The 72,089-nt window shown below is 35.7% G+C and overlaps 1 protein-coding gene across 2 annotated transcripts; it reads left to right on the top strand.

Annotated features, from left to right (window-relative positions):
- The first annotated feature begins 32,228 nt into the window (after nucleotides 1-32,228).
- LPL (lipoprotein lipase) lies at nucleotides 32,229-68,275 on the top strand. 2 transcript variants are annotated; one of them, XR_007151835.1, is made up of 11 exons: nucleotides 32,229-32,527; nucleotides 39,610-39,779; nucleotides 44,462-44,641; nucleotides 46,137-46,248; nucleotides 47,010-47,243; nucleotides 48,473-48,715; nucleotides 50,685-50,805; nucleotides 51,985-52,167; nucleotides 53,964-54,068; nucleotides 56,433-57,142; nucleotides 68,265-68,275. XR_007151835.1 is itself a non-coding variant. In XM_047857461.1 (10 exons), coding segments are annotated over exons 1-10 (1,437 nt in total). In that variant the 5' UTR covers nucleotides 32,229-32,439; the 3' UTR covers nucleotides 56,434-57,935. The 2 variants fall into 2 exon arrangements, 1 of the variants encoding a protein (XP_047713417.1); XM_047857461.1 differs by lacking the exon at nucleotides 68,265-68,275 and having other exon boundaries at nucleotides 56,433-57,935.
- Nucleotides 68,276-72,089: the final 3,814 nt, after the last annotated feature.

Here is a 72,089-nt window from a genome sequence, read left to right as displayed (position 1 = left end):
TGAAGCAAGAAAAAGCTCAAAAAACCAAACGTTCCAGCTAACGAAGCTAGAGAAAGAAAAACAAACAAAATAAAAACTCAGTGAAATGAAGGAAGATATAAAGTTTAGAGCAGAAATAAATGATATTGAAACTAAAAATATAGAACAGATTCATAATACCAGGAGCTGTTTCTTTAAGAAAATCAACAAAATTGATAACTTCTAGGCAGACTCATAAAAAGTTAAAAAAAGGAGAGAATCAAGTAAAGAAATCACTAATAAAAGAGGAAAAATAACAACCAACACCACAGAAATACAAACAGATGTAACAGAATATTAAGAAAACCTACATGCCAACAAATTAGACAACTTAGAAAAATGGAAAAATTCCTTAGAAACATTTAACTTAACAAAATTGAAGCAGGAAGAAGTAGAAAATTGAAACAGACCAATTGCCAGCAAAGAAATGGAATCAGTAAAGAAAAACCTTTTAACAAACAAAAAGTTCAGGACCAGATGGCTTCACAGGTGAATTCTATAAAACATTTAAAGAGGAATTAATACCTATTATTCTAAGACTATTCCTTTTCAAAAATTAACAAGGAAAGAAAACGTCCAAATTCATTCTATGAAGCCAGTATTACCCTGATATCAGAACCAGATAAAGACACCCTGAAAAAGAGTACAGGCCAAGACCTATGATTAACATAGATGCAAAATATTCAACAAAATACTAGCAAACTGAGTTCAACAGTACATTTAAAAAATCATTCACCATGATCAAGTGGGTTTTATTCCTAAAATGCAAGGTTGTTCAATATTAGCAAAACAATGTGATCTGTCCCATCAATATAAGAAAGGATAAAAACCATACAATTCTTTTAATAGATTCAGAAAAAAAAACGTTTGAAAAAGTACATTGATTCATGATAAAAACCCTCTGCAAAGTAGGTTTAAAGGGAACATACCTCAACATAATAAAGATCGTGTATAAAAAACCCATAGCCTACATCATACTCAATTGTGAAAAACTGAGAATTTTTCTCTTAAGGTCTGGAACAAGACAAGATATCCACACCCGTCACTTTATTTCTTTCCTGTTGCTTTTAAGACTCTGTATTTATCCTTAATCTTTGACGTTTTAATTATTATGTGCCATGGTGTGGACCTCCTTGGGTTCATCTTGTTTGGAACTCAGTGCTTCTTTTACTTGGATGCCAATATTCCTCCCTATTTTATAAAAGGTTTCAGTTATTTCTTCAAATAAGTTTTCTACAACTTTCTCGTTTCTTCTGGGGCCCCTATAATTCAAATGTTTGTTCACATGATGTTGTCCAAGAGGTCTCTTAACCATCCTCATTTTTAATATTTTATTTTTATTTATTTGAAAGAGACAGAGAGAGAGAGAGAGAAAGAGAGAGAGAGAGAGCACATGCCAAAGTTGGGGAGGGGTGGATGGAGAGATAGAAAGAATCTTAAGCAGGCTCCATATCAGTGCACAGCCTTGATCCCACAACTCTGAGATCATAACCTAAGCTGATCAAGAGTCAGGCACTCAACTGACTGAGCCACCCAGACACCCCAATTATTCTCATTTTTAAAGTTCTTTTTTATTTTTGCTGTTCACCATGTGTACTTTCCATTACCCTGTTTTTTAGAATGCTGATAAATTTTTCTGCATCCTTTAATCTATTATTGATTCCTGCTAGTGTGTTTTTTATTCTAGTTATTGTACTCTTTAATTTTGATTGGTTCTTTTTACTATTTTCTATCTCTTTATTGACAGTCTCAAAAAGATAGATTTATCTAACAGCTTATCTCTGTTTCATTTAGTTCTTTTCCTGAGATTTTTTTCATGTTCTTTCTTTTGGAGCATATTTCTATGTCTCCCCTTTTGTTTGACTTCCTGTGTTTGCTTCTAAGGATTAAGGAATTGATATGTTCTCTTAAACTTGAAAGAATGGTCTTGTGTTTGGTGTTCACTATGTAGAGTGCATGTGCTTGGTGACTTTTGCTGTCTGGCTCGAGCTGTGACTGTATATGATACTTACTCTTAAACTTTGGGGCGCCTGGGTGGCGCAGTCGGTTAAGCATCCGACTTCAGCCAGGTCACGATCTCGCGGTCCGTGAGTTTGAGCCCCGCCTCGGGCTCTGGGCTGATGGCTCAGAGCCTGGAGCCTGTTTCCGATTCTGTGTCTCCCTCTCTCTCTGCCCCTCCCCCGTTCATGCTCTGTCTCTCTCTGTCCCAAAAATAAATAAATGTTGAAAAAAAATTTAAAAAAAAACTTTGGCTTTATACAGAAAGAAGAAAATAATAGTAGTAATAATAATGATAATAATAAATGAAAAAAGAATAAAAGAAAAATAAGAGAATAAAAAGGTTTCAAAAAATAAGAAAACAGCCAACTAATCTTTGACAAAGTAGGAAAGACTATTCAGTGGAATAAAGACAGTCTCTTCAGCAAATGGTGGTGGGAAAACTGGACAGCGACATGCAGAAAAATGAACCTGGACCACTTTCTTACACCATACACAAAATTAAACTCAAAATGGATGAAAGACCTAAATGTAAGACAGGAAGCCATCAAAATCCTTGAGGAGAAAGCAGGCAAAAATCTCTTTGACCTTGGCCACAGCAACTTCCTACTCAACACGTCTCCAGAGGCAAGGGAAACAAAAACAAAAATGAACTATTGGGACCCCATCAAAATAAAAATCTTCTGCACAGTGAAGGAAACAATCAGCAAAACTAAAAGACAACCAACGGAATGGGAGAAGATATTTGTAAATGACATATCAGATAAAGGGTTAGTATCCAAAATCTATACAGAATTTATCAAACTCAACACCCAAAAAACAAAGAATCCAGTGAAGAAATGGGCAAAAGACATGAATAGACACTTCTCCAAAAAAGACATCCAGATGGCCAACTGAAACATGAAGAAATGCTCACCATCACTCATCATCAGGGAAATACAAATCAAAACCACAATGGAATACCACCTCACACCTGTCAGAATGGCTAACATTAACAACTCAGGCAACAGCAGATGTTGGCAAGGATGCAGAGAAAGAGTATCTGTTTTGCACTGCTGGTGTGAATGCAAGCTGGTGCAGCCACTCTGGAAAACAGTATGGAGGTTCCTTAAAAAACTAAAAATAGAACTACTCTATGACCCAACAATTGCACTACTGGGTATTTATCCAAGGGATACAGGTATGCTGTTTCAAAGGGGCACATGCACCCCAATGTTTATAGCAGCACTATCAACAATAGCCAAAGTATGGAGAGAGCCCAAATGTCCATCTATGGATGAATGGGTAAAGAAGATGTGGTGTATATATACAATGGAGTATTACTCGGCAGTCAAAAAGAAAGAAATCTTGTCATTTGCAACTACATGGATGGAACTAGAGGGTATTAAGCTAAGTGAAATTAGTGAGTCAGAGAAAGACAAATATCATATGACCACTCATATGAGGACTTTAAGACACATAACAGATGAACACAAGGGAAGGGAAGTGAAAATAATATAAAAACAGGGAGGGGGACAAAACATAAGAGACTCTTAAATATGGTGAACAAACAGAGGGTTACTGAAGAGGTTGTGGGAGGGAGGATGAGCTAAATGGGTAAGGGGCATTAAGGAATCTTCCCCTGAAATAATTGTTGCACTGTATGCTAACTAACTTGGATGTAAATGAAAACAAAATTTCATGCCATGTAAATTTTATCTCAATAAAAACATAAAGGACTTGAAAAAAATAAGAAAACAGGAAAGAAAAAAAAGAAAAGAACAAAACCCAAAAGAACACAAATTAAATAAAACAAGACAAAGTTTAAAAATAATAGATAAAATAATTTTTTAATTTAATTAAAAAACAAACAAAAATATGAAAATACCATGGCTTATATTCTGTGTCCCAGCACCACTGATTTTATATAGATAGATTAGATAGATAGATAGATAGATAGATGTATAGACAGATAGATGATAGTGGCAACTGTGTAATGGTAATGTAAATGGTGTTAAATGTATAAAGGAAACATATCTAGGATTCAATTCATATGAAATTAAAGATGTGTGATGCCATATCTGTTTTGTGCAGTGATTCATCATATAGTAAGATTCTTTTTTAAAAATGTTTTTATTTATTTTTGAGACAGAGAGAGTACTAGTGGGGGAGGGGCAGAGAGAAAGGGAGACACTGAATCTGAGGCAGGCTCCTGGCTCTGATCTGTCAGCACAGAGCAAGGTGGGGCTCAAACTCGTGAGCCGTGAGATCCTGACCTGAGTGGGAATCTGATGCTTAACCAACTGAGTCAACCAGGCACCTCTAGCAAGATTGTTATATTAGGTTCATACACAACACCACATGTATAGGCTAAAAACTAGAAAGAAATTACTAAGCTATTGGTAGATTTGCAAATATCCAGATATTTAATGTTATGTAGACAACTTATCTGAATAACTTCTATAAACTCTTGTAATGTAAACAAATTAGAAACATGAGGTGCTATGTTACTGAAGAGTTATTTGTCTCCCAACTACAAAACAAACCAATAGCACAAAAATAATAGATTTTCTTATAGATACCCAGGCAGTGAAATATATTATACAAAAACAGGTTCTTTTTACATCTTTCTATAATATGTCTTCCCAAAACATGGGCTGATCCCCACTGAGATGTAGCAAATTATAGACTTCACAAGATCATTTATCCAGTTCCCTATCTTAAGCCAAAGTACTGTTAGTGGAATTTTTAGATTAAAATTTTGACCATTAAAAAAATCAACCCAAATTTGTAACATTTAAGAAAATGAATCCTATTTGATTACATCTCCAAGGGCAAACATTTTTATAATAAAAAATTTTAAGCATAGAATAATTTCATAGGCATAGCAAAACAGCAATAAAATATGAGTGCTCTTTGTAAAGCTCAAAGAATGTAAAACCAAAACCTAAACCTAAAACAACAACTAAACAATCTTACTGTCTGTTTAAACAAATCCATAAATGTACATGGAGTGCAAACTCTGCTTACCTCAAACTAAAAAAGCAAAGACACAAAAAATTGAGACCACATTATTCGCATATAACATAGTCTTCACTTCTTAAAAATGATGCTATATTCTAAAATCAACAACACAAGAAACAAGTGTTGGTAAGGATGTGGGGAAAGGAGAGTCCTTGTACACTATTAGTGGGAATGCAAACTGGTGCAGCCACTCTGGAAAACAGTATGGTGGTTCCTCAAAATGTTAAAAATAGAACTATCATTCAATCCATCAATTGCACTAGTAGGTATTTACCCAAGGATTAAAAAATAGTAACTCAAAGGCCTACATGCACCCCAATGTTTATAGCAGCATTATCTACAATAGCCAAACTATGGAGACAGCCCATATGATGAATGGATAAACAATGGAATATAGAATGGAATATTACTTAGCTATAAATGGGATGAAATCTTGCCATTTGCAATGTTGCAGATGGAGCTAGAGAGTATAATGCTAACTGAAAGAAATCAAAGAAACACAGATACCATATGAGTTCATTCTTATGTGGAATTTAATAAACAAAACAAATGAGCATATGGAAAATATAGAGAGAAAGGGAAACCAAGAAACAGGCCCTTAACAATAGAGAACAAACTGATGGCTCCCAGAAGGAAGTTGGCTGCAGGGATAGGTGAAATAGGTGATGGGAATTAAGGAGTGCACTTGTGATGAGTACCAGGTGTTGTATGGAAGTATTGAATCACTATATTGTATAACTGAAACTAATATTACACTGTATGTTAACTAACTGGAATTTAAATAAAAACTTAAAAAAATGATGCCATATTTCTAATGGAGAAAAACATTAAAATTCCAAACAATTTTCTTTCTTTGTCTTATTTAAAATAATTGAGATGTTTAATCTTAGAAGCTAAATAAGCACCCAGCAAGTATAGATGACATTGAGAAGAAAAAAAATAGATTTGGGAATAGAGTACATTCCCACTTTCTAGGAAATCCTCTTAGCTGTGCTATCCTACTTGAGTTTATTCTAGAAATTTGAGGTTTTGATTATTTGTATTCACTAGTTACTTTTCAAAAAAAAAAACAAAGGAGGGAGAAATAGCAATGCTGAAACATGTTCAGCCACATCATATATGCCTACAATGTTCTGGTATAGGATTCAATCCAGGGAATGCCACCTGTCACTTAAATCCAGACCACTGGACATTACAATTTGAGCTGCCAGGAGCACCTGAGTGGCTCAATCAGTTAAGCATTCAACTCTTGATATCATTTCAGGTCATGATCTCACAGTCATGAAATTGAGCCCTGCATGGAGCCTGCTTGGGATTCTCTCCCTTTCCCTCTGTCCCTCCCCTGCTTATGCTCTCTATCTCTCTCTCTTTCTCTCCCTCACAATAAACAAACAAACAAAAACAAAACAAACAAAAAAAGAAAAGTTGATATTCCAAAGCAATAAAGAGACAGAGGTTACAAACTGGTTGTCAAATAATTCTATAGTCTTCACATTTTCAAATAACATCTAAGCATATGCCCTTCAGAGCATCTTAAAGAAAATATAAGTAGGAAGCCAAACATCAATAAAGATTGTTTCCTGATTGACTCTTCTAAAGTAACACAAAAGTATTAGATCAAAAGGAATAGCTCTCCTATAAAACTTCAGGCTTCAGGAAATTCACAAACAGAAATGTAAGATAAAAAACATGAACATAAGGGAAAGGAAGCAAAAATCATATAAAAATAGGGAGGGGGACAAAACATCAAAGACTCTTAAATATGGAGAACAAGCAGAGAGTTACTGGAGGGGTTGTGGGAGGGGGGATGGACTAAATGGGTAAAGGGCATTAAGGCATCTACTCCTGAAATTATTGTTGCAGTATATGCTAACTTGGATATAAATTAAAAAATAAAATAAAGCAAATCACACAAAAAAGTAATAAAATAGCATGTGCATGTCCAAAAAGAAGAAGAAGAGGAAGAAGAAGGAGGAGAAGAAGAAGAAGAAGAAAGAAGAAGAAACAGAAGTGGCAGAAGAAGAAATGTGAGAACTCTGGGGTGACTAACAAACAACATAATGCATTGTTCCTTCATTTTCATTGGTAAATTCCTGTGCAGAGAAGTGGCCTTGGGATCTAGATTCTGAATTCATGTTCTGGTGCACTTCTTAGAGCTATGACTTTTGAAAGGTAAAGTTCTGAACATTAGGGAAAGTTCTTACATGTCGCCATAGTATAAACTAGGCCAGAACAATTCTGAGTTTGCTTTTCACTAAGATGTCAGTACAGTTTCAGAGACACCATCAATTTGAATAAACATAATGTGAAACTTATTTCTTGTTATTACTTTTAATTATTAGCTTTGAAAGTTTACTTTTGAGGTGCAACATAACATTTCAAAATACTACTATGTTATACTTTAGAAGGAAGGAACATCAAGAAGCTGCAAATAATCCCTAAACTCAACACATATATAGCACTCTTCATTTTACAAAGTCCTTTAAAAATGACCCCATTTGACTTCAAATCACCCCTATGAAGGGGGTAGGATAGGTACTGTTATCTCGTTTTTACAGATTGAGAAACTGAGAGTCTCATACTGTTTAGGTAAGTTGTCAGCCTCTAGTTCATAATGTAAGTAGAAAAATAAGAACTTGAAATTTACCCCCTTAGCAGCATGGAATATCAATGATCATTGTATCTCACTTTCCTTAAATAATAATAATAGGAATAGCAGTAGTAGTAGTAATAGTAGTAGTAGTATAACAATAATAACCATTTTAAAAATAATAAAGCCTTTATACTTGACCTCTGTTAGCTTTTCTTTTGGTTCTCTTAATCCACAACTAATTTTAGACTTTATTTAGTGCAGGAAAATTATAATTTCCCTTCAATTCTCATTAAAATATTGCACAGAAAAGCTATTATCAACAGAATTTTTATTGAGGTTTGTGATGTGGTCAGTAATGGGATAATAAATGTTTAAGATAACAAGCTGAAATTTTCCATTTTACTAATGTAACATTAAATATTCATATATATAAAAGTATGTATAATGTTTGATACATTTATATGCATCAAGATATGTAGGTGAAACACACAGGCAACTGGATCTTTCACTTTTTCTAGATATTTTGTCATTTTACAGAAAGATTAAAGATTTAGAAGAAAGAACTAGAGAGATCCAAGATCAAAGGAAAAAAATAAAACTACTATTTTGAATCCTCTGTTCTTCACTGTGGATATTGTTCTAATGAGAAAAACTCTGGGCTTCCAGGCAAGAGAGACAGATGGTAGTACCAGGTCCACCCCAATAAATGTCTTTAGGAAATTCATTTAGTTTCTCAACCTCTGAAGTTGGTAAATGTAAGTATGGACTCTTATCTGGAGGACAAGTATGCTCAACAATCTTAAAAAAAAAGGCACTAAAATGAAGAAAGTTGTTAAGGGTGAGAAATCAGTTGGGATATGGAGGGATTTTGAAAGTAAAAAAGAGTGAAAACAATTGCACTTAAAACAATGCAACAGAAAAGGTACTTCACTTTCCTTCCATGGGAGATCCCAGGGTCTTGCCTCTTTGTGACCAGCTCCAAGCTTAGCTTCTCTGGATGATAGGGATTTTTATTGTTGTTATGTCCAGATATGTCTTCAAGGTCTGGCGACTAGTGACTAAAAATAAATTTGATTATCTTCACTCATCCTGCTTCCTCCTCAACAGACACACACACACACACACATACACACACACGCACACACACACACACACACACACTAATATACCTAATCTATGCAAGAAAAAAAAACCTTCAGTGACAATTTACATTTGGAAAAGAATAATAGGAAAAATGGTGGAGTTATCCTGTGTTTGACTTCATATGAACTGCTTGACGGGAATAGCAAGGACTCCCTGCTATGTTGATAGAGACAGCTTCTTGGTCAGCTAATCTGACCACTTTCTGTTCTGCTTTCTTGTCTTTATTGAGATATAACACAAACCATACCATTCACACACTTAAAATGCAAATTTTAATGGTATTTTGTATATTCACAGATATTGCAACCATCACTACAGTCAATTTTAGAATATATTTATTGACTCAAAAAGAAACTCTGTACTCTTTAGCTGTCACCTCTCTTTGCCCTGCCCTCTCTAATCCAAATGTCTTTTGGTGTCTTTTTCTTATTTGGTGTTCTTAAACACATCTAAGTTAGTACTTGTAAATGATTCTTTCTGGGGGTTAGCAATAGTTTAACACTTCATTTGTTATTAATGTCAGTGGCAGGGACTTAAAGATTCTTAGGTTCTGAACAGTAGAGTAAGTTGTTGGCAATAAAATCCCCTTCCTAGCCTTTAGCTCTGTTTGCATTTGAAAGCAGTTACAAATTTAGAAATCTTTTTGAAACCATTTCTATTTCAATTTTTAATTAAAAATTAAATTGTTGGTGGAGCCAACATGGTGGAGAAATAGGAAGATCCGAAGCTCCTTTGCCTCTCAAGCAAAGCAGCATTGGAGCCAAAGGACTTTGAACTCCAAGAGTCCAGGAGGCAAAGACACAGAGTACTTTCAGGGACCCATAAGGACAACCTGACAGGCCAAAAGTGTGTGATTGCAAACTGGGAGAGATAAAATGAATGAGAGGAGGAAGCCCCTTCTGCAAAGAGACAAAGGGAAGAGAAAGAGAGGCTCGGGAAGCATAGGACTGTATCTGGACAAAAGAAAAAATATTTGCCAACAAACTGGACAACCTGGAAGAAATGGACAAATTCCTAGACACCCACTTACTACCAAAACTCAAACAGGAAGAAACAGAAAATTTGAACAAACCCATAACTCGTGAAGAAATTGAATCAGTTATCAAAAATCTCCCAACAAATAAAAGTCCTGGACCAGATGGCTTCCCAGGGGAATCCTACTAGACATTTAAAGCAGAATTAATACCTATCCTTCTCAAGCTCTTCCAAAAAATAGAAATGGAAGGAAAGCTTCCAGACTCATTTTATGAAGCCAGCATTACCTTGATTCCCACACCAGACAGAAACCCCACAAAAAGGGAATTACAGGCCAATATCCCTGATTAACATGGATGAAACAATTCTCAACAAGATACTGCAACTTGAATTCAACAGAATATAAGAAGAATTATTCACCATAATCAAGTGGGATTCACTCCTGGGCTGCAGGGCTGGCTTAATATTTGTATATCAATCAATGTGATACATCACATTTATAAAAGAAAAGATCAGAACCATATGATCCTGTCAATAGGTGTAGAAAAACATTTGACAAAATACAGCATACTTTCTTAATAAAAACGCTCAAGAAAGTCAGGATAGAAGAAACATACCTAAACATCATAAAAGCCATATATGAAAAGCTGAGAGCTAATATTATCCTCAATGGGGAAAAACTGAGAACTGTCCCCTTGAAATTAGGAACATGATGAGGATGTCTACTCTCACCACTGTTGTTTACCATAGTGTTGGAAGTCCTAGCATCAGCAATCAGACAACAAAATGAAATAAAAGCATCAAAATTGGCAAAGAAGATGTCAAACTTTCACATTTAGCAGATGACATGATACTCTATATGGAAAACCTGAAAGACTCCACCAAAAGACTGCTATAACTGATACATGAATTCAGCAAATTCAGGGTACAAAATCAATGTAGAAAAATTGGCTGCATTTTTATACACCCATAATGAAGTAACAGAAAGAGAAATAAAGAAACTGGTCCCATTTACAATTACACCAAAACCCATAAAATACCTAGGAATAAACCTAACCAAAGATATAAAAGATATGTATGCTGAAAACTATAGAAAGCTTATGAGGGAAATTGAAGAAGACACAAAAAAATGGAAAAACATTCCATGCTCATGGATTGGAAGAATAAATGTTAAAATGTCAGTACTACCCAAAGCAATCTACACATTCAATGAAATCCCTATCAAAATTGCACCAACATTCTTCTCAAAGCTAGAACAAACAATCCTAAAATTTGTATGGAACCACAAAAGACCCCGAATAACCAAAGTAATATTGAAGAAGACAACCAAAGTGGGAGGAATCACAATCCCAGATTTTAGCCTCTACTACAAAGTTGTAATCATCAAGACAGTATGGTATTGACACAAAAACAGACACATAGACAATGTAATAGAATAAAGAACCCAGAATTGGGCCCACAAATGTATGGCTAATTAATCTTTGACAAAGGAGGAAAGAGCATCTAATGGAAAAAAGACAGTCTCTTTAGCAAATGGTGCTGGGAGAACTGGTCAGCAACATGCAGAAGAATGAAACTAGACCACTTTATTACACCATACACAAAAATAAACTCAAAATGGATGAAGGACCTAAATGTGAGGCAGGAAACCATCAAAATCCTAGAGGAAGAAATAGCAACAACCTCTTTGACCTCAGCCGCAGCAATTTCTTGCTAGACACATCTCCAAAGCCAAGGGAATTAAAAGCAAAAATGAACTTTTGAGACCTAACAAAGATAAAAAACTTCTGCAAAGGCAACAATTAACAAAACTAAGAGGCAACCAGCAGAATGGGAAAATATATTTGCAAATGACATGTCAAATAAAGGGTTAGTATCCAAAATTTATAAAGAACTTACCAAACTCAACACCTGAAAAAACGAATAATCCAGTGAGGAAATGGGCAGACGACATGAATAGACACTTTTCCAAGAAGACATCCAGATGGCCAACAGACACATGAAATGCTCAACATCACTCATCATCAGGGAATTACCAATCAAAACCACACTGAGATACCATCTCACACGGGTCAGAATGGTTAAATTAACAAATCAGGAAACAAATGCTGGTGAGGATGTGGAGAAATGAGAACCTTCTTGCAACTTTGGTGGGAATGCAAACTGGTGCAGCTGCTCTGGAAAATAGTGTGGAGGTACCTCAAAAAATTAAAAATAGAGCTACCCTACAGCCCAACAATAACACTATTAGGAATTTATCCAAAGGATACAGGAGTGCTGATGCATAGGGGCACATGTACTCCAATGTTTATAGCAGCACTTTCAATAATAGCCAAGTTATGGAAAGAGCTTAAATGTCCATCAACTGATGAATGGATAAGGAAAATGTGGTTTATATACACAACAGAATACTACTTGGCAGTGAGAAAGAATGAAATCATGCCATTGCAGCAACGTGGATGGAACTAGAAGGTATTATGCTAAGTGAAATAAGTTAGTCAGAGAAAGACAGATATCATATGTTTTCACTCATTTGTGGAACTTGAGAAACTTAACAGAAGACATGGAGGAGAAGAAGGGGAAAAAATAGTTACAAAAAGAGGGAGGGAGGCAAACCATAAGAGACTCTTAAATACAAAGGGTATTTTATGTATTTCTTTCTAGCCTTTGTTGCTTGTGGTCTTTCTTCCACATTTAAAGGGTCCTCTTTAATACTTCTTGCAGGGATGGTTTAGTGGTCACTAACTCCTTTAGTTTTGTCTGTCTGGGAAACTTTATCGCTCTTCTATTCTGAATGACGACCTTGTGGATAGAGTATTCTTGGCTACATATTTTTCCCTTACAGCATGTTGAATACATCATACCACTCCCTTCTGGTCTGCCAGGTTTCTGTGGAGAGATATACTGCTAAACTGATTTGTCTTCCCTTGTAGGTTAGGGATTTCTTTTCCCTAAAAGAAATGGCTTCAGGATTTTTTCCTTATCTCTATATTTTGTAAATTGTACTATGATATACCTTAGTTTTGTCAGCTTTTGTTGAATTTGATGGGAGTTCTCTGTGCTTCCTGGATTTGGATGTCTGCTTCTTTCCCCAGATAAGAGAAGTTTTCAGCTATAATTTGGTCAAATAAACCCTTTTCTACTTTTTCCCTCTCTTCTTCCTGGATTCCTACAATAGGAATGTTATTGAGCTTTATGGAGTGGCTGAGTTTCCTTAGTTTACATTTTAATCCAATACTTTTCTTCTCTCTTTTCAGCTTCATTATTTTCCATAATTTTATGTTATATATCATTGACTCCTTCTCTGTTTTTTCCATCTTCATTGTCATTGCATCCATTCAGTTTTGCTTCTTGGTTATAGCATTTAAAATTTCAGCTTGACTTGTTTTTAGTCTTTTTATCTATGCAGAAAGTGATTCTCTACTGTCTTCTTTGCCTTTCTCAATCTAGCTCGTGTCCTTATTGTTGTTTTAAATTCTGGTTCAGACATACTACTTCTGTTCTGATTAGATCCCTGGTCATGGCATCTTCCAGTTCTTTTTTTTTTTTTTTTTTTTTTTTTTTGATAAATTACTCTGTCTTGATATTTTGCCTAGACCTGTGGTAGGTAAATCTGTTGTATTTCCTGCTTTAGAGAATAATGGCTATGACCCAATACTGTCTTGAACATGGTGCTTTAAGAAGTGTTTCAAAGTGTGCACTCTGCTGTTGTGTTTTGGCTACTCCTTCCCTCAGGTCAGTCCTCTGCAGTTTCTCCTTGCCTGCAGTGGGAAGTGTTTGGACTTTGTTCACCATGTGGCAAGTTTTAACTATGTGAGTTTTGGTCTGCTTGTTAAAAGAGGCTATATGCCATTTCCCCTAGAGCTGAAGCTTTGCAGCACTCTATGATCGGTAGACTTGGTGCATGTGAGGGGTTTGTGCTGGTGTTCTAGGGGAGGGGCCTACTGTGCTTGTTTCAGGCAGACTTGTCTAAGAAAGATGTGCCCCCTCTTTGGGGATGCTGTGCTGCTCACTAAGGTCAGTTAGTGCTGGTGCGTGGGAAGAAAATGGCATGGACCCACTTGCTCCCCCCTGGAGTAGAGAGTTCACACCTGTAATTTTTCAGGAAGCCATCACAGAAGAGCAATCTCCACTTTTTTGTTCCCAGCTTCCATCGGATCCCTGGCTTCACCTTATCAGTGTCCAAGTTGTTTGCCTTCCAGGCAGCACAGTTCTCCTGTGTTTTATCTCAGGCGTGTGGCTGGGTTTCAAAACTCTAAATTTTAGAGACCCAACATAATGTAGACCTGCAATGATCCTTTGGTCTTGCCACGCTGTGTTTTACTCCAGTTTGTCCCAGAAAAGCAGTTGAATGACCATGTAGTGATTTGGAGTTTATGGTAAAGCACAGCAAAAAGCTGCACAAAGGTTTGCTGCCATATGCTAATGAACAGGGTAGCATGTTGGCACCTGCCAACTTTTTGTCCCCGGAGAGGCCAGTGACACGTCTTCCAAATGCACTCTAAGAAGGGGAACTGTAAGAAACAGACTTTTAACTATGAGAAACAAACTGAGGGTTACTGGAGGGGGAGGTTGGTGGGTTAAATAGGCGGTGGGTATTAAGATGGACATTTGTTGTAATGAGCACTTGGGGTTGTATGTAAATGATGAATCACGAAATTCAACACCTGAAACTAAAAAAAAAATTTAAAAAAAGGCAATAAAAGCAAATAAACAAGTGAGACTACATCAAAATAAAACCATCTGCAGAGCCAAAAAGACATTTCAAAATGAAAAAGCAGTCTATAGAACGGAAAAAAGTATTTATAAATCACATGTTTATTATGGCATTAATAAACAAAATATATAGAGAACTCATACAATTATAAAAAAGCAAGCAATCCAATTAAAAATGAGCAGGGGACCTGAATAAACAAAGAAGGTATAAAGATGACCAACAGGTGCATGAAAATATGTTCACCATCACTAATCATCAGGTAAATGTAAATCAAAACCACAATGAGCTATCATCTCACATCTGTTAATATAGTTATTATCAAAAAGACAAGAGATAAATGTTGGTGAGCATGTGGAGAAAAGGGAACCTCTGTGCCTTGATACAGCCATTATGGTAAACAGGGTGTAAGTTCCTAGAAAAATTAAAAATATTTTCCATATATGATCCAGCAATTTTACTTATGTGTATTTATTTAAAGGAAACAAAAGCATTAACTCAGAAAGGTGTATACACTCATGTTCATTGCAGCATTATTTACAATAGTCAAGACATAAAATCAACTTAAGTGCCCACTGATGAATAATTAACAAATATATATATATATATAAATTCATATACACACATAATATTATTCAGCTATACAGTGAAAGAAATCTTGTCATTTGCAACAAAACAAATGAAACTTGAGGGCATCATGCTAAGTGAAATAAATCAAACAGAAATGCAAATATTGCATGATTTTATATAAACCAAAAAATTAAATTCATAAATACAAAGAACAGAAGGCGGCCAACTTCCAATTATGAAAAATAAATAAGTCCTGGGGATATAATGTACAACGTGGTGACTATACTTAATAATACTGTATTGTCTATTTGGAAGTTGTTAAGAGAATAAATTTTAAAATTCTTACCATGAGAAAAAAAATTAGTAACTATGTGTGGTTATGGATGTTAACTAGACTTATTGTGGTGACCATCTCATAATACATACAAATATCGAATCCTTATGTTGTATACTTCACACTAATATAATACTATAAGTCAATTATATCTCAATTAAAAATATAAAGAAAGGGCTAAAAATGATCTTATACAAACAGAATTAAAGGAGGAAAGTCAGCTGGGGTGCCTGGGTGATTCAGTTGGTTAAACACCTAACTCTTGATTTCAGGTCAGGTCATGATCTCATGGTTTGTGAGATCTCATGGTTGTGAGATCTCTCTCTCCCTCTCTCTCTGCTTCTCTCTCTTTCTCTCTCTCTCTCTTTCTCAAAATAAACATTTTTTTAGAAAAAAGAAGAAAAAATAAGGATTGTGACAAGATGAATAGGAATGCTGAGGAAGAGGTCGAGGTTGTGAAGATAGTTTTAAAAGAATAAAGAGAAAATAGGAATGAGACAAGAAAATGCTGAGGAAGGAAAAAAGACATAAATGAATTCTTGAAATTGAATTGATGATACAGAGAGAGAGAGAGAGAGAGAGAGATGGAACCAGAGGGAATAAAAATCAAGTGTGAGGTGGGGTGGGAGTAGGGGGCTCTGGGGAATTACAAGGCTGAAAATACCAAGTGTATTAGCAAACAGAGAAAAATGTTGAAGAAAAAAGATTTGGAAAAATTGGGTCTTAGATATACAAAACTTATAAGCTTATTTAAAAATTAAAAATACCATGTCTTATAAGAGGAATAAAGGAGACTTTCTGCTGAAAATAAAAATAAAAAATAAAAATTAGCAAAGCATTGGGCTTTTGAGTTGTAGTTCTGATATGAATAAGTTTGGTGGCAACAGGCAGGACACTGATGGCTTGGTTTTCTCATTCAAAAAATAAGACAGGATATCAATCTCTTATAATCCTTTCAACACCAAAAATTCAAAGAAGTAAAACAGAATAAAGTAAAAATTTAAGAATATACATATGACTTTAGTGTTTGGAGTTCACTGAGCTTATTTTTTTAGTTGATATTTAGATGATGTTTGAAAAGCATCTCAAGAAAATGCTCACAGATGCCATTTGCCGACTATATAGTGTGGTGGTATATGCAGACACACTGGTAGAGTTGAACATATGATTTAATATTTCTGGCACTGTTCTGTCATTATACTGTGTATATTCCTATATCTAGAGGGTCATTTTCTATAACTGGCTGTCAGTTTCTATAATTGGTCAAGATAAACTTTGGGTCATTTCTAAGTTCAGCATTAGGGATGAGGAGTGTAACATATAGAAGTGCATGGTTTCTTATGTGGAGATAAAGCAATTGCAAGTTGGGAGTAAGTAAAGGATTGATAAAGAGCCAAGAAGAACAAGGAGGATGGCCAAGTTGAAGGAGTAATGGTTCTCCTGGATGCATTTTTGTAAGTCTTCCAAGAATTTGACTAGATCTCAAAATAATACACTTTTTTTTAAAAATTAAAAAATATCCCTTGGGTAAAATCCTAGGAATTTTTAATATATTTTTTATATTCCTAGGAATATTTTTTAATTTAAAAAAAGTTAATATTAACTTTTTTAAAAATTAAAAAATATCCCTTGTGTAAATTCCTAGGAATTTCTAATATTTTTTTATATTCCTAGGAATATTTTTTTAATTTAAAAAAGTATATTATTTTGAGATCTAGTCAAATTCTTGGAAGACTTACAAAAATGCATCCAGGAGCACCATTACTCCTTCAACTTGGCCATCCTCCTTGTTCTTCTTGGCTCTTTATCAATCCTTTACCTACTCCCAACTTGCAATTGCTTTATCTCCACTAAAGGGATACAGGAGTGCTGATGCATAGGGGCTGATGCATGTTTATAGCAGCACTTTCAACAATAGCCAAGTTATGGAAAGAGCCTAAATGTCCATCAGCTGATGAATGGATAAAGAAATTGTGGTTTATATACACAATGGAATACTATTTGGCAGTGAGAAAGAATGAAATCATGCTATTGCAGCAACGTGGATGGAACTGGAAGGTATTATGCTAAGTGAAATAAGTCATACAGAGAAAGATACCATATGTTTTCACTCATTTGTGGAACTTGAGAAACTTAACAGAAGACAATGGGGGAGGGGAAGGGAAAAAAAAAGTTAGAGAGGGAGGGAGGCAAACCATAAGAGACTCTTAAAAACTGAGAATACACTGAGGGTTGATCGGGGGTAGGAGGGCAGGGAAAGTGGGTGATGGGCATTGAGGAGGGCATCTGTTGGGATGAGCACTGGGTGTTGTATGGAAACCAGTTTGACAACAAATTCATATTACAAAAAGAAAAAGAATAAAAATTGTATTTGTCATTTCAAAAAAATAAAAATAAAAATAAAAATAAAAAATAAAAAATAAAAATAAAAATAAAAAATAAAATAAAATAATTAAATTAGAGTAAAAATAATTTTTCTTTTTCTTTATCATTATTAATGTTTTTGTAATCAGTTGCATTTGAAATATAGTTTTTGAGATAAACTTGACAAGAAAGTCAGCAGTATTACCAGGAAAAAAAAGAGAGTTCTTAAGTGGCATGAGTTCAAAGCTTACTGTAATTTTACAATAAAGGCAGTGTAGTCTTGGAATAAGTGTAGACAAATAAATTAAACAACAATTTGTAGAAACCAGACATACCAGATCAGTTGATTTTCAGAAAAGGTGCCAAAGGGGATAGAATAGTCTTTTAACAAATGATGCAACAATTTAAGAAATGATACAATAATTTAATATGCACATGGAAAATAATAAAACTATATATTTATCTTATAAAATTATAGATTATAGACATTAATAAAAAAGTGAAAACTATGAACCTTCTATGAAACTACATAGTAAAATATCTTTGTAAACTTCCAGTTGGCAAAGAGTTCCTCAAGAAAAAAAAAAACTAAATAAGGAAAAAGAAAGATAAATTGGAATCCATTAAAGTTAAAACCTTCTGCTCTTCAAAAAAAAAAAAAAAGACTGTAAAGAATATAAAAAGGCACACCACAAACTGAGAGAAAATATTTGTAGTAAGTATATCTGATAAAAACCTAGTCAGAATATATCAATTTAATTCAATAATAAAAAAGATCAACACAATTTTAAATTAGGCAAAATGCATGAACAAAGGATAACCAATTGTCAATAAGCACATGAAAAACATGCTCAAAATCATTAATTATCAAAGAATGTAGAATACAACTATGTCACATCACTCTGTACACTTGAATGTCTAAAGCTTAAAAGACCAAATACATAAAGCATGAGAATATGGAGGAATTGGAATTCTCATAACTAGCTGCTGGCAGTCCAAAATGGTACAACTACATTGGAAAACAGTTTGACAGTTTCTTAAACAAACTTCCCTATGATCTAGTTATTTACTAGTTATATACCCAAGAGAATATATATGTATATATATATGTATATATATATGTATATATATATATGAACATATATAAATATTCATAAAAGCCTTGTGTGTAATAGCAAAACCGTGGAAATAATCCAAATATCTACCAACAGGTGATTAGATAAACATGAATTCATATTTCTACAGTGAAATATTACTCAGCAATAACAAGGAACAAACTACTCATATACAAAATAATATGCATGAATCTCAAAAATATTAGTTTGAAAGAAAAAGACATGATAGAGTGTATACTCTGATTTCCTTTATATAAAATTGTACAACGTTTGAGACAACTCTCTGCTGTGATAAAAATATTCTATATCTTGATTAGGGTGGTCAAAACCTATTGGAGAGGAGTGACATCAGCAAAATGGCACAGGAGGAAACTCTGAGTCCTTGTACTTCCATGAAGACATCAAGATACAATCAAAACCTTGCTGAAAGAAACTAATAGGAGCTCTGAAAAATAGTTACAAGTCTATAGCAACCAAGTGAATACTCAAGAAAAAAGACACATTTAAATTAGTAGGAAATTTTGTGATGTTTTGCTTGCCTTTTCCCTATCTCCTCTTCCACACGTTCCATGTGGATAGGCTTGGTGTAGAGGAGGAAGCAGTCCAATTCCCAGTTTCCTCCCTTGAAGTGAAAGGAGTAAAGCAGACCATATTTGGAAGATTCTAACCTATATGGGGGCAGTCTGAAGAACTAATCTCTTTTTCTTCACTCATATCTCAGGCAGAAGGCTCAGGAAAACTAATGGGAGACTTAAACCCAGATGCCTGGGGCAAGAGATTACAGATGAAGACATATGGTAGACCACTGAATGCAGCAGCCCAGTTCCCAATCCCTCCTTTGAACCAAAGGAAGCAGAGAAGATCTTGTTATATTCTAACCAGAGGGTTTCACGAAGGACTAGTTTCAGTTTCTCCTAACTCAAATCTCAGGTAGGGACAAGCGTCAGTAATGTTTTAGGAAGACTAAGACTCACAGACACCTGGGGAAAGGGATTATGATAAATGCACAATAGAACATCCAAGAAGAAAATATGAGGTAAGACTTGATACCTATTACGATGGCTATTATAAACTAAAATTAAACTAAACTAATCCCAAACAGAAAATAACATGACTTGGTGAGGGTATGAGAAATCAGTACCTTGTGCATTGTTGGTGGGAATGTAAAATGATGCAGTTTCTGTGAAAACAGCATGACAGTTCTTCAAAAAAAATTATAGGACTACTGTGTTATTTAGCAATTCTACTTAAAGGTATGTATATATTCAGAAGAATTGAAGGTAAGGACTCAAATAGATATTTATACACCAAGTTGAAACAACCCAAATGTTCATTGGTGGAAATATGCATGAAAAAAATGTTGTATATGCATACAATGGAATATTATCCAGCCTTAAAAAGGACAGAAATTCTGACACATGCTACAGCATGGATGAACCTTGAAAGCATTGTGTTAAAAGAAATAAGCCATAAAAAGATAAATATTATATGATTCCACTAATATGAAGGACCAACAATAGTCAAAATCACAGAGAAATAAATTATAGTAGTGGTTACCAGGGGCGGGGGAGAAGAATAAATTGAGAGTTATAATTTAATGAGTACAAAGTTTTGATTTGGGATGATGAAAAAGCTCTGGAGATTCTTAGCGGTGAGGATTGCACAACAATGTGAATGTACTTAATACCACTGGATTGTACACTTTACAATGCTTATAACTGTGAATTTCATGTTATATGTATTTCACCACAATTAAAAAAACTCATTGAGTAATTTTGGTGGGCTTTGAGCTTTAAGCATGATCTCTAGTTGCCTAGTGTATGGCCTGGGAATGATTAAGACAGAGGAATATTGCCTTCTGGGTACCAGGCTAGATGGAGGAAATATGGCTCTAGATTGGTTAGTTTGCATTATCAAAGGCATGTCCCCAGCTGGGTCTTTTGCTATTTCTAAGAATTGGCTATCCCAGTGAGGGGCAGTCTCTCCTCAGCCAGAAATATTAAGATGCCCAAACATCATAATACACAGAAAATTAAAAATATATATGATACAGACACTTACTGAACATTTCACTTAGCAGTGGCAGAATATTCATTCTCCTTAAGTGAACATGGAATAGGATATCCCATATGCTACACCATAAAATAAGTCTCAGTAAATTTAAAAGAATTTAAATTATACAAAGTGTGTTCTCTGACCACAGTGGGATGAAGTTAGAAATAAATAACATATGGAAATTCAAAGAACCTAGAATAACCATACCAAGGTTAAAATACAGAATAAAGTTAGATGATTCACATTTCCTGCTTTCAAACTTACGGCAAAACCATAACAATCAAGACAATATAGTACAGACTAGAAGACAGAGATATAATCAGTGAAATAGAATCAAGAGTCCAGAAATAAATCTTCACATTTGTGGTCAAATGATATTTTTAAATAGGTTTGGGGAAAGAATACTCTTTCCAACAAATGTTGTGGAGCATGGGATATCCATGGTCAAAACAATAAGCTGGGGCCTCTATATGACAGCATACATAAAAATTAATTCAAAATCGATTACAGATCAAAATGTAAGAGCTAAAACAATAAAACTCTTAGAAAAAAACAGGGATAAATTCTTGCAAACTTGGAGTAGACAACGGTTTCTTAGATATGACAACAAAAGCACACATTATAGAAGATAAAAAATACATAAATTTGACTTCATCAATATTAAAAACAACAACAAAAATATGTGCTTCAAAGGACACCGTCAGGAATGTGAGGAGACAATCCGCAGAACTGGGAAAAAAAATCACAAATTATATATGTGATAAAGAATTTATATGTAGAATACATGAAAAAACTCTTATACCTCAATAATAAAAGACAAATGATCCAACTGAAAAATGGGCAATAGATCTGAATGCACATTTCTCCAAAGAAGATATACAGATGGCTAGTACGCACGCAAAATGATCCTCAACATCATTAGCTTAGGTACATGTAAATCAAAACTACAATAACACTTCACACTAACTTAGATGTCTATAATAAAAAAACAGATAATAATGAGTGTTTGTGAGGATATAGAGAAATTAGAACCCTTATACACAGCTGGTAGGAATGTACAATGGTACAGTTACTTTAGGAAGTTATCTGGCAATTCCTCAACTAATTAAACACAGGGTTACCATTTGACTCAACAATTCTACTCCTAGGTAAAAACACATGCATGCCCATACAAAAACATGTATCCATGGATGTTTATAGCAGCATTATTCAAAATAGCCAAAAAAAGTTGGAACAATCCAAGTACCCATTAACTGAAAAATGGATAAAATGTGGTATATCCACACAATGGAATATTATCTGCCATAAAAAAGGAATGAAGTACTGACACATGATTCAACATGATGACAAAAACCATATATCATTCCATTCATATTAAATACTGAGAATAGGAAAATCTATAGAAATCAAAAGTATATTTGTGACTGCCGAGGGATGAGGAGCTTGGGGGAAATTGGGATTGACTGCTTATAGGTTTGAGGTTTGGGTTTTAGATGATGGAAATGTTCTAAAACTGATTGTGGTAATAGTCATGGAACTCTGTGAATATACTAAAAGACATTCAATTATTACTTTAAATAGGTACATTGCGTGGTATGTAAATTATATCTCAAAAAAGCTGTATCTTTTTTTTTTTTAAGATAGTAGGAAGGGTGGTTACAGGTAGCAGAACGTTACCAGGATAGGTAGAAAAAAGCAATGAGATACAAGTCATTGGGAGGTGGGCAGGGCTGCCATACGGTAGGTATGAATGATGCAGAAAAGACAACATTTCAGGTGTGAAGCACCTGCAAGTTTAAATTTTAAACTTAACCAGCACTAGCAATGATTGAAGGTGGACCCATGAGACTTTAAATGAGAAAGGAGAGAATACAGGAATATCCTAGTCTGTTCTACCACTGGGTAGAGTCTTAATGAGCATGATGATGAGCATATTATATCTGGAAGCTCTATTTTCTTAAGGTTTACACCAGGTTTCTCAGTGTCAAAATTATTGACATTTTGGGCTGGATAATTCTTTGCTATGTTGAGTTGTATAAAGATGTTTAGCAGCATTTCTGGCTTCTACCCACTAGATGGCAGTAACACCGCCCCAGCCAGCTTTCTTGACAAAAATGTCCCCATACATTACCAAATGTTGCCTGTGGGCCAAAATCACTCTTGGTTGAGAACCTATTTTTTTTTTTTAATGTTTATTTATTTTTGAGAGAGTGAGAGACAGCGAGTGGGGGGGGGGAGGGCAGAGAGGAAAGGAGACACAGAATCTGAAGCAGGTTCCAGGCTCTAAACTGTCAGCACAGAGCCCTACTGGGAGATTGAATTCAGAGACCATGACCTGAGCCCAAGTCTGAGGCTTAACTGACTGAGCCACTCGGGCACCCAGAGAACCTGTGCATTACATGGCTTTAAAGGGTAGGAATAAATGCTGTACTGGTAAATATTTAGCCTACTCTCTTGGTGAAAAAAACAAAAAAAAAACCAAAAAAACTTTGTACTATTTGGCAATTTCTGTGGTGTAAATACTCCCTTAGTGGCTTATTTAAAACTACAAATGTCATCAACCTACTTACATAATTCCTAAAGGTTTAACAATCAGCTTTAGCAAGCTGATATGTCTGTTTCAGCACATTACAGATAAGGATTCACAGTTCTTGAGTGAATAGAGCATTCCAGCTGAGACTGCTGATGACAATGATCCCTGTGCCAGGATCCTAGCAACCAGGAATAGGCCCAGAGTTCCCACTTTTGTGATCTCCTCTCCTTTCACTGTGGACTTCGCCACCTAGTCTCAATCTTCTCTATCAAGATCCAATGAGATTTGCTTTCCTTGGAATTTTTCACTAAATCTACTACAGCTAAGTCCAAGATGGAAAAGTCTGCATTCAGGCAGGATTGAGATGATGAGATTGCCTATTTTCTCCTGGCCAGTCAAGCAGACAAACTGGGTTCATGGCCTCTAGAGAAAGCCCTTAATAATGTGGACTCAAGGTCCTGGCAGATTTATACCCCTCTTTCAATGCTATTAGGTAATAAGTCAACTGGGTTGACCTGTAGCATGAAATAGTCCAAAAAGTGCATCTAGAGTAGGGTATGTGCACTGGTTTGGGATGGTTGTGCAGAATTTTGTGCAAGGGTCAATTAAATCTCTATGTAGTGAGAGGACATATGGCAATTGGTGTGTGAAGTCAGAGAATAAAGCTTTTAGAAATAATTCCAAAGATCAATTTGCGTGCTGACTTTCCTGGTGGTTCTTTGAGAATTGCCCAGATCTAAGCAAATTCTCAATTCTGACTATGATGACTTAGCCTTTATAATAGTGAAGACTGTTCACATTTCTCACAATGTATTATTAAATTGTTTACATATCTTGAACAAAAAGTATTAGAATTGATACTGAACAACATATACATATTTTTTACCCCAATTTTATGTAATTTTAGCTTCACAAACAAGGGAACTCTAAGCTAAAGACTAATAGAATAATAGCTGATAAATTATATTATAGTCCTTTTTTTAAAGTTATTTTTAAAGTAATCTCTATACCCAACATGGGGCCCAAACTCACAACCCCAAAATCAAGAATCACATGCTCTTCTGAGTCAGTCAGATGCCCCTATATTAAAGTCTTTTTATTGGTCTTTTTATTTTTCAAATTAATTTTTAAAATTTAAATCTAGGTTAATTAACATATAGTGTGATAATGGTTTCCAGCAGTAGAATTTAGTGATTCATCAATTACATATAACACCCAATGCTCATCCCAAGTGTCCTCCTCCTATGTTTATCTGTTTCTTAAATTCCACATGAGTGAAATCATATGATACCTGTCTTTCTCTGACTGACTTATTTCACTTAGCATAATACATTCTAGTGCCATCTACATTGTTGCAAATGACAAGATTTCATTCTTTTTGATTGCTGAGTAATATTCCATTATATATAGGTGTGTGCATGTGTGTGTGTGAGTGTACACACACACACACACACACACACACAATACACCTTCTTTATCCATTGGTCAGTTGATGGACATTTGGGCTGTTTACATAATTTGGCTATTGTTGATAGTGTCGCTATAAAAACTGGGTGCATGTGCCATTTTTGAATCAGCATTTTTGTATTCTTTGGATAAATGCCTAGTATGTACTGGAAAACATATACATAATCTTTGATAAAATAGTACTCTAACTCTACTAGTGATGACAAAAAAAATCATAAAAATGGCAAGGTTAGTTTTTTTTAAGGTTAGTTTTATACTAAAATATCAATAGAAGTAGGAGAAAAAAAATCACTTATAAAATTATATTGGTTGCTATAACGTATCTAAGTCATGCAATAAAAGTAGAAAGCACTACCATATAATTGCAAATATTTATGACAGTGCAAGCTCAGATAGATCCTCTTGATTTGGTTCTGATTTGCATTTCCCTTTACTTCATTTGTGAATGGCATTACACTGTCATGTTCAGTAATCCATAAGTTTATTTAATTTATCCTTTTAATTATGGATTTTTTACTGAACTATTTTGCTAAAGAAACTAGAAAATAAATTTTAAGATAAATATGAATGCCTTGCAGTATGTACTGATTTTTGTCTTTTAAACTTTTCTTTCCTTTCTTTCTCTATTCAATCATTTGTTCGTATAAATGCTTGATTACCTATGATGGTACCCAACTCTATGTTTAGTGCTAAGGAAACATTGTGAGGGCATAATCTCATGCAATTAATAGACACTAAATAACATCATATTATATGTATAATAATCAATAAACGAATACTATTTTGCAGCAAAGGAGGTCATGACAAACTCTCAGAGGGAAATCTGGGAGACTCTGTAAATAAAGAGCTACTTAATAATCTGGCATCCTTCAAAGGCTTAGAAATAGAGTTAGTTACCATTATTACTCAGCAATTCTACTCCTCCATGTATACCCAAGAGAATTAAAGACATACTGCTTACACAAAAACTTGTACATGAATGTGTATTAGCAGCATTACTCATGATGGCCAAAAAGTGTGAATAACCCAAATATTCATTAATTGATACATGGATAAATAACATATGTTATATGCATACAATATTATTTGCTAATGAAAAGAAATGAAGTACTCACTCATGTTTCAACATGAATGAACCTTGAAAATATTATACTAAATGAAAAAATCCAGCCACAAAAACCACATATTGTGTGATTTCATTTTTATAAAATATTTAGAATAGGTAAAACTATAGACACAGAAAGTAGCTTAGGGTTGGGACTGGGGGAGGGAGAAGAGGGGAATGGCAGTTAATTGGTACAGACCTTATTTGGACATGAATAAAATGTTCTAAAATAGGTCATGTTCACACAACTCTGTGAACATACTAAAAACAATTTAAATGTATGTTCTAAATGGATACATTGGATGACACATGACATATCTTAATAAAGGTATTTTATATTACATTAGTCATATATGAAAAGCTCTTATAATGGCACATATAGCAAGTGCTACATGAGAACTAGCTGTTATTATTTAAAATAAAAATTAAAATGAGAAACAATTTTTCACATTCCAGGTTGCTAGAGATTAAGTAATTCAGTAATACATAGTGAATTTCCACAATCACTCAACTCTCCTACACTGTAGGTAGGAATATAAGTTTGTGCAGTTTCATTAAAGGACAAGTTGCTTTACTTATTAAGATGATAAATATTCATAATTTTTTACTCAATAATTTTGAAGAATTTGTCTTTTTTCATTATAGCCTAGCTTATATTATCAAAAGATCTAAATAACTGTGAACAATGCCTGGTTTAATAAATGATGGTACAACTATGTAAGAAAAACTTATATGGCCATAAAAATTTTCAAACAGGGAACTCTTCTTCATAAGCTCATCTATAAGTCACATATTAAATAAAAAAAAATGGAAAACAGTGGTTATGGTGTACTCACATTACGGTAAAAAGATGTGACTTTGTAGATGAATAAAACATACATATGTCCACATTTATGCTTGTAAATGCATAGACTTTTCTAGAAAGGTAAACAAGAAAGGGAACTGCTATGGGTAGTTGCTTCTACACAAAGACTAGAAGACTGAAAGTATGAAGTCAGAGAAAGACTTTTGTTTGCACACACTTTTGGACTGCTTTAAATTTTTTGTCTTTTGTGGTTTTATTTTGGTCAAGAATATATTACATTTTTATTTTTTTTTTTAATTTTTTTTTTCAACGTTTTTTTTTATTTATTTTTTTTGGGACAGAGAGAGACAGAGCATGAACGGGGGAGGGGCAGAGAGAGAGGGAGACACAGAATCGGAAACAGGCTCCAGGCTCTGAGCCATCAGCCCAGAGCCTGACGCGGGGCTCGAACTCACGGACCGCGAGATCGTGACCTGGCTGAAGTCGGACGCTTAACCGACTGCGCCACCCAGGCGCCCCTATATTACATTTTTAAATAAAAGGCTAATTAAAAGGAAGAACCAAAATATATGAGGCCAGCAGAAAGCTCCAGTCAGAAAAAAGTTGTCCTTCATTTCTCTAACGCAAATAATTTGGCTTAACTAGACTAGATTATGACAACAAGTTTCATAACTACAAAATTCAGTAAAACTTAAAAATAAAAAAAAATCTTGTTGTCTCCCCCATTTAGCACTGTATTATCTTTTACTCAGTGTTATTAATTCACCCAACAACTATTGACCAAGAACCTCTTAACTTCCCAGCGCAGTTTGGTGCTGTGGGAAGTACCACAGAGGTAACAAGAACAATACTTTCCTTCATGTTACATATAATTTAACAAAATAAACAAGAAAACCTCAAGTAATAAAAGAGCCTAATGATTACTCAAGTCAATTCTGTCTGAAGGCCCTTGAAAAAGCTTTTTGGAGATGTTAGTGTCACCAGGAAGTCAGCAGGGGGCACTTCAAACATATCTTGTGCTGAGTCTGACTTAGCTCACTTTCAGCTTAGGGCTTTGATGTTTTGTCTGAAGTTACCTCAGAATGTGAAGCCCTAAGCGAAAAACACTGGTGGTCTTACATATTCAAGTCATGAACTAAGTCTCAAAAAAAGTGTTCTTTTATTTCCTACATGGATTTAAATTTTAAGTTTTCTTTTTTTGAAAAAAATTTAAAATAAAACTACTTATAAATGAACATGGATTATAAGTCCAGTAGGTTATTTGTGGGGACATTCCTTTTTTGTTTTTATGACCTGTCTTCTAGAAAAGACTTACATCCTTCTCCCCTTCAGCCAGTCACAGTTCTGCTGTGACAGCATCTATCTGGTATGTTCTGATGTGTCTCCCTCAACATAAGGCCTTGTTCCAAGACATGCCATTGAAACGCATTGGCTTTTGTTATTGTTATTCTCTCTTTCTTTTAAAAATTATCTTTTATTTCTCTCCTGAACTTTATTTAGAAAAATCTTTTAATGCTAATGTTAAAACATTAATGATTTTAATGATTTATTTATTTTTATTTATTTTTTGTTTGTTTGTTTGCTTTCTTTTGTTTTTAGAATAAGGGACGGGTAGAATATCCCCAACTCAAGAAAACTAAAATCCTTAAACTGTGTCTGGATTATTTAACACCATACTTCTATTGTTTGAAGCAATTCTTTCCACACTCCACAATTCCTTCACCCCAAAGCAAAGAAAGTAACACTGGTTCCTTTATTCAAACCTGGTAAAGGAAGGAGACAGTAGCAAATTGGCTAAATATAATATTTATTTGTAATTTATATTTTTGAAAATACAACATCCACTTTACCAATGGAGAGCTATACTCTCTGAATTTAGCCATCTTTTGAACTGCTACTTGGAATTTCTTCAAAATAGCTTTGCTAGGTAATAAATAAAAGAAGTCTACAAGACCAGCATCCCCACTTAACAACTGCCCAGTAGGACAACTCCAGTCTCAGGCACCACATCCCAGACCTATGATCTCAACTTCATCCTCACTCTCACTGTCACATCACCATCCTTGACAGATGCAACTTGTACTCCTCCCTGTCAACAATTTAATGGTTAAGTGGCACTGGAAAAGTCTTTTATGACCATTTTTGGTTAACATTTTGGTTTTATTTTTTTTTATTAAAAGTCAGTAGACTTCAAGTACTTTTTGTATTTATAAGTTTATATTTATATATATATTTATTTAAATATATTTATATATATTTATTTTCATTAACCAAGTTCTTTTCTACATTAAATGTAATTTTTGTGATAGAGACCAGATCTACTTCAGTATAGATGTTCTTTTAAACCCTAGACATTCCATCATATTTTAATGTAACAAAAAATATATGCCTTAAATTATGCATGTACAACAAACATCTGCTTCTCAGCCTTTCCTAGCTTATAATTGCAGCATGATTAGCATATAACCATCAAATACATTTTTTTCTTTCTTGGGATTGCCAAAGAAAAAAACGTATTTTGTGACTTGTGGTTACTGTTATTTATTCTTCCTTGAGTTTCATCTTCCCTCAACTGTGCAATGGGAATATTATTAAGTCCAGGGTATTTTTTTGTAGTGATTAAACACAGAAAGGGTTGTAAAATGCTCAGTGTGTGCAAATAGCCGTCCCTTAATCTAAATAATAGAGGATATGCAGACAGAACTTCACTACTGGAGTTTCTGGTCCTTTTTTTAGGTATGCCCATTGAACTTTTTATTTACATTATTTTAAACTTATACTAGGAGCAAGCGTCGTGCTGTTGAGTGCTGGTTTGTCAAACGTTTATAAAAAGTTTAGCTTTTTTAATCTGAAGCTTTTAAAATCTGTTATAAAGGAAATGCCAATTATGGAAACAGTCATGCGTCATGCTATGGGTAATCAAATAACTTTGCTGACGTTTGGACTAGGCATTTCACTGAGGCACTTTGCTAACATGTGGAGACCAACGTGGGCCTCCTCAGAACAACTCAGGCCTTGAGAACAGCCAATCAGGAGAGCGCGTTGCCACCACACCCACTTGTCCACTGCTTGTCCACTAATTGGAGCCAACTGTCTCCTTTTTTACCAGGCTGAATTGCTATGAGTTCATTCTTCCTGGAAATCTCTGCAACTCTTGTAGACATGCAGCATAACAGCACAGGCCGCTCCAAATCTGGTGTCATGTTTATTTTATTTTATTTTATTTTATTTTATTTTATTTTATTATTTACTTATTTTTTTTAAAGCATAGATTGAGAGGTGAAAGCACTTCATTTCTTTATTCTTTCCTTTTTATTTTTTTTCCTTCCCCTCCCCCATGGTCTTCTGGTAAGTTTCTCAGGATCCACATAAGAGTGAAAACATATGGTATCTGTCTTTCTCTGTATGACTTATTTCGCTTTAAAGGTAAATTTATGGAGGGTATGTTATTGTTCCTAGGAAAGGAGAAATATTGAGCATCCCAGGAAAGATATTCTAAAGGCAGTTCACAGTTACCAGATGGATAGGATAAGCGTGCATCTGAAGATGAGGTACAGGAGTTCAATTACAATGCAATTCCCTTTAAGTTTCTAACCACCCCCCCACCCTCAACACACACACACACACACACACACACACACATGCCTAAAGGACTTCATCAGTAATTCACCTTCTCTCTGAAACTGATAGTCATACTTACTGACTCAGGCAGCTTCTGCAGAGTGCCAAAAACCAAATTGAACGGGTAAAAAAAAAAAAAAAAAGTTTGGTGAGGGGAAAAAAAGTCAACATCCTATTTGACGGAATTGATTAGTCTTTTCCAATGTAGACACCTAACAGATTTGCTTTTCATTTGTATGGAAAAGATGTTTGTGAAAACAGAAGCAGTAAACTAGATAGCCCAATTTCTCCTCCCAAAATAAAGCAAAGAAGGAAGGCTAAGCTAAAAGTACACTGCCTGAAAGAAAGTGAAAATTTCCCATTGTTAACTCTTCCCCTGTGTCTCACTCCCACCTTTCAATACTACTATTCATCCATCCCTCCAGTGCTGAGCTCTACTCTATTTATGTGGAATCTATTTTGCTGTCATCACCCATCACATTTAATTCACATGTTAGCCTGGAAATTCACTATGGCAGGTCAAATAGAAGTGCAGCTACTGAGCACTGACCCATATGCTAATGCAAATTCTTTACATATAGAAAGATATTTGAAAGTATTATGAACATTTTGGTGAAAAAAATATGCAATGTGATTTCATTATTCTTATTTTACTTGCATACCTCAATACAACATTTTTTAAATGTCTATTTATTTTTCGGGGGGGGGGGGATGGGCAGACAGAGAGGGAGAACACAGAATCCAAATCAGGCTCCAGGCTCTGAGCTGTCAGCCCCAAACGTGGGGTTGGAACTCTGGAACCATGGGGATCATGACCTGAGCACAAGTGGGATGCTTAACTGACTAAGCCACCCAGGTGCCCCAATAGAACATTTTAAATAGTTTTATTAAGATGTAATTTAGGTACCATAAATTTAGGTACATAAACAAGTCAATGTTTTTAGTATATTTAACTAAAACCATAATGTAATTTTAGAATATTATTTATCACCTTCCCCCCAAACTCCTCCACTCTTCTCCATCTCCAGGCAAACACTAATCTACTTTGTTTCTAAGATTTGCCTATTGTGGATATTTCATATAAATGTGTTTTCTATAAACACATACAATATGTGTTTTTCTTTTTTTTTTAAATGGGCTTCTTTCAGTTCACACGACAATCTAGTTTTAAGTTGTTTGACCTCAATATTCTGTCTGTGAGGATAAAATGTCATCCTTGAATTCTTTTATGAGTTTGAGGATTGGGTATAATTTTCATGACAGAAAACTTAAAAACTGGTTAAAGCAAGAGGGCTTTTCTGCGCCAGGTATGTTAATCCATTTTGCCAATGTTAATATACAAGATTGTGCAAGCATGAGCCACGGAACAATGTGTGTCCATGGATCCCTAAATTGACATTGTCCAGGAGAATTTTGGGGGAAAACAAACAACAACAAAAACACTGCAAGTCACAAACAGTATCCATTAAAAGACAAGTGTAGTTTAAATACTTATGAAATGTAGTTTAACAGTTTAATTTCCCATCTTTGGAAAACTGGTGATTGCAGAGTATTTAACATAAATCCATATAAATTTGTGTTTCGTGGATAGGGGGCCTTTCTGAGCTAGAATCCTTAGGAAAAGCAAATAGGAACTTTACAGAGAAAGTAAATTCTCCCTTCTGCCCTTTCCCCCTCTTTTCTCTGGCAGGGTTGATACTCATTACAGTTTGCTCAAATACTTGGAAGAGAATTTAGAGCCCTCCCCCCAACTTCTGATTTTAAAGCCAATAGATGATGAGGTTTATTTGCATATTTCCAGTCACATAAGCAGCCGTGCAGTGGAAACACTGTCAGACTCCATTCTCCCTTCTCCTCCTCAGAGGGAACCTACCACTTCTAACTGCCCTGCCCTCCGTTTTAAAGAGCAACTTGCCTCACGCTGAACCGCGCCTCCAGCCTGCTCCCCGTCTCAGGCTCAGCTGGTCCAACACTGTTCGCGCTCCTGCCAGAGCCCTGTAGCTCCTACAGAGAGCCCTGCCCGGAGATGGAGAGCAAAACCCTGTTCCTGATGGCTCTGGGCATATGGCTCCAGAGTCTGACCACCACCCGTGGATGGGTGGCTGCCGACGACAGTAAGTTTTGCGTGTACACTCCCCTCCACCTGCAGACTTCACTCTTTGGCCACTTCCACAAGTTACAAGGATGGGAAGGAGGAAACTGAAAGGGGTTGCAGAGGCACCCTGGAAACTTTCCTAGCCAGAGCGCCAGGCCGGGAGAAGAGTCACTGGGCTGGGATCCGGGAGGGGCAGGGAGGGAATTCTCCCTCGGATCTTGCTAGAGTCTTGCTGGAGTCTTTCCCTCGTTGATCCTTCCGATCTGGCTGAGGCCATATTTCCGGGTACGTAGGCTCAGAGACGAAGAGTAGCGGGTAGCATGAGGGGCGGACAAAGAGAGGTCGGAGGAAGGACTTAAATGGTGGAGATCCATAATAACTCTCTCGCATGCGGGCTCTGGAATGAAAGGCGCGCGGGTCAAGGTGACCCTGGCGCAGCCGCGACCCGGGCTCCGGCCTTCGTGAGCACCGACAGAGTGGCGGCTTCTGTAAGAGAAGGCCACGAAGAGGAGGGGAAGAAGCGTTGTGGGTATCTTAGAAGCACCGGGCACCAGCTCTCTGCCTTGACAGCGTAGTGGGGGACTGAGTCGCGTAGGTGGCAGCGAGTCCTGCTGTGCCAGCACCCTGCACCCCTTCCGGAGCTAGGAAGCTCGCCAGTTTTCTTTCTTTCTTTCTTTCTTTCTCTTCCTCTTTCTTTCTTTCTTTCTTTCTTCTTTCTTTTATTGAAGAGGGAGAGAGCGTGCATGAGTCGGGGAGGGGCAGAGAGAGGAGACGTAGAATCCCAAGCAAGTCCCTTTCAGCTTAGAGCCCCACGCTGGGCTGAACTCAGGAACTTTGAGATCATGACCTGAGGGGACTGAGACACCCAGGCACCCCTCCCTAGCTTCCGTTCTTGCAGATGCAACTTTTCTTAGCACCCAGAAAACCTAGGGAAGAGTTGACCCTCCTGATAACGTGTCGCAGGGACTAGCTGTCTGTCGCCACTGACTTGGAGGTTACGGGTTTTGCAATTGGCTATCCTTAATGTCCTGGGAACTCAGTCCTGCTCTGACCTGAGAAGCAGCTGCTAGCAGTGGGGCTTCAGGGAGTTTACCCTTGAACCTCAGTCACCACCCTGGAGTCCCTGGCTTGCTAGGGTTAAGGTGCTACAGGAGAGATGTGAATTTCTTTATTGTAGGGAACACACAGGCCCAGCTCCAGACCCTTCCACTATGGAGGCAGCAGGCCTGCCCTTGAACTTTGGTTCATCTAATATACAACAACCAAAAACCAACTGAAGCAAGTTATAAAAGGAGGCAACATTTTTTTCTCTCTTCCCTGGTAAAATTGCAGTTAGGTCAGTGTCACTTGGATGTGCTCTCAGGTAGCATGTCCACAGACATTCAAGTTATAGTTAAGTTTGTCCATGACTTTTCAGTTGAAAGTTTATTTCAGCAGTGTGTTGTGATAGAACATTTTTGTTAGGGTTATTTAAAAAAAAGTAGATTTCATTAATATGATTGAATAAAAAAAGTATCTTTTCTGTCATATCAGTTTAAGAATATTGGAGGTTCAATTAGAAAGTCTTAAATATCTTATATAGTGTCATGTTCCCTTCATAGTTCCAAGAAAATGGTAGGAACAAACTCCAAATTCTTATTTAAGAAAATACACCATGGTGTGATGTTCCTTTTACCATAAACACCCGAATATGTGTTGTCCACAGTTTGTTTTTGCTGGCTCCTTAGCAATTCATGACCCTAAATTCCTGGTCTAGTCAGTGTCACCTCTCTGGTTTTTAGATTCCTCAACTCTAAAATGAGGAGTTCAGACTGCACTCAAAATTCTCTTAGGCTGGGGTGCCTGGCTGGCTCAGCCGATGGAACATGCAACTCTTGATCTTGATCTCTGGGTTGTGAGTTTGAGCCCCACATTATGTGTAGAGATCACTTAAGAAAATAAATAAAATCTTGAAAAAAAATTCTTGTAAGTGCCTCTAATTCATACTCTTTGATTTAAGTAGACACTTTGTGATTGATGAATTAAATTGGATTTTAACCAACACGTGCTTTTCTTGGCTGTAAATGTATTAAGGGAAGAATCATTTTTAAGTACACTTGAAATTAATCCCTTCTATCCTTCCCTCCCACTCTCACTCCACCACCCCCCACCCTTTATATTATGCCTCTCCCATCACAGCAAATTTCCACCCCTTTTCTCCTCCAAATGAATTCATCTAGGAATGTAAGAATTTCATAGCCAAAGGATACAAGTGTGAGAGAATGGTAAGCAGCACCTTCTCTGGGCTCTGACTTTACTTATTCTTGATGTTTTTCTAAGATGAAAGTAAGGATATGAGGCACTGCCTTCAGGCACTTTGTTCTTGGAGCCACCTCAGTCTCTGCAGAGCCTCATTAGGAAACTTGAAGAGCTAAGCAAGGAGCATATGGGTCAGTGCTCAGTAACTGCACTTCTATTTGACCTGCCATAGTGAATTTCCAGGCTAACATGTGAATTAAATGTGATGGGTGATGACAGCAAAATAGCAGATTCCACATAAATAGAGTAGAGTTCAGCACTGGAGGGATGGATGAATAGTAGTATTGAAAGGTGGGAGTGAGACACAGGGGAAGAGTTAACAATGGGAAATTTTCACTTTCTTTCAGGCAGTGTACTTTTAGCTTAGCCTTCCTTCTTTGCTTTATTTTGGGAGGAGAAATTGGGCTATCTAGTTTACTGCTTCTGTTTTCACAAACATCTTTTCCATACAAATGAAAAGCAAATCTGTTAGGTGTCTACATTGGAAAAGACTAATCAATTCCGTCAAATAGGATGTTGACTTTTTTTTTTTTTTTACCCGTTCAATTTGGTTTTTGGCACTCTGCAGAAGCTGCCTGAGTCAGTAAGTATGACTATCAGTTTCAGAGAGAAGGTGAATTACTGATGAAGTCCTTTAGGTGTGCGTGTGTGTGTGTGTGTGTGTTGAGGGTGGGGGGGGTGATTAGAAACTTAAAGGGAATTGCATTGTAATTGAACTCTTGTACCTCATCTTCAAATGCATGCTTATCCTATCCATGGTAACTGTGAACTGCCTTTAGAATATCTTTTCTGGAGAAGTGTCTATTCATGTCTTTTGCCCATTTCTTCACCGGATTCTTTGTTTTTTGGGTGTCGAGTTTGGTAAGTTCTTTATATTTTGGATACTAACCCTTTATCTGATATGTCATTTGTAAATATCTTCTCTCATTCCTTTTTGTAATGAGAGGATTTGTAAATATCCTCTCTCATTGCCTTTTAGTTGTGCTGATTGTTTCCTTCGCTGTGCAGAAGCGTTTTATTTTGATGAGGTCCCAGTAGTTTATTTTTGTTTTTGTTTCCCTTGCCTCTGGAGACGCGTTGAGTTAGAAGTTGCTGTGGCCAAGATCAAAGAGGTTTTTGCCTGCTTTATCCTTGAGGATTTTGAGGCTTTCTGTCTTACATTTAGGTCTTTCATCCATTTTGTGTTTATTTTTGTGTATGGTATAAGAAAGTGGTCTCCAGTTTCATTCTTCTGCATGTCGCTGTCCAGTTTTCCCAGCACCACTTGCTGAAGAAACTGTCTTTATTCCATTGGATATTCTTTCCTGCTTTGTCAAAGATTAATTGGCCATACATTTGTGGGTCCAATTCTTGAGTCTCTATTCTGTTCCATTGATCTGAGTATCTGTTTTTATGCCTGTACCATACTGTCTTGATGATTACACTTTTGTATTACAGCTTGAAGTCTGGGATTGTGATGCCTCCTGCTTTGGTTTTCTTTTTCAAGACTGCTTTGGCTATTTGGGGTATTTTCTGGTTCCATACAAGTTTTAGGATTGTTCTAGCTCTGTGAAGAATGCTGGTGGATGGAACTAAAGTGGATTATGCTAAGTGAAATTAGTCAGAGAAAGACAAATATCATATGACTTCACTCATATGAGGGCTTTAAGACACAGAACAGATGAACACAAGGAAAGGGAAGTAAAAATAATATAAGAACAGGGTAGGGGGACAAAACATAGATACTCTTAAATATGGAGAACAAACAGAGGGTTACTCGAGGGGTTGTTGGAAGGGGGATGGGCTAAATGGGTAAGGGACATTAACGAATCTACTCCTGAAATCATTGTTACAGTATAAGCTAATTTGGATGTAAATTAAAAAAATAGAATTAAAGAAAAAAGAATATCTTTTCTGGGATGCTCAATATTTCTTCTTTCCTAGGAACAATAACATACCCTCCATAAATTTACCTTTAAAGCGCTTTCACCTCTCAATCTAATTTCATCTCTGTGAGTTATTATCCATGTTAAGTAAATACCTTGTCTTTGTTTATACACTTAGAATTTTAGCTATTTAAGAATTTAGAAATAAAGATTACATAGTCAAGAAATACATTAACTTGTACCTTGCCTGGTATCCAAGTCCTACCTTAGGGCTGAATAAGGCCATCTGATGGGAACAAGTCAGAGTGGTTACGTTGCTATGATAAGTTGAATTCAGGATGGAAGCACTTATAAAGGAATATACCTTAGGCAGCCCCCTTCCGACTACCCTAAGGTAGCTTTAATTTCTAAGGGGATCTGATAAAAAAGATCTTTATCCCCTTAGAAAGATAAGTGCAGTCATTAATATCATTTTCATGTATGGAAATCAGTAATTCCCTTAGTAACAATTGAGTCAAATCACTTCATCTGTCTGGCAAGAGCAATTCTAGTGTATATTGGAACAACTAAAAGTAACAGCTGGCCCATATCAATTGTGTGAAAAGATAGGCTTGGAAAGTACATTCATCTTTAGGATGCTGAGACACTCTTACAAACACCAGCAGTGTGAAAATTTCTGTCAGAATGCCAAAGAGAAAGAAAAACTGACTAAACACTAATACCATTTATGATCATGTATAGAACTGACATAGAATTGAAAACAGCACATAGCATATAGAGTGGTGCAATCTTCCTGTCAAATGCTTCATTATGCTTTCTGTAACTTAAAATAAAAACTAATCTCCTTGAGAAGTGAAATAAAAGTCTCCAAATACAAATTTGTTTGAGAATGTATGAATTTCCTTTTTTTTTTAAATGTAGAAGTTATGTACCAAACAGGAAATGTTGGTAGTGGAAAATTGGACCTCTCAATGGGCTATGCAGATAATCTGTATAGAATCTATGAATTTAATAGACTTTTTTTCATGGAAATTCACAAAGCTAGCCTTAATAATTTCTGAGAATATCCTTAGTTATTTCAAAACCACCAGCAACTCTAGGGCCATCATGTTGCATAACTCTAGGGGAAAATAGACCAAAGTGAGTGGCATCCTCTGGAGCTATGTAAAGCAGTAGTCTTAAATAACAGTTTAACAAATAGGTGGTGGGTGGGATATGTCTGCCAGGTCACTTGGATGATTTCTACTTTGAAAAGATTGATAATCAAATATGTTAAAATAAGATTATTGAGGAGGGATGAGTTATTTGATGTGGAGAGATGAGACAAGGTGAAACTAATTTAGTTTGAAATTTTCTAAAGTGCTTCCTAACAATTAAAAAAAACCTTCTTGGGTATTTAGAGCAGAATAAGATTTAAAAATCTACATTTTTTTCTACTATCAGGCAAATAATAAGGCCATCAGAGTACTACCTGGTTAGGAAGGAAAAGGAAGACCTGCATCTTCAAATAAGATGGAAGGCCAAGTGTATTTTTGATGGGTGAATGGCTTTCAAGTGCAATTTTACTATCTGTAAATTAAAAAAACCTTAAATAGCAATAGTTTACCACACTCTCTTATTTGAATAAATTATCTTAGAATGTTCAGGTGCTAGAGATGAGAGAGAGAGAGAGAGAGAGAGAGAGAGAGATATCAACTTGTCACCTATAATGAATGACTTAGCAAGTAGCCACAATATTGCTTTAGGAATTTTAGAAAATAATTAAAAAGGAAAAAGTTGACCAGTACTCAGCTAGCTACATGAATACCTGTATATTCATTATACCATATCATTCTTGTTTTTATTTTGGCCTGGATTTTGCAATGTTATTTGAAATTACAGATTTTCAGCATTTGAATTGTGAAAAGAGTAAATTTAGATTAAGAAATTAGAAGTACCAATTATTTACCATCTGAGTTTTAAGTAGAGGAATCTAAAATCTACAAATTATTACCATTTTATAGTAAATAATTTTTAATTTTTTTCTTGACAAGAAAGTAAATAATTCCCCCTAATATAACTTCCCTTTGATTGTGTTTGCTTTGTAGAAGAGTTTGATTTTATTTGCAGCAAAATTTATTTCAAGCATTCACTGTGGTATTAGATGAAGGTTTATCAAAATTTAGAGTTATTGTCAAGAGATTCAAATGGTAGGCTGAAGCTTCTCTCCTTATTCACTTTGGGATTGACTATGAAGAATCAAAGTGGATTCTTTCCCAAACCTGCTCTGCTGTAGTTTTGTAATTACAAAGCTATAAGCTATGACTTTGTGTAAAAGACAGTAAAGACATAAGAAATAATAGAAAAAAATATTTGGGTAAAGTATTAACCAGTTCACACATAGTATATGCATTTTTGAACAACCCACTAAATGATTTTTCAAAAATATTTTTAACTGAGGTACCTTGCTATGGGGGTGGGAACAACTTCATATAAAAACTTCCTCAAGCTTCCAAATTTTCTTACTGCTACTATTTTTTAAAGTTATGTTATTGCAAAGGAAACAACCTTTTCTCAAGCCTATTATACAACATTTTGGGAAAAGCATTATGTTGATATAATCCAATATTGAAAGAGGGTGAAAAATAATATATGAATTTTACAATGCAAGAGCCATGAACCAATGTTCTTTAGAAGAATGAGTTTTGAATTGTAACCAAGAGACCTGGATTCTGGTCTCTGTCAACTTCTATTACTAATGGAGAATTAGTCATTCTCTTGCTTAACTGACTGAGCCACCCAGGCACCCCAAGTCATTCTCTTTCAATCTACATTTATTAAAAAAAATAGAAATAAAAATATCATTGGTGGTAGTTGCTTACAAACCTAAAACATACCATAACAACAAATAAAACAAACAACCCTCCAATTAGCCACCTATCCAATTTTTCCTTTTCAGGAATTACAGGAGGAAGAGATTTTATAGATATCGAAAGTAAATTTGCTCTAAGGACCCCTGAAGACATAGCTGAAGATACTTGCCACCTCATTCCTGGAGTGACAGAATCTGTAGCTAACTGCCACTTCAACCACACCAGCAAAACCTTTGTGGTGATCCATGGCTGGACGGTAAGACAGTCTTTTTAGAAAAGAGATTGGGGTGACCCAGGCATCTTGACCCCGTGATGAGTTGTTGGGAACCCCGTGATGAGTCTTCATATATCCTGTACTTCTGCTTGCTTTCCTATGGCCTTACTTCATTTTTATTAAAAAAAATTTTTTTTAATGTTTATTCACTTTTTGAGAGACAGAGCATGAGTGGGGGAGGGGCAGAGGGAGAGGGAGACACAGAATCCAAAGCAGGCTCCAGGCTCTGGGCTGTTAGCACAGAGCCTGGTGCGGGGCTCAAACCCATGGACCATGAGATCATGACCTGAGCCACCCAAGCGCCCCTTCTATGGCTTTACTTTAAACTTCAGTACAGGCAATTCTGGCTCAGGGTGGGATTATGGAATCTAAAATCACAGGTTCATGAGTATTTTCCCCCAGATAGTGCCTACCTTCATTTTACTACAGTCCCTAGTTGGTGCCCTTGAATCAGCCATTCTTGTGAGTTGGGAAAACAAGGCTTTGCTCACCTACAGAGCAGAATGTACATTTTCAGTTTAGGAAACCAGTACACACCTGGTATGATCCTGATTCATGTAGCACATTGCCAAGGCACATGCTTTCCTAAGGGAAACAACCTGTCAGAGGGAGGAGAGGGTTAGAGTGGAGTGAGGAAGTATTGATTCTGGCTCTGGCTTTGCCATTCTCCAGCTCTGTGAAGTGACTGATGCTACTTCTTATCTCTGGGCCTCAGTTGACTGATGTGTAAGACAAAGAGGTTAGACTAGTTGTCCCTCTACTTCCAACATTCTCCAATTGTAAACTTTAGGGAACTTTTTTATAGATGACAGAGGGCTAGCCAGGGAAGTGTCATGCAAAATGATTAGAAAAGGTGAAAACTGTGGTTACATTTAAAGAATGTGAATAGGTGATGTGGATTAAGGAGTGCACTTGTGATGAGCACAAGATGTTGTATGGAAATGTTGAATCACTAAATTTTACACATGAAACTAATATTACACTGTATGTTAAGTAACTGGAAATTAAATTAAAGCTTAAAAAAAAGAAAACAACAACAAAATAAAGAATGTGAATAAAGTAGTACTCTCTAAATATGTGGCAGTCACTTTACATGGTTCAGTTCTTACTTAACTACTTCAGTTGGTTTTTAATATTTTAAAACCCCAGTTAGCAGATTTCATCTTTTTTTTTTTTTAATTTTTTTTTCAATGTTTATTTATTTTTTGGGGGACAGAGAGAGACAGAGCATGAACGGGGCAGAGAGAGAGGGAGACACAGAATCGGAAACAGGCTCCAGGCTCTGAGCCATCAGCTCAGAGCCTGACGTGGGGCTCGAACTCACGGACCGCGAGATCGTGACCTGGCTGAAGTCAGACGCTTAACCGACTGCGCCACCCAGGCGCCCCAGATTTCATCTTTTATATAAAAAGGAGTTATATAAAATGGGACGTTAAAGAGAAATTATCTTTCCATTATGTCGGAGCTTGTGAATATAGTAAAGATACTAAATATATCCTAATGAGATGAATTAGAGAAGGATTGATAGACTTCTAGTCTTGACTTATTTTCCTGTGTAACTTAAGTACCATTCTTATTAACAATATAGGATAATTGCTATAACTTTATGGAGATGAAGGCAACTACTAACAGAATTTAGATGGATGTTTATTTTTTAAACATCTATTTACTAAGTTAACATAAATTACATATCTTATGATAAAATTATATATTCAAATTATTAACATGGATCTTTTTATATTTAATAGATTCAATAAGAAAAAGTAATTATTGGTAGTTTTAGAGATGTTTTGATTGTATATAGAGTTTAAATACCTTTGTAAAAAGTATAATAAGCTTAATAAACATTTTATATGGCACAATAAATTGAATGTCTCAGACCTCACATTCTTATCCCCTGAGAGAACTTGAGATGCTTTAAGAATTTTTAAAAAGCATAGTTCCTTCTCATGCAAAGATGACATAACTAACCCAGTATCAGTATATAGTGCCAATTTCTATTATGGGTCCTTCTGCCCACTAAACCCACCATATTCTTCATATCATGTGTCCTGACATTTTGAGTGCCTGAGCTCAGAGGCTAGGCCATTGGCTGTGGGACTGACTTTCATCATAAAAAGCTAGCTGGTTGGTCTATTCAGTAACGAATCTAGCCATAGAAAGGCTTCAGTTCAACTGTGAATCTGAGAATCAAAGATTTAAAAATTTTGTGCTGATTTAAGGAACCTTAGAAAAAACCCTAGAAAAACTTTTTAGAGTTAAAGTAGGTTTCTTTTACACCCCTTTGTTTAGGGGTACTTACAGCAGTATTTTATGTTGAATTAAAAAAGAAAGGAGTATCTGTTGGGATGAGCACTGAGTGTTGTATGGAAACCAATTTGACAATAAATCTCTTATTAAAAAATAAATAAATAAAATAAAATAATACAAAAAATAAAGTTCTTCCTATGATTAAAAAAAGAGAAAGGAGTAGATTCATTTTTAGACAGTTAATAAAAGTATCAGTCACTGTAGAAATAAGTTGGGTTTTTTGCTCTTTGATAGATTGCTTAACTTGGAAACATTGATAGTACGGAAAAACTTATAATAGGAGCTTAGAGCAAGCAAGATTTTTCTGCCTTATCTGAGGTAAGCTGTTCAGCAACTCAAGGTCATAAGACTAAGGGAAATGGGGAAATTCTTTAGTTTTGCCATGGAAAATCCAAAAGAATGCTTAGCATGTAGTATGCTTAGGGCACATCCCAGAAAGCTGTTTAGACACAGCTGTCCTGGAGCTTTGCCACCTGCTTAGGTTTCATAGACCAGTGCACTAAGCACAGAGTTCTCATTGTGGTAGGAGGCCCTCACGCCAGCTGAAAGGAGGAGTGGTTAATGTTTCATTCTGAAGAACTGACATCATCCTCTCTTGAAAGGCAGTTGAAAAGTGTGGCAAACCCCCAACCACTAAGAGAAGAGAAGAGAAGACAGGACCAATTCACAGGAATTTGAGGCTAGGTCGGTGTTCTAGCCTGTTTCCTCAAAGACCCAGACTGTGCTTAGACTTAAAGCAGCCTCACCGAAACATGTTCAAAGAAGGTTTATTAAATGAGTTTCTAATGAGCCAACGTCACCTTTGTACCTTTTTTTCTTTTTTTTTTCTTTTTCTCTTTATGCTTGAAATTGCAATAGCTTTAATTATATCACTGCAAGTAGACTGGAAGTCAGAATGGTTGCAAGAAGACATTTATGAGGTGGTGGGTAACTTCAAGATCATCTGAATCCAACTCCTTTGTTTTGTAGGTGTCCTAAAAGGTTAAAACAGTGCCTACATTCATAGAAGTAATTATTGGAAGAGCTGGGACTGGAACCAAGATCTCCTGAGTTTCAGGCTTGCTTTTTCCTACCACAGCAATGAGGTGAAAAATTGTGCAGTTGTTAGTGTCAGGAGTGAAACAAGAACTCAGGTTTTGATAGTTTTAGTCTAGAGAATAAAGTAAACAAAATGGAAGCATAAATCTGAAAGAATCCACCATATAAGATCAAAGTTCCAAATGAAGCCCACTGGTTTGGGAATTCAAGACTCCTATATTTGCTTTTGGAATTATTCTAAGAAGAATATAGGTTTTATAGATCTCCCTTCAAAAGCTGCCTTAAACATATATTTCAGAACCTTCTTTGTTGAGTACGTATTTGAGTAACTTTTACTATGGCTACAATATGATTTCTATCAGGTCATGGTAGAGGTGCGGAGATTTGGGGATTTGAATCAAGTTACTGCTACATGCAGGCTCATGGAATGATGGTGGAGAATTTTATAATGTGCTTTTTTAAAAATGTGTTTTGATTATTTTAAAGTGTGCATCTTTGCAGAAGTGTCTGATGTCCTCTCTGAAAGCATAAATTAAAATATTACATAAAAAAAGTTAATGTGAGAACTCTATAGTTCTTTTGACTTTGAATTTTGGGGCTTTCTTAAACAAGAGGTAAAGAATTACAGTTGGCAGTCTCCTTATCTCCAAACAGAGCCAATCTAATTTGAGAAATGTGACTATTAAACCTCATTAATTTCCACTCTGAAAATTAAGAATTTGAGAGAACTGTAAAAAAAAAATCTGAACTGAAACTGATCATTTTTTTATGTATTAACAAACAGATTGATAAATAAATTTACCTTCTGTTAGAATTAGCGTGCTTAAAACTTTTTTTCATCAGCACATCAAATGTATGTAAATAAATGACTCTTAAGAAAAAAAGAGTGCATTCACATCCTCCAAACTAATTTTGTTGGGAATAAGGTATTAGCCTAGTTGAAAGTAATTGAATTAAATTATTATAAAATAGTCTATAGCTCCAGTGCAAAATTTTAACTTATTCAGATTGATCTTTCATATAAATTACTGGTTTTACAGAATTCATAAACCAAGCTTTTAAAAATTGGTGGTGTAAACCCTAGTCTGCCATTCCTCACCTCAACACCCTTCTTTGGCATACTCAAATTTGCCTCATAAAGGGGAGTCACAAGTCTCTGAACACTGTTTTGCATAGTTTGAGTTTTCTTCCTGAGTTAATGGACAACCTTTCAGATTTGTTTGTTTTCTTTCCATTCAGCGTAAGTATATTAGGCTGTCGTATCTATAACAAGTTGTATGTGGGTATTTTAAGAAAACTTGCATCATCCTTTTCAGGTGACAGGAATGTATGAGAGTTGGGTGCCAAAACTTGTGGCTGCCCTGTACAAGAGGGAACCAGATTCCAATGTCATTGTGGTGGACTGGCTGTCACGGGCCCAGCAGCATTATCCGGTGTCTGCGGGATACACCAAGCTGGTGGGAAAGGATGTGGCCAAGTTTATCAACTGGATGGCGGTAAGATTGGGGGAAGAAGCCTTACATGTCCAAAACAGATCTCTTGGCCAGAGTGGGACAAATGGCTGGTCTTGGTTACTTTTCATCTGGGGCAATTCAAATCTTCAGAATAAGCATGGTTATTTTTCAGCCAGAAAACAGTATTATGATAAGAATGATAAAACTGTAAAGCCAAAGCATAGTCCTGCCCTTCCCTATCGATATTCTCATAGTGAATAGATCTGGTGAGACCAAGAAGTGACTGGGCAAAACAGACAAAAGCTTGTTATTTCAGGGCAAAGGGAAGATGTCAGGTTCAGCCAAATCCTTCCTTACCAGTTGACTGGCACATGGAAATGTTATCTTGGCTTTGACCCATTAGAATACCAATATCTTTCATGAAAGTATTAATAATACCTATTGCTTAGTGTGGATTAAAGATCCAGATTTTTGTTGAGGGTTAGGGGAGTGATGGATTTGAGCTGGGAAGAAACTGGCAAGAAAAGTCTGTAGATATGAGATGGCTAAGGGTCAGGACTTCTGACTTAGCTGCCACTTTTATTCACTTTTTTCCTGATGTCATCCTCTGAAAATTATCTTTGAAATGTATCTTGGCATTGGTTGAAAGGAAGCTAATACTCTGACAGGGCCAAAATATTTAAGCCAGATATGTGGAGGTAAAAAATAAGCTGTGTTTATTGGACTGACTGTTAGAAGATAAAAGTTCTTGGGGTACCTGTGTGGTTCAGTCAGTTGAGTGTCCAACTCTTGATTGTAGCTCATGTCATGGGCCCAGGGTTGTGGGATTGAGCCCCGCATTGGGCTCTTGCCCTGAGTGTGGAGCCTGCTAGAGATTCTCTCCCTCTCTCTCTCACCCCCTCTCCCCAACTTAAGCACACTCCCTGTCTCTAAAACTAAAGAAAAAAAAAGATTAAAGCTCTTTTCTTGACTCTAACCCTATCAGGAAAGTGAACCTGGGAAAATCAGATCACCTGCCTCGACCTCAAGCTTATTATCTATTGAATAAAGAGGATGGACTATATGTGTCTGCTATCCATTCCTGCTATAATACTTTCTGGTTTTAAGACATTTCCTGGCTAACTTAAAGAATAAAGTGATGTAGGGTATTTAGAGTAGGGAATACTGGCTTAAAGTTAAATATATATTTAATATATGTGTGTATCTACATATAGATACACACATATACATATATCTACATATAAATATACAGCTATACATACACATGTACATGCATACATATATTTTCAGATAAATGAAAATTCACATTTCCATACATTTCAATATCAGATGTATGGAAAAAGTTTGTAACTTAAATATGTTGTTAAAGAAAGAGAAAATCTCAACACTAAAGTGTTTCTTTGATCTATACCACAAAATTTAAATAAGTAGAATTAATTTTCAGTATAGCCTGCATTTCCAAAACAATATTTTTCATTTAGTTTTGATCTTTTGTACAGAACTGTAAGAACCCCTTTTTTCTTTTTCTCTTCCAAAGGAGGAATTTCACTATCCTCTGGACAATGTCCATCTCTTGGGATACAGCCTTGGAGCCCATGCTGCTGGCATTGCAGGAAGTCTGACCAATAAGAAGGTCAATAGAATTACTGGTAAGAAAGCAGTGCCAGTAGTCTATCACAGAAGAGTCGAGATGCCTGTCATTTGGAAATAGAATAAAAATGTTTGTCAAATATATCTATATGTGTGTGGTGTTCCTCTCTGCTTGCCAAGCCATTTGATTATATTATGGGAGCACTTTTTTTCTGGAGAAGGAGAGAATATGGGCACTAGCTGCCCTAGACATACCACCTACTGTCAGAAGAAAGATAGAGCAGAGTTAAGCACAAAAAGCCCAGTGGTCTCTGGGAAGCTCATTTCCATCCTCCCGGGCTCTGTGCTTTGGTGTTATGTATGTCACATTTCACATCAGTACTGGGATAAATGAAAAAGGACCAACACCAGAGCCTGTTTGGAAAAAAGAAGACAGTCAACCAGGGCAAAGGTAGTAGATGATTTGGCATGCATAAAGAAAAAGAACGAACTTACCACTCTTTGAAGTCCTTCTCAACAGGTTCAAAAATAATTTACAAAAGGAGATCTAGCTGTTCTGAATGAAATTGCTATTTAATAGCAAGTTTCAGAGACTCAAATTCCTTTCAGAAAGAGCTAAGCCTACTTCTATGACTCTCAGTAACTTAATGATCCAATCACTAGGATAAGGAGCTAATAAAAATCTATGTGGCTGCCAGTTACATTCAAATGATGAACAATCGAATGCCAGGGTGACATTAGCATTGTCTAATGCTAATGGAGACTAAAATTAATGGGAATTAAAAAATATGTGAGGTCTTTTTTTTTCCCCCTCATTAAGGACTAGATCCAGCTGGACCTAACTTTGAATATGCAGAAGCTCCAAGTCGCCTTTCTCCTGATGATGCAGATTTTGTAGATGTCTTACACACATTCACCAGAGGGTCACCTGGCCGAAGTATTGGAATCCAGAAACCAGTAGGACATGTTGACATTTATCCTAATGGAGGCACTTTTCAACCAGGATGTAACATTGGGGAAGCTATCCGTGTGATTGCAGAGAGAGGCCTTGGAGGTAAATATGATTTAGAAGTTAATTAAACATAAGTGTTGTTCTTAATTCTTATTGACCCAGTCTTCTACCCATTACCCATAAGTATGCAATGTGTATGCAAATGTGTATATTAAAGTATACACATTTAGCCAAGATAATTTCTGAAGAAGCTATCATATTCAGCATAATCGCCTTTATACCTTAGTACTTCCTTTGATCAGATAGACAAACATTTTTTTTCTTTTATGTGTTATATTATAGACTACAATACTGAGTGAGTGAGTACCTAGCTTCCAGAGATAAAAGAAAAGAAAGGTGAGATCTATACAAGAAAACTCCATTGCCTTGGATAATAGCAGCATAAAATGACTTCTGGCACATGTTGTTATATTCTGAATATTGTTTTGAAACCATAAGGTTTATTTTGAATTGATTGAAAATAAAGGGCATGTTAATTAGTCCAAATTAATTTTGTTAGCCTTTTAGAGAGAAAGTAAAAATAAGAAACAAATCGCCATTCTCTGAAAATAAATATTCCAAAATTTAAAGAGAAAATATGATTTAATATTGTCTTAATATTTACTTCAATAATCATGTTTGTGTTAAATTTATAATTTGTTTTAAGGGATCTTTGCATCCTTTGTGGGCAATTAAACTTACCTGTAGATATTGACTATAGGTCTTTTGTGCACATGTTATAGGACTTACAGCATAATGCTACTATTTTTAATTGTTATAGAAGCTTATGGTAATAGATACACTTTTATTACATTACTGATTATTTCTGTGATTCATTTAATGCAAAAATCAGTAGTGACACAACCTCCAATTATACATAGTATCTACGTTAAAATACTATTCATTTAATAATTCTGCATTTTGTGATATTGTTTCTAGGTCCATGTAGAAGTATTTTATGTTTTCAATATAAGAGAAGGATGTGACAAACTGGGGGAAGTCAACTTCTGCCTTGAATGTCTCTTACTTAGATCCTCATAAACATACAAATATAAGACAGCAGAAAAGTCAAAAGGTCTCTGCAAATTTGCAATTTTAACACTCTTAGAGATAGGTAAGAAACTCCCATCAAGAGTACCTCCTTGAATAGGACTTACATCAAGGAGTCATAGGACTAGATTCTTAGGTAATTTTATTCTGACACCACATTTAACTAGTTTAGACATGTGAGATGAAACACTCATTGTGGACTTTCATGGAATTAAATTTTCTTTTTGTCTCTTGTTCTCCAGATGTGGACCAGCTAGTGAAGTGTTCCCATGAGCGCTCCATTCATCTCTTTATTGATTCTCTGTTGAATGAAGAAAACCCGAGTAAGGCCTACCGGTGCAATTCAAAGGAAGCCTTTGAGAAAGGGCTTTGCCTGAGTTGTAGAAAAAACCGTTGCAACAATTTGGGTTATGAGATCAATAAGGTCAGAGCCAAAAGAAGCAGCAAAATGTACCTGAAGACTCGGTCTCAGATGCCTTACAAAGGTAGGCTGGAGAATGTTGTAAATGAGGAAAATCAGTTTGATCATATTTTTTTATCACACTCATTGCATCACATGTACTGAGTCTGTCCATTACAACAGAAGTAGTGCAATGATTTTATTAAACCCTGAACCCTCACTGTATTTCTGTTGCTAGAGAGGGAGTTGTACTGGTCCATTTTACTGAAGCTCTCAATTCACATTGCCAGTAAGGCCCAGGGTACAACCTGCATTAACCTCTGTAATAGTCTTGCTTGCCACCCTTCTCTGTAATTGTGACCATTAGCATGGGCTAGCCCATTAGAACCAGGCTCAGAGCTCATTTGAAACCATCTATCTATCCATGGCCAGAAAACCAAGGCCCAGGAGGCCAAATCTAGCCCCTTACCTGCTTTTGTAAATAAAGTTTTATTAGAACACAACTACACACATTCATTTTTTGTTTTTAATTGACTAAGGGTGATTTTGTGCTACCACAGTTAAGTAATTGGGACAGAGACTGTATGGCCCACAAAGCCTAAATTATTTACCATCTGGCCCCTCACAGAAAAGGTTTGCCAACTCCTAAAGTTTGCTTTAGGCAAGAGCTATCTGTATTTTAAAATTCAACTATTCCTGGGAGAGAGAATATGCCAAACCTGTAAGATATTTCCATTTTGTCATTAATTTGTTCCCAGGTGAATTTCAAACTTGGCAGCTTATTTAGAGCAAGATTTATACAGATTGAGGGGAGACAAGAAAGGAGATAATTAGGTAAATCTAGCAAGAGGAACTAATCCAGAAAAGCTAATTTATGTGGAGTCCAGGGAGAAGTCCAGGGGAAGGGATGATACTGAAATACAGTTTTCCAAGGTAAAAATGTATCTGAAAGAGGCACCCACTTGTAAAGTGTGTTAGAACTTCTGTAGAGGTGCATTTGGTTGCCCAGAGGTTTAGAGCAGCAATAGTTCAAGGAAACCTTTTAAGCAACGAGGAAACCCTTAGTTTCCTTGACTTTTCAGAATGAGAAAATGTGTGTGAGGTAGAAAGGAGGGTGGAATCTTTTGGAGACCTGGTGGGTATTACTCATCCCCAGGCATCCTGCTCAGTGCCATGCAGTGCTCCATCACTGTTCTTGGGGTCACTGCAGCAGTATCAACTTCTCCTGCTCTGGTCTATGGTGAGTCCTGCAAGGGCTCCACTGAAGAGAAACAGTTTCTCTTCTACTCGTTAGTAGCTGTGTGTTAAGCCTGCTGTGTTTCTTATCTCCTTAACCTCCCTCCATTCCATCTACACAGGGGTTTTAGTAGAGATAGAGAGAACAGGGAGGAGAAGATGTAGAAGTTCAAGTACTTGCTTCCAGAAGCTCTCCCAAACACTTTAAGAACTGGCAGTCTTTATAGCCTCACTGATGATTCAATGAATAAGTTTTATTGTGAGCCTGCTATAATACCTACTCTGTGCTAGATGATGGGGGGATAAAGAGGATAAACATGATCCTCTGACCTGAAGGAATTTACACATAGGGTAGAGTGTCAGACATACTCATAAAGCATGAAAAAACACAATCACAGTGTTCCATTAACAAATGCCAAATATGCTTTATACAGATATTTAGGGACAAGATGGCCAAGGAAAGGTATAGTTCATGAAGAAAGAATCATGTGTAGTTTGGTTTCTTGATTTGATTTCCCTTGTACCCAATCAAAGATGACTACAATCTAGGGCTGCTTGACAATTCAGATATACCTAGATTCTTCCTATGCACTGAAATCACACTTTTCTAAAAAGGAGTGGAATTCAAGATCTGAAAATTTGAGTAACAAACACTGTGCAGATGTGAAGAAATCTTTCCAAGCCACAGTGATGGTTGTGTGTGAGCACTTACTTAATCACTAGTGAGGTAGTCTGTGGTTCTGAATTGCCTGCTTATTTGGGGGCTGTGATGTTTCCATAAAAACTGATTAGCACTTGTTCCAATTTTTTCCTTATAGTCTTCCATTACCAAGTAAAGATACATTTTTCTGGGACTGAGAGTGATACACAGACCAACCAGGTCTTTGAGATTTCTCTGTATGGCACTGTGGCTGAGAGTGAGAACATTCCTTTCACCCTGTGAGTAACTATTTGGCATTACCTCCAGCATGTGGGTTTATCATGGCACTGCTAACTGCCTTTGGTCCCTAGAAGAAGAGTAGGAAAAGAGATATTCAACAGAATTTTTAAAAAGTGTTTTATTTATGCAATTTGAGAGAGAGAAAGAGCATGAGCAGGGGAGAGACAGAGAGAGAAGGAGAGAGAGAATCCCAAGCAGGCTATGCGCTGCCAGTACAGAACCTGACACAGGGCTCAATCTCACAAACTGTGAGATCATGACCTGAGCCAAAATCAAAAGTCAGATGCTTAACCAACTAAACCACCCAGGGGCCCCACAACAGAATTTTTTTTAAAAAAAAGCTTTATGGAGACACCTGGGTGGCTCATTCGGTTAAGCGTCTGCCTTCGGCTCAGGTCATGATCTCGCGGTTCGTGAGTTCGAGCCCTGTGTTGGGCTCTGTGCTGATAGCTCAGAGCCTGGAGCCTGCTTCAGATTCTGTGTGTCTGCCCCTCCCCTACTCATGTTCTGTCTCTCTCTCAAAAATAAAATAAACATTAAAAAATTAAAAAAAATACTTTATGACAAAAGATACTCACATTGTGCATACAATAGCATAAATTAGAAATAAATAAGTACCCAACATTGAGGCAATGGTTAAATGAATTGTGGTTTAATAAGTCACTAAAATCTATCTAGTTTCTAAAACCTATAATTATAGAAAAACAGGTAAAACATGGTGAAAAATGGAAGGTAAAATATGAAGTAAACAAAGAAAGAATAGAGAATTGTATGTATGCTATGATTGTAACAAAGTAAAAATGTTCACATAGCCGTACAGATTGAAAGGGGATATATGAAAATGAATATAATGTCTCTGAATGATTCATTTATGGATTTTTTCTTAAGAATTGTATTAAATAGTTCACACTTTTAGTGTAAAAGTTAGAATAGATTAAAAGGGTGTAGATGTCTTTTAAAAGTCACTAAATGCCATTGATCTTCATCTGGAATATTTTTTTGGACACTTTTTGTATTTTTAAGATATCTCCCAAACAACAAAGCTATTTATGCCTTGGGAGGAAGAAAAATGGAAAAAAAAAAAGCAAAAAAACCCAAAAAAAACAAAACAAAAAACCACCCCCCCCCAAAAAAAAAACCCACACAGAACTAACCAAATATGCTGATTTTTTATTCAGGCCTGAAATTTCTGCGAATAAGACATACTCCTTTCTAATTTACACGGAGGTGGATATTGGGGAACTGCTAATGTTGAAACTCAAATGGAAGAGCGATTCATACTTCAGCTGGTCAGACTGGTGGAGCAGCCCTGGGTTTACTATTGAGAAGATCAGAGTAAAAGCAGGAGAGACTCAAAAAAAGTAATTAAATCAATTTCTTTCCATTCACGTTAGGCTTACCCTGTCATTACCTTGGGAGGGTACTCTTGGAGCCTTCAACGTTCAGGTGGAACTTTAGTAAGCTTTGTATTTAAAACTATATCATCTAGATAATTACACCTATAATTTGGGGGAGGAGTGTTCTTTTATTATCATTACTAGGGAAGTAATAGTATTTCTGAATTTCATGAAAGAAAACATAAGCCCTGAACTGGTCATGATTATTGACCGAGAGCTGAGATGAGGATCTCAGCTTCTATTTTAGCACTGTTTCTTTTTTTCAATATATGAAATTTATTGTCAAATTGGTTTCCATACAACACCCAGTGCTCATCCCAAAAGGTGCCCTCCTCAATACCCATCACCCACCCTCCCTCCCTCCCACCCCCAATCAACCCTCAGTTTATTCTCAGTTTTTAAGAGTCTCTTATGCTTTGGCTCTCTCCCACTCTAACCTCTTTTTTTTTCCTTCCCCTCCCCCATGGGTTTCTGTTAAGTTTCTCAGGATCCACATAAGAGTGAAAACATATGGTATCTGTCTTTCTCTGTGTGGCTTATTTAACTTAGCATAACACTCTCCAGTTCCATCCACGTTGCTACAAAGGGCCATATTTCATTCTTTCTCATTGCCACATAGTACTCCATTGTGTATATAAACCACAATTTCTTTATGCATTCATCAGTTGATGGACATTTAGGCTCTTTCCATAATTTGGCTATTATTGAGAGTGCTGCTATAAACATTGGGGTACAAATGTCCCTATTTTAGCACTGTTTCTTGCAAGTACAGAACAGTTGTGGAAAGAACCTCAGAGATGTTACTTTGACATTCAAAGATTAAAACCAACATCTTCAAGAAGAATGAGATTCCAAGGCATCTTCATCCATCTCCTCAACCCCACCTCACATATATCTATAGAGAAATTGAATAGAGAGCACCAGGGATTTTAAAACTTGTACACTAAATTTATAGGGATTTTTGCAAACTATAAGTGTTCCATTATTGGTAATAAAAATGACTCTTAGTGAAATAAGTCATACAGAGAAAGACAGATACCATATGTTTTCACTCTTATGTGGATCCTGAGAAACTTAACAGAAACCATGGGGGAGGGGAAGAAAAAAAAAAGTTAGCGAGGGAGGGAGCCAAAGCATAAGAGACTCTTAAAAACTGAGAATAAACTGAGGGTTGATGGGGGGGGATGGGAAAGAGGGGAAAGTGGGTGATGGGCATTGAGTAGGGCCTGTTGGGATGAGCACTGGGTGTTGTATGGTAACCAATTTGACAATAAATTTCATATAAAAATGACTCTTTAAATTAAGATTGATAAATTATTTCCCTCTGGTCATTTTCTTTTATAACAAACAAAACAAAACAAACAAAAAGGAGGTTGTGGATGGAGAGGCTCTGCAGAGCATTTGTTTCTCTATCAGGGCCAGTTGAAGGATGATTTGTGAATTCCTTAATGTAGATACAAAGAAGTGGTAAAGTGGATCTTGTATTATCTCATGGTGAAAGCCTTGTGATTTTAAGGTTGCTCCAAGCTATCCAGATTGACTACCTTTATTGCTGAACTGTGATTAGGCCCTCAAATAACCCTATGATTCAGATGTATTGCTGACCAGAATGACCTAACTTTAAACAGTGAGCTATTAGAAATATCAAAATAATTAATCAGATTGATCATGTAGGATTTAAAGATCCTTGACCAAACCATATATTTGTGAACAGTTGTTTCTATTTTCCCTTATATGTTTACATCCATTTTATTCTACAGGGTAATCTTCTGTTCCAGGGAGAAAGTATCTCATCTGCAGAAAGGAAAGGCATCTGTGGTATTTGTGAAATGCCATGACAAGTCCCTGAATAAAAAGTCTGGCTGGTGAGCATTATGGACTAAAGCTCTCTGGATATCCTGAGCTTGCCCTCTGAGAGACACTGCTTCATACATTGCTCTTCATCTTATGACTAAAGACTTGCACTGATTCTTGTTAGAATCTTCAGGTGGTCTTTCTTAGCCCTTCCATATTTACACATCAGACTTACCCATTTACTTTTCTCAATACTTCCTCTTTTTTCTTCCTCTTTCTGTTCTTTTATTTTACTTTTTGGGCTGCCATAAAATCTTCACTGCTGCATTTTCTGTACTGTATCTCTGCTAACTTTATGGATCCCGTATACAGAGCATATGACACAATCATGGCTGAGGGTGTAGCCCCTCCCCAGATGTACCCAGGGGAGCAAAACATCAGCTGCAATACATAGTCCTTCTTTTTTTTAAGTTTATTTATTTTTATTTTGAGAGAGAGAGAGAGAGAGAGAGTATGCGCATGCACGCACATGCAAGAAAAAGTGGGGGAGGGTCAGAGACAGAGGGAGAGAGAGAATCTCTGTGCTGACAACACAGAGCTCCATATGCTGTTAGCATGGAGCCCCATGTGGAGCTTGAACTCACAAACCCTGAGATCATGACCTGAGCCGAAATCAAGAATCAGATGCTTAGTCAACTGAGCCACCCAGGTGCCCTCACATAGTCCTTCTTGATGCTCCAAGTGGCAGCAGACTCTAGGACAGAGAGCCAAAAGGGCAGCCATCAAGTACCCATCTCAAAATCACCAAAGATGGGGAGCTAATGGAGTTAGAATTCAGGATTCAGGAGACGATTCTCTTTTCTATTTCAAAACAATCCCCTGGCCCTTACCTACATGATCTTTAAGACTAATCCACATGACAGTTGTCAGCCGAATCTTTCTAGAGTGTAATATTAAGTGGAGATTCACATGTGACCTTTCCCAGCCCCTCCTGAATTCTCACATTATCCTACTTTAATTTCTCTGCTCATTCTCCTGCCAGATTCTGAGTACTAATGGGTTAAAGTAAAAGGGGAGGAAAACTTTGATCATGTCATACAAACCAGTGGCACAAGAAAAGAGGGGAAAGGCTAGGCACAACATAATCCTGATGTAAGAAAAACACTTACTTCTGGTTTGTCTTCTCTCAGTTACATTTATAGACAAAAGTACAGAATAAGAATTTCCTAATCAGAAAAATCATATTAAAAACCCTATAGGGAATATCTCTATTATTGTAAATTTCTATTTTATGATGTAATTTATCCATGGGTAATTATGGATTATATATAGATTAGGAAAAAATAGGCAAAAAGAAAATACAATCACTCTGACTCTCTCCTCCAGGGACAACTCCCAATTAACATTAAATGTATATTGTTTTAGACCTTCTCTATGTATATATAATATTTATATATTTTTTTCATTTTTTACAAAAATAGAATTATGACATACTTTGAACGATAAGATGAAGCCACTTTATGAAAAACATTAACCTTAGTAAGAGCACTCAAGATAAATTTGAAATAGAGTAGTTAGTTAATGGTATTCAGCCAGGCAGAATAACTGAATACCTAAGTGGAGACTGTTCTACTCAGAGGCTCATTGCTTTGTTTTCCCTCATCAAAAATCTGAGACAATTTCACATTTACTTTAACTTTTAGAAAAGGAATCCTATATCAAGCTTTAAACATGCATTTATGTCACATACAAACATACACAAAATCACATGTACTTGTATGTTCTCCCCAAATCAAATACAACTTTAAATCTCTGTGTAAATGTAAAAGCAAAACCTGAAAGATTAGGAAATATCTCCAGCTATTTTAAAAGTATTTCTGGTCATACTATTTATATAAGTCACAATAATATATCTGAGAAAATCTAAGGGTACATTCCTTATCTGATAATAAGATTACTGAGACCACAGATATTTAGGCAGCTGTTTTTATACATCTGAACTTTATGCGGAAGTAATTATGAACAAGGCTTGTAACATTCTGCAGTTTTTCTCTTCTGTGACTATATTAATCAAAAGTTCTCTGTCTCTTTTCTTCTGATAAAACTCTTCAGAAGTCTCATTCCTCAAGAAAAGAAAATAATCAGCCATTTCATTTGGCAAGTTTTAGAATTAAGAAATCTTAAATCATATCTTGTTTGAAATCATTTGGTTCAGTCCTCTGAAAATGATAGTCCTTATTGGGATATAGCTAAGTAGGTATTAGAGTGGACATGTGGACATGTGATCCATCGTCCACATCTTTCCTGGGTATATATTCACAACCTTTGTTCTGATCTTCCAGTTGAATGCTTTTATATCATGAAGGTGGGAGGAGGGATGATTGTAGAACACTAAAGAGGTAATAAATTGCTCCTCCTCTTCTGCTTTTTCTCAGAAACTGGGCAAATCTACAGAAGGAAGAACAGAACACGAATTCCATGAAGAATGGAGTAACTTTTACATCAGATGCCCAGTGCTTTGGCTGTTTCAAAGACAAGTTCCCTGAGTATTAATCCCAGCTCTGCTTTGTTATTTTAGGATATAATCTCAAATACAAAAAAAAAAAGTGACTAATTCAATTTGAAGGGTATAGTGGCCAAATAGCACATCCTCCAACATCAAAAGATAGCAGATTTGAAAATCACTGTTTTGTCCTTTGAGAAAGAATTGAGAGCCATTTGGGCCCATGGTAAAATAATAAACCTTCTTTGTATAGTAAGTTTAGTCAATAGCCTAAAGTTGAGTAGAATTTCATATTTTATTTGAAATTCTGCATTTTCTGGACTGATACCTTCTCAAAGTTTTCTCCAAGTCTGAATATAGAAAATGATTTTTTTTTGGTGGCATGAGTTGCACCCATTAGTGCAAAATATGTTTTTTTTGTTTGTTTGTTTTGGTTTCTGTGTTTTCCCAGATTTAGCCAGGGACTAGTGACTTGGAGAGAGGAATAGAAGATGAAGTTGATAAATCACTGAAACTTTAAAACATCCCTGCAGTTGGTTGCATCATTTCTAAGTTACTAATTAAAAGAAATATAAAATTTAGACCAATTCAGTCTTAATAGGCTTTATAGTTTAATCTTTCCCCCTCCTTTGTCTCAAGATTGTATTTTAACAGCATCTTCTATGAGCCTGCTATTGCCAGCTCACACATAATTTTAAACACGGGGAAAGAAAATGATACCACAATTTCATTATCAGATTTCTGAAATTGTTTTCATCAGTTTGGGGTCATTTAATATCTTATAAGCCCTATTCAATTTTAGGTTTATCTCAGTCATGCTTTAGTCATACTTTGAGGATGTCTCTTTCTTCCCTGGTTTTGATAAGAAAATATGTGTTCAAGATCAAATTTTGAATCATGCAAGTTTTAGACAAGGACCATTTTTACTAAGTTAGGAGATGAAAAAGTATATTTCCATAAACAGTGGTTAAAACCATTGTGGGCAATTAAAAGAATCCTCAATCGCCATAGTTACATGAAATGCCATGAGAGTTATTGTTTTTAACAACTAGTCAATAGTGAGTGAACAGTTATTTATAAATTAGGTATCATACTTTCAGAATGATTTTCTCTATATTAATATGAATTGATAAAGAAGTAAAATATCTCAAAGGCTCTTGCTGGGAATCCAAACTGTAAACGTGTGTGGATATCTTAACATATATTCACATATGAAGCCCTGCATATGTGTTTATTATTCAGCATAGCTTGGAAAGTAAAAAATCAAGAGATATAGTATTGGGACATATTGGAGTAGAAATTATTCCAGAAATGCCAAAACTTCAGCCTTTCTTTTGAGAAATATAGTTATGCCTATATAAAGTAATACAAACACTGTGATTAATGTCAGCCAACTTGGAATGAATTTTCTCTAAAAATAAAATGTTGGAGATTTGTTGTTGTCTTCCCCCTTTATTGCTAATTCATTAATTTCCTGGATTTGGGTTTTGAACAAGGATACATAAACTTGAGAAAATATGGATCAAATCAGTGTATGGGCCTAGGAACTCTGACTTTTGCAGACTTCACTATATATGTATATTAACAATGCTTTGGCTTTAAATGTTATTTATTAGCTGTAAATATATGTGTGTATAAGTAAAGGGAGATTATATATATTGGAATGGCTGTGACTATCTGCATTTATAGACAGGTGGTGCTAACTTTTGTACATGTCTTTATCAGTGATAGTCTCAATGAGCCAACTTACTCTGATGAAATAATACCATAAAGTAGGCTTCTTTTTTCTTTAAGGAAACTTAATTAACTATGCTCAGAAATGGAATCTGCTTTTAATAAAATTGACAAAATGTTATTTTAACACTAAGTGATTATTTTGTATTGTTTTAGTCCCCTAAATAGATATTTATTCTTAGGACAGATTCATTCAGCATATTTTTTACTGAGTAAAATTTGCTGAGTAAAATTATTATGCTTGGTGAAAAAAATATAGCTTCTAAGAATTACAGTGCACATTGTGTTTTATTTTTATATTTACATTTGTACAAAGCCTTAGAGATCCTTTAAACCAACTATAAAAGAAAAGAATACAGATTTTTTTCCCTAAATAAAATACATGAATTTTACTTGTCTACACTTACTTTTTAAGTAGTAAAATATTAGATTAATTAAAAAATTTTTGACCATTTTCTAGAATGAATTATTTTTATTTCTGAGGTCTAATTATTACCTACAAAGTGAGTTTGTGTGATAAAATCAACTATTTGATATTGGAAGGTGAATTTTTTATAAACTTTTTTGGGGGAAAAGAATAACATACAGCCATATATGCATCTACGTAGGGATTGCTTCTTAGTACAATCAGGAAGAATTTAATCTAGAAAACAATTGTTTCATTGGCCACTGACCCAAAATTTCATGGTTAGTTAGGCATAAGACCTTCTGGACTGGGGTCTCCCTGACAGGAAGAGACTCTCCAGTTTAAATTTTGCTCACAGCCCATTAATGCATATTGATATAACCAAAAAGACAAATAATAACAGGAGTTGGTGAGGCTGCGGAGAAATGTAAGCCTGCATATATTGCTGAGGGGAATGTAAAGTGGTGTGGCCGATGTGGAAAATAGTTTGGCAGTGTTTTGAAAAATTAATTATAGAGTTTAACCCATATGACCCACTGATCCCACTACTAGGTATACACCCAAGAGGAGTGAACCATATCTCCACAAAGCTTTAACACAAAATATTCATAGCAGCATTATTCATAAGAGCTCCAAATGGGAAGGAACCCAAACATCCATCAATGGGTGAAGACATAAAGAAAATGTGGTATGTTCATACAAAGGAATATTGTTGAAAAGTAAAAGAACAAACTGCTGATATCTGCTACAAATTGGGTGCATCTCAAACACTTTTGCTGTATGAAAGGACCAGATATGAAAGACTCCATATTGTATGATTTCATTTGTATGAAATCCAGAAAAGGCAAATTTATAGAGACAAAAAGTAGATTTAGCTGTTGCTTGGGAATGGGAGTTAGAAGAACAATTGACTACAAATGGATATAAAGGATCTTTTTGGGGATGATGAAAATTAGATGGTGGTGATGAGTGCACAACTCTGTACTTCACTAAAAAATATTATATTATACACTTAAAGTAGGTGACTTTTATAGCATGCCTCAATAAAGGTCTTAAAAATGTATATGCATAGAACTGTGGGGATAGACACAACCACTTTACATATATAACCTATGAAAATTATAATTTAGGGGCACTCCCCTCTTGCCCTTACAGAAGGAATCTGCAGTGTTTATCTAGTATCCTCTAACACCAGCCTTGTTTATCCAAAGGCCCAACACATGGCAGTTTGTTATAAGTAAACACTGCCATATCCTTGTTCTATTAAAGATGTTTTATTTTAGCCCTGATTCAGTTAGACATAAATGGGCCCATTTATGATGCATTGATCATACTGTAGAAATGCTATCATAAAGATAACCATCCTCTAAATGAATCTTATTGGGAATTTCCTATATTTAGAATGTCATCAAATACACATTTTTACAAGTAGCATCTTTTTAGAAATCACTTAATACAATATTCTCATTTTTTAGTTGATATAATCAGCTCAGAGAGGTTAAGTGATTTGCCTGATGTTATACTGCAAGTATACACACATGAAACTAGAATGGATTTTTACTGGTTAATAACTTATGTTTACATTATCTGGCCTCCCAAATACATTAAAAATATGTGCTTAGGTTTAAATTTGCCTCATATACAGAGCACAGTTAATTCACATTTAGAAGATACATTCTGGGACTTCTACTAGGATAAGATGGATTTACATTAATCCCATCACACCTTTTGTGACTATTGACACAGCATGCATGTAATGGTGAAGCTTCCCACTAAGTACACTCTCTACCATGGATACCAGTAGCTAATTACACCTCAATTCTTAATTTTGTTATCACAGTATTGTACGCATAGAACTATGTGTCTGCAGATCAAACACATATATAGAACCACTGGAATAGTGTAGCAATTGGCCATTAAATTGGCCCTCAAAATTCCCATGCTTTGATATTCCCATCCTTGGGTAGTCACCTCCCACGTTGACCTATGTGAACAGTAACAGTTGGAAAAGGTACGTTATTTCTAAAAGTGATGGCTATAAAAGCACAAGCTCTGTTTTGGTTGTTCTCTCGTGCTGTCTCTGCTCTTGGGTCACTCACTCTGGAGGAAACCATGTTGTGAGTGTCCCTATGGAGAAGCCTATTGTAGTGAAAGACTAACACCTCTTCTCAGCAGCCACAAGAATAAACTTGGAAGACATACATATGGCCAACAGACACATGAAAAGATGAACACCACTAATCATCAGGAAAGTGCAAATCAAAACCACAGTGAGATATCACCTTACACCTGTCAGAATGGCTAGAATTAAACAGACAAGAAAAACAAGTGCTGGTGAGGATTTAGAGAGAAATGAAGCTTCGTGCACTCTTAGTGGGAATATAAGTTGGTACAGCCACTGTGGAAAGCAGTATAGAGAGTCCTCAAAATAATAAATATAGAAATACCATATGATCCAATGGTACCCCAAATGGGTATTTATCCAAAAAAGCCAAAAACACTAATTTGAAAAGATATATTCACCTCTATGCCATTGCAAAATTATTTACAATAGCCAAGATATGGAAGCAGCCCATGTGCCTACCAATAAATAAATGGATAAATAAAATGTATATATATATATATATATGTGCGTGTGTGTGTGTATGCATAAAGAAGATATATATATATACACACCATATATGTATACTATATATACACAACCATATATATCTACCATATATATATCTAAATGTATATATACTATATATACTATATATATAGTATATTGTATATATATACTATATATACAATATACTATATATACTATACTATATATATACTATATATACTATATGTATACTATACTATATATATATACTATGCTATACTATATATATATACATATATACTGTATGTATATATATATATATAGAGAGAGAGAGAGAGAGTATACACACACACACACACACACACACACACACACTGGAAACCATAAAAAGGATGAGATCTTGCTGTTTGCAACCATATGGATGGACTAAGCATATTGTGCTAAGTGAAGTAAGTCAGATAGAGAAAGACAAATACCATATGATTCACATATATCCAGAATCTAAAACCAAAACAAATGAATAAACAAACAAAAAGTAGAAACTTATTCATAAATACAGAGAACAGATTGATTGTTGCCAGAGGGGAGGAGGAGAGAGAGATAAACAAAGTAGGTGAAGGGAAACTGGAGGTATAGACTTCCACTTATGAAATAAAGTCAGGGGAATAAAAGGTACAGCACAGAGAATATAGTCATTGGTATTGTACTAGTGTTGCATGGTAACTGATGGTCACTACATTGATGGTGAACATAGTATAATACATATGCTTGTCCAATCACTATGCTGTACACCTGAAACTAATGTAACATTGCATGTCAACTGTAATTCAATAAAAATATTGTGTTTCATGTTACTTATAGTATTTATTATTCTTTTGATATCTTTTATGTCCTTAGTGATATTCTCTGTTTCATTTCTGATATTTCTAGTTGTGTCTTCTTTTCTTTGTCAGTTTTTGTAGAGGTTTGTCAGTTGTATTGATCTTTCATTTAAAAAATTTAAAATTAAAAAATTAAGTGATATGGGTCATATATTTTGCTTTCATAGTTACCTTAAACTAAAATAAGTATGGTTTTATAAAATCTGTAACCTCCTAAGATATTTAGAGACAGATAGTTACAAATGTTCCAGACATAACCTCTCTTTTGTTCATTAGGGAAAGACTTTTGGAAAACAGAAGGAAACAGATGGATGCTGGAAAACAATTTTGCAAATTCTTAAAAAGCTAAACAAATGCCTACCATATAGTTCAGCCTATCTACTCCTAGGAATTTACCAAAGACAAATGAGAGCATACGTTCATACAGACTTGATAGGAATGTTCTTAACAGATCTATATGTACTAGCTGGAAACTGGAAGCTGCACAGTAATTATCAACATGTGAATGTGTAAAAAAAAATTGTGAACTACTGATACACTCAAAAACATGAATGAATCTGAAAATAATTATGGCTGTGTGAAAGGAGCCAGGTAAGAGTACATACTGTATTATTTCATTTATCTAAAATTCTGGTAATTTCAAATTAATCTATGACAGGATGTTGATTAGTGATTATATATTCCATTTCAAGTTCTCCCGTCTTTGACCACTACTTCCTGTCTTTCTATCTAATCAATCTACTGTTCCCACCTCAACAATTCTTCAAATGTTTTTGAACCTCCAGTTCATTGATTTATCCATCTCTTGCTTCCTTACATATTCTCACTTTGATCCTTACTCAGATTTTAAGGCCCTTGGAATTTAATCTTGAATCTTTTTTTTACCCCACAGATATAGTCAATAAGTCAAGAAATCCTACCAACTCGGTTTCAAAGTATATCCAGAATCTGACCATTTTTTACTCTTGTTAATGCAATCACTATCAAGTTTTACCTGGATTATTGCAATAGTCTTCCCTTTCTCTGCAATTGCCTTGGTTACCCACTGATATAGTAATAATATATCAACCACATGAACTTTTCAGAATATAGTATAACATCCCATTCCTCTACTCAAAACTTAATCTCTCTACTAACAACAAAACTTTAAATTGTTATTGCCTTATGTGAACAAATATGTGTGCAGGTATGTGCATGCACATATGTGTATGTGCAATTTGTTCCATTTTACATTTAGCCCACTTCTAGTTAATTTTTATATACAGTGAAAACTATGGTTAGAAGTTTTTGTTGTTGTTATGGTGGTGATTGCTCTTTTATTTAACATAGTCAAATTGTTCCAACAGTATTTGTTGTAAAGACTGCCCTTTCTGCATCAAGTCACATTGGCAAATCTGTTCTATGATCCTCACAGATTATTTACTCATAATGATTAATTTTTTGGCATATTTGGACTCTGAACAGGCTAACCTCAGAAAACCTGCACAAAAGTTCTCATGTGGAGATTTCCTTATTTTATCATGGCTCAAGATTTTGTTTTGTTTTGTTTTTGTTTTTGTTTTTGTTTTACCTTCTCATCCCAGGCTTCTGGACCTACTATGGAAATCTGCCTAAGATGTGAGATTAAGGGTAGTACCTAAACCTAAATTCTTCCTCTGACTTTTCCCATTCCTTTGACAGGGTTCCAAAAGAGTCTAGAGAGACTCTTTTTTAGGCTTAGAAATCTTTTAATTGATAAATTAAGGCAATTATTTAGTGAAAGATAATACACAAATATTTCACAATAAAAATGAAACTCATTCTTAGGACAAAACAGAAGAAATTGTTTAAGGGAATAAGATCAGTAATAAAATTAATGAAATTTGACTTCGTAAGCCAAGAATGGTGAAATTTTCCTTACAGTCTTAGTTTTCTTATAAGGGGATAGTATGGTGGCATAAATCATGTCATAGATGAGATTCTGAGGGTTGGCATATGATCTGCACCTGAGATCTAGAAGTTATGATTCTAGGCCCTCACAAGCATCTTATTTTCTAATCCTTATAATAATCCTTGATATTGGTATCATTGCCCCATTATAGCTGAGGAAATGTTATGCTAAAGTCCAGGCTCACACTACCAGAATGTGGCTTCCAGGAGGTGTAATCCCAAGACCATCTCCAGAATCGGGCTGAGCTAAATTGAAACTAGGAGTTCTTTAAACCCCTTAATGGTATATAATGGTCCAAACTGCAAGTCAAGGGAAGTAGATAAGTAGAGAGATAATAAATTATTGTATTTCCTATACTTTTCTAATTCAGCCAAGTAATTCTTCATTAATCTAATATGGAAGCTCTGCCCCAGACAGCATGGGCTCTTAATCTTTCTCCAAACAAAGCTTCTTACTGTAACTTACACATTTTTGCTCATGTGGCTCTCCCTGCCTAGAATAACCACCGTATCTTCTCTGTATCTTTAATGACTACATTCACTGTTCTGAACTCCCTCCCTCAATCTTTTTTCTTCCATTACCACATTACCACTAGGATCAGTCAGCATAAATGTAGCATGTATTTGTTCAGATATTGCTTTAATAAAAATAGTAGATACCATTTTCTCTGCATCATCTATGTGCCACACACTGTGCAAGTCACTTTGTTTTATTATCACAAAAGTCCTCTAAGAAAGGTATTTTAATCTCCCCTTTATTGATGAGTACATTGAGAAGAAGAGAAATTAAGTAACTTAGAAATTAGAGACTCATAGCTAGTAAGTGGACAAGTTGGCATTCAAACGCATGTCTGGCTTCAAAGTCATCGTTTTCCTTCTAAGTTTTAAGCCTGTTTGAGCATGTCAGTGCACATAAGAATGTCCACCAGAAATATATTGGCAGGAAAAAATTCCCCTAAGGGAAAAAAAAGCCTGAATACACAATAACAACTCATAGATGAGGGATCAGGATGGAAAAGAGAGACGTTTGAGTTCTGCCATGTGTCTGTTTCTCCTATTATCTTGCGCCTCAGCCCCTATGGAGGTATTCCTGAGGTATAGGGAGAAGGGATTAATCTGTGGTTGGCTAAATTTAGCATTCATAGTGTGGTGTCTGGTAGCACCTTTGGCCAAACATTTTCCCAGTAAAGTTTAGTGCACAGGAGTCTCTGGTGTTTTTTGAAAGCTTCACTGGTTTCAGTGGGGACTCAATCAGAAAACCTTGACATCTCTGTCACTTAAATAATTCATTGGTGTTGAGCTGTAACAAATGATATTGTTAACAGCTGGAGGTACAGAGGAAGGAAAGTGTAGAGTCACTTCAGGCTGACAAATTTTAGTAGGCATCTCCTACGTGCAGGCAATTTGTAAGGTGCTAAGATCATAGTACCTATGGCAAGTTTTAGCAGGCTTATGGGAGTAGATAGGAAAGCTATGTGTGACATGGATCTTCATATGCTTCGTGTGCCCAGAAGTGGATGCCTTTTTTTAGTTCAGCTGCCCACAGTGCGCATTTTTTTTTTTTTTGGTAATTTAAAGGCACTTTAAAGGCACTGTACATGTTAGCACTGACTTTACTTACTGCCTTGTCCTTCACCAAAATTAGGTAAGATTTAAGGATGCGGGAGGTATCTGGCTATGAAGTAGGGGCTAGAAAATGCTGTTATATTTGTGCTCTGGCTCTATGTTGCCTCCATCATTCTATTTTCCCAGAAATGAATTTACATAGTTTGTCTTGCCTTCTGAGATGGATACTGGGCTTCTTTAATAATAATGATTACATTATATATCTACTTAAAAAAAAACCCTCAGAGTATAAAAATAAATATACTTACATTTATATTAACAACTCTTTGTTAAATAGTTGCACAAATAAATGGATGGTGACTATCGTGAATACTTTTTTCTTTATTTTTTAAATTTTAATTCCAGTATAGTTAACATACAGAGTTATATTAGTTTCAGGTATATTATATAGTGATTCAACAATTCCATACATTACCCAGTGCTCATCATGACAAGTGGACTCATTAATTTCCATTACCTATTTCACCCATCCCCCATACACCTCCTTTGTGGTAACCATCAGTTTGTTATCAATAGTTAAAAGCCTGTTTCTTGGCTTGTCTCTCATTTAAGAAACAAAACATGAGCAAAGGAATAAGAACTTTTCAAACTCTGACTAGTAGCTTAAATGAATGAGACTCTTCACCCTATCTCTACCTCTATAGGTTTCTACAAGTAATGGGTATAATTGAAATTGACCAGCATTTGGGGTGCTTGGGTGGCTCAGTCAGTTAATCATCTGACTCTTGATTTCAGCTCAGGTTAAGATCTTGTGGTTCATGAGTTCAGGCCCTGCATTGGGGTCTGCACAGTGTGGACCGTGCTTGGGATTCTCTCCCTCTTCACTCCTCTGCCCCTCTCATGGTCTCTCTTTCTCTCAAAATAAATTAAAAAAAAAAAAAGAAATTGACCAGTATTCATTCTTTCTGGGAACAGGGCATTTAGGATGTTCTAAAAATATATTCTTTAATTTATTAAAATGTATTTCTCATGATGCTGTAGTTTTAGATTTTGCTTTTTTTGTTTTTTACATTGTTTTTACACTGAAATAAACATAAGCTTTTCCTTCACTAAAAAAATGTATTTTTCAAGAATGTAACAAACATGAACATAATTAGCTTCAGGAAAAGATTTCCCCATATTTCCTAAGAAGAAAACAAAAAGGAACTGAGATGCTGACCTAAAAAAGCTAAATAAAGATAGGGTGAATTGAGTTGGGGTTAAAAAAAATAGAAAGCAGAAGTTAGAAAGAAGGAAGGAAAATATTCATATCTTAACACTTTATAGTTAATGTTAATTTTAAAAGAAAAAAATAACTTTATTTTCTGTGTGTGCCAACATCATGTGAGATAGTGTCATACCCAAGAGCAATGACAGTAGAGATTAAATAAAGAGGTCATCATTGTGAACTCAGCACTTTGTTATCTAAGGGCTAGAAAATTAGTCTCTCAGTAGCCCCACGTTGGAGAGTCTGGGTTATAAAACGAGGTCCTTGGATTCCTCTATATGTGAATTTGGGCTAAGATGCCAATGACAAGCATATTATCAGAGGTATGAAGCATTCTATTTGAAACTAGAGCACTAATCATTTTAAGGTGATCATGACTCTAAGGGCACATTTGAGCTCCATATACATGAAATAGTATCAGTCTGGGTGGCACAGTCGGTTAAGCATCTGGCTCTTGATCTCAGCTCATGTCATGATCTCACAGTTTGTGAGTTCAAGCTCCACAACGGGCTCTGCACTGATGTTGCACAGCCTGTTTGGGATTCTGTCTCTACTTCTTTCTGACCCTCCCCCACTTGTGCTCTCGCTCAAAATAAGTAAATTAAATACACAAACAAACAATATCAGTCTACTCCTTGATCTTTACCGCTCCTGTAACCTTAAAGGTATGATGTGAGTGAATGAGGATGATACCTTTTTATTCATACCGGTGAAAGAAGACACACTCAAGCTATATTGAATATTTGTTATGAAAGAAATTAGGAATAGATCACTATTATTATAAGTGGACATCTTTCCACAAGATGATTTTTCAAAGGAATTGATAAATTACAATGTTTTCCGTATTTTCTTATGTTACATTGCTAAAATCTTATCATAAAAATAATGGAAAAAATGTGACCCATTTAAGATTAGCTGAAATATGAATTTCACACATACCAAAAGAAAAACCAAAAGATAACAAATTGCTGAAAAAATTGATATTAAAAAACAAGTTTCTAAAAATCAAATCACACACACGCGCGTGTGCGCGCGTGTGCGCGCGCGCGCGCACACACACACACACGCAAAGAGGGAAAAGGGGCAAAAAATGGGAACAGAAAAGTAAATGTAAAAAGACCCTCAAACAGATGGAAAGATAGTATCTCATACTTAGAGATAAACAAACAAAAAAACCAAAAAGCCACTTTATATGAACTTATATTGGGAAAATTATAAAGTTTAAAGATACACTTTGTTAGCAACCCTGAAAGGAAATAAGAACTCTCTTACATTTGTGGCAAGACAGTGCATTGGTACAATTCTCATGGAGGGCAATTGGTAATTCCTATCAAAATTATAAATGCATATCATTTTCCAGTATCCCTGCTTCTAAGAATTTTATATTGAAGATTCACATCTGCAAAAAGATATTGGCATAGTGCCACTCATCATAGTTTTGTTTTTAATAGCAAATTTGTGAACAACACGTATGTCCATTAATTGAAATTATTTGCAACCATAAAAAAATTGAGGATGAAAAATCATTTGTCAAAATTTGGTATCCATTCATGATAAAACTCTCCAAAAATTAGAAATAGAAGGGTATATTCTCAATTTGAAGAGCACTGTATTAGGGTTCTCTAAGAGAACCTAGAAAACAGGTGATAGAAGTCATTCCAAGTCCAAAGGCTTGAAAACTGGGACCAATGGTGTAAGTCCTGATCTGAATTTGAAAGCCCAAGAACCAGGGATTCTGGGACAGAAGATGAATGTCTCAGGTCAAGCATATAGGTCTTCCTTTTGGTTCTATTGAGACACACAACAAGTAACACATATCATATTGAATGATGCTCACCAGCATGGGTAAAAGTCATTTTCTTTACTGACACTGTCTGAAGACACTCTCACAGACACACCCAGAAACAATGTTTAACAATCTGTGCATCTTTTTATTTTATTTATTATTTTTTATTTTAAATTTTAGTATAGTTAATTAACAATGTTATATTAGTGTTGGGGTGTACAATATAGTGATTCAATAATTCTATACATCATCAAATGCTCATCACAACAACTGCACTCCTTAATCTCCATAGCCTATTTTACCCATCTCCCAATCTCCTCCCCTCTGGTAACCATCAGTTTGTTCTCTATGATCTAGAGTATGTTTCTTGGTGTGTCTCTCCTTTTCTTTCTATGCTCCTCTGTTTTGTTTTTTAAATTCCATGTATGAGTGAAATCATACTGTATTTGTCTTTCTCTGACTTATTTTGCATAGCTTTATATTCTCTAGCTTTATTCATGTCATTCCAAATGGCAAGATTTTATTCTTTTTAATTTCTGAGTAATATTCTATTATATATATATATATACACACACACACACACACACATACATAGATAGCATACATACATACATACCACATCTTCTTTATCCATTCATCTATCAACGGTGGACACTTGGGTTGTTTCCGTAATTTGCCTACTGTAAATAATGCTGCAATAAACATAGGGGTGCATGTATACCTTTAAGTGAGTAGTTTGTATTAGTTGCATAAAGACCCAGTAGTATGATTACTAGATTTTAGCATAGTCCTATTTTTAACTTTTTGAGGAAACTCCATGCTGTTTTCCAGAGTGGCTGCACATGTTTGCACTCCCACCAATGGAGCATTAAGGATGCTCGTTTTTCTCTAAATCCTTGCCAATGCCTATTGTTTTTCCTGTTTTTCATTTTGGCCATTCTGATAGGTGTGAGGTATTATCTCATTGTAGTTTTGACTTGCATTTCCCTGATGATGACTGATGGTGAGCAACTTTTCATGTGTCTGTTGCCCATCTGGAAATCTTCCTTGGAGAAATGTCTGTTCATGTCTTCACCCATTTTTAATTTGATTATTTGTTTTTGTCTGTTGAATTGTATAAATTCTTTATATATTTTAGATACTAATCATTTATCAGATATGCAATTTTCTTTTTTTTTTTTTAATTTTTTTTCCAACGTTTATTTATTTTTGGGACAGAGAGAGAGACAGAGCATGAACGGGGGAGGGGCAGAGAGAGAGGGAGACACAGAATCAGAAACAGGCTCCAGGCTCTGAGCCATCAGATATGCAATTTTCAAATATCTTATGCCATTCAAGAAATTGCCATTTAGTTTTGTTGTTTTCTTCATTGTGCAGAAACTTTTTATTTTGATGTAATCCCAATAGTTTATTTTGCTTTTGCTTCCTTTGCCAGGAGACAAACCTAGACAAACCTATGACCAATGTCAGAGAAATTACTGCCTGTGTTCTCTTTTAGGATTTTTGTGGTTTCAGGTCTCACATTTAGGTCTTTCAACCATTTTGAATTTATCGTTGTTTATGGTGTAAGAAAGTGATCCAGTTTCATTCTTCTGCAGGTTGTTGTCCAGTTTTCCCAACACCATTTGTTAAAGAAAGAGACTGTGTTTTTTCCGTTGAATATTCTTTCCTGCTTTGCCAAAGATTAATTGACCATATAGTTGTGGGTCCATTTCTGGGTTTTCTATTCTGTTCCATTAATCTGTGTGTCTGTTTTTGTGCCAGTACTATACTGTCTTGATGACTAAAACTTTAAAAGATAGCTTTAAATCCAGAATTGTCATGTCTCCAGTTTTGTTTTTCTTTTTCAGGATTGCTTTGGCTATTCGGGGTCTTTTGTTATTCCACACAAATTTTGGGATTGTTTATTCTAGCTCTATGAAAAATGCTGGTGGTATTTTGATAAGGATTGCATTAAATATGTGGATTGCTTTGTGTAGTATAGACATTTTAACAATATTTGTGCTTCCAACCCTTGAGTATGGAATGTTTTTCAATATCTTTGTATCTTCTTCAATTTATTTCATAAGCTTTCTACAGTTTTCAGCATACAGATCTTTTACATCTTTGGTTAAGTTTATTTCTAAGTATTTTATTGTTTTTGGTTCAGTTGTAAAAGGGATTGATTCCTTGATTTCTTTTCCTGTTGCCTCATTATTGGTGTACAGAAATGCAACAGATTTTTGCACATTGATTTTATATCCTGCAACTTTCCTGAATTCAGGTATTAGTTCTAGCAATTTTTTGTGGGTCTTTCGGGTTTTCTACTAGAGTATCATGTTGTTTGCAAATAGTGAAAGTTTGACTTCATCCCTGCCAATTCGGATGTTTTTAAATTTCTTTTTGTTGTTTGCTGAGGCCAAGAGTTTCAGTATCATGTTAAATAGTAATGGTGAGAGTGAATATTCTTGTCTTGTTCCTGAGTGTAGGAGAAAGGCTCTCAGTTTTTCCCTACTGAGGATATTAGCTGTGGGTCTTTCGTATATGGCCTTTATGATGTCGAGCTATTTTCCATCTGTCCTACTTTTTTGAGGATTTTTTAAAAAGTTTATTTATTTTGCGAGAGAGAGAGAGAGAGAGCACATGCGCATTTAACTGGAGGGGCAGAGAGAGAGGGAGAGAGAGAATTTCAAGCAGGCTCTGCACTGTAAGTGCAGGGCCCAATGTGGGGCTGGATGTCATAAACTGTGAGATCATGACCAGGGCTGAAATAAAGAGTTAGATGCTCAACCAACTGAGCCACCCAGGTGCCCCAGTTGAAGATTTTTATGAAGAATGTACACTGTATTTTGTCAGATGCTTTTTCTGCATCTATTGAAAAGATCATATGGTTATCCTTTAATTTTTTAAGTGTTTATTTTATTTTTAGAGAGAGAGAGAGAAATAGAATAAACAAGGAGGGGCAGAGAGCTACGTTGATAGCAGCTAGCCCAATGCAGGGCTCAAACTCGAAAACTGAGAGATCATGAGATGAGCCAAAGTTGGATGCCTAGCCAACTGAGACACAGGTGCCCCTCCTTTCCTTTATTAATGTGGTGTATCACATTGATGGATTTGTGAATATTGAATGAACCCAGCAGCCCATAAAACCCAATGATCGTGGTGAATAATTCTTTTAATGTACTATTGGATTTGATTTGTTAGTAACTTGTTAAGAATTTTTGCATCCATGTTCATCAGAGATATTGGCCTATAATTCTCTTTTTTATTGGGGTCTTTGTCTGTTTTGGGATCAAAGTAATGCTGGATTTTTATCTTGATGAGGTCCCAATAGATCATTTTTGCTTTTAATTCCCTTGCCTTTGGAGATGTGTCCGCTAAGAAACTGTTACAGCTGAGGTCAAAGAGGTTTTTTCCTTCTTTCTTCTCTAGGGTTGATGGTTTCCTGTCT

The sequence above is a fragment of the Prionailurus viverrinus genome, chromosome B1, assembly GCF_022837055.1.
Source record: "Prionailurus viverrinus isolate Anna chromosome B1, UM_Priviv_1.0, whole genome shotgun sequence".
Lineage (NCBI taxonomy): Eukaryota > Metazoa > Chordata > Mammalia > Carnivora > Felidae > Prionailurus > Prionailurus viverrinus.
Note: the sequence above shows the minus strand (reverse complement) of the source record. Positions and strands in the feature narration are given on the sequence as shown.

Coding starts and splice junctions, on each gene's coding strand:
- LPL (XM_047857461.1), top strand. CDS start 32,440: ATGGAGAGCAAAACCCTGTTCCTGATGGCTCTGGGCATATGGCTCCAG. Junction 32,528..39,609: donor ATGGGTGGCTGCCGACGACA/GTAAGTTTTGCG, acceptor TTTCCTTTTCAG/GAATTACAGGAGGAAGAGAT. Junction 47,244..48,472: donor TGCAGAGAGAGGCCTTGGAG/GTAAATATGATT, acceptor CTTGTTCTCCAG/ATGTGGACCAGCTAGTGAAG.